This window comes from Crotalus tigris, unplaced genomic scaffold (genome assembly GCF_016545835.1).
Source record: "Crotalus tigris isolate CLP2741 ecotype Arizona unplaced genomic scaffold, ASM1654583v1 scf7180000018436.2726382, whole genome shotgun sequence".
Classification (NCBI taxonomy): domain Eukaryota; kingdom Metazoa; phylum Chordata; class Lepidosauria; order Squamata; family Viperidae; genus Crotalus; species Crotalus tigris.
This window is the reverse complement of record NW_024097002.1, coordinates 1,470,005-1,542,093: the sequence shown is the minus strand read 5'-3', so window position 1 is coordinate 1,542,093 and position 72,089 is coordinate 1,470,005. Positions and strand designations below refer to the sequence as shown.

At 36.5% G+C, this 72,089-nt stretch overlaps 1 long non-coding RNA gene across 1 annotated transcript; it reads right to left on the bottom strand.

Annotated features, from left to right (window-relative positions):
- Positions 1-15,295: 15,295 nt before the first annotated feature.
- On the bottom strand, positions 15,296-25,272 carry LOC120312182. Its single transcript, XR_005557810.1, has 3 exons — positions 25,099-25,272; positions 19,107-19,309; positions 15,296-15,380 (listed from the first exon to the last, which is right to left on the bottom strand). It is a non-coding gene; the product is annotated as an uncharacterized LOC120312182 (long non-coding RNA).
- Positions 25,273-72,089: the final 46,817 nt, after the last annotated feature.

Here is a 72,089-nt window from a genome sequence, read left to right as displayed (position 1 = left end):
TAGCAATAGATAAGATGACCTTTATTGGCATTTTTTACTGTGGGCACACTGGCATACATTAAAAATGAAAGTCTGTTGCCTGTTTTCAAAAATGTACACGTACATAACACACATATGGATATGCTATATACAAACATATGTATATGCCTACATCCTTACATATAAATACATATACATATAATCGCTGTCCATCTTGAATACATAGCGGAAAGAGGAAGCTTTTCAGTCACTTATATGCTATGTCCTGGACTGAAGGGAATGAACTGCCAATAATCTTTTTTGCTATCCTCACCATTGTCTGCACCACCTTCCAGTCTGAAACAGTGATGCTTTCAAACCAGACTGTAATGCAATAGGACAGGATGCTTGCCATTGTCCCTCTATAGAAAGTGGTAAGGACAGGGGAAGGAAGATGTGCTTTTCTCATGTGACACAGAAAATGCAGGCGCTGCTGTGACCACTTCACCAGTGCCTTGCTGTTGAGTGACCAAGCCACCCTACTCGTTAGCTGCACACCCAGAAATTTTATGCTGCTAACCATCTCCACAGGTGAATCATTAATACATAAAGGAGTGTGGCTATGGCTGCCTTTTCTTTAGTTTTTCCAACGTTAAAAAGTAGGCTGTTTTTATTACACCAGTTCACCAAACCCTCTACCTCCTTGCGGTAATAGTTGACAAGTATAGCTTTCAAAGAACAATAGTTTTGTTTGTGTTTTATTTAAAATGCAAAATCAGTTACATTTGTATTCAAATGCAAGGCAAATAATTTTCTTTCCCAGCCATAACATACAAAGAGAAGAAGGAACATGAGAGTTATTTAAATTACATGGATGCCTGTGCCAGATGTTGAGCTTGGTTTGAAGGCCTCTTTGTTTATAATGTCTTGATTTGCCTGATTTATGATGAATTGTAGGAAAAAATAGATTTATCAAAAGTTAAAATGGGGTAAATAATAAAACAAAAAGTGTATGAATACATTATAATATCTGAGGTGCTACAGATAATCATCAGCGACCTATTGGGTCTGGCTATCTATCATTTGTAAATTAAATGACTGGGTCCCCAACAATTAAATCACATTCGCATGGTTCAGACTTTATCACATCATTAAACACTTTGTCTGAGGAATGGGTCTTGCCAGCCACTCATATTTATCTGTGAATTGTCACAGAACTCAACAACCAAACCTAAGCCTTGACAAGCAGTAGCAGAGGCAGAATCCAACTTTGCCATCTGCCTGGCCTGTGAAGGATGTAAGAAACGGTTCCATTTGAAGTCTATAAAAGGGCAGTATAGCCAGACACTAGAGACCTGAAGTGAAGGAGGCAAAAAATTAATAAAGATTGTTGTAGTAGTGCAGTTTCAGAAACTATCATATGTTTTTCAGTCACTTGGAATGGCACATTTGCAAAGGAGAATACTCTGCCTCCAATTCTCTGTAAGATTTCACAGACTGAATTTTGGGGAAAACACTTTGCAAATGCCATAGTTACCTAAAATCTCCTTTTAAGTGCATTACAATCAGAGGCAGAAAAGCCATTTCTATTGATCCCCCATCACCACCCTATTTTTAGCTTGGCACATAGATTTAAAATTCTCAAGAACCCTGAAGGATGACAAAATTATCTACACACATTCAGCAGCTTAATAATAGACTTGAAATTCTCCCAAAAGTGGATCTGATGCAGCTTGTCTTCTTGGATGACTTTGATAGTCCCACTATCCCTTTTCTCCAGCTTTCTCTTTTGTAAGTTTTGCACAACAGATATCTGGCTTCTGGACAGTCTCAAGGGTCAGCACTATTAGAAAACTCCAGGAGACACTAGCAATGTTACTTCCACCTAGGACCATTGGAGAAATTAAAGGCTGATTAAAAATTGATTTGGAGGACTTTGTGGAAAATGTATGGGTATTGATAAAAGATTTTACCTCAAAGCATTGAAATCTCATTCTCACTCTAATATGAGCATTATTACTTGAAAATAGTGTAACCAAACTTGCCCTTTAATGCTAATAATGCAATCTTTGGGGTTTGTAGAGGCTGTTGTGTGCAACCTAAGAATGGGTGGTGGCCTATCCCTGCTTTATAAAGCATTCCATTGCAAATGGAATAGGGTTGAAGTAGAGCCCCCTTGCTTGGAAATGAATATTTTGGCCTGGTTGTTAAGGCGCCAGGCAGGAAACTAGGAGACTGTGAGTTCTACTCCCACTTGAGGCATAAAAGGCAGCTGGCTGATTTCGGACTAGTCACCGCCTCTCAGTCCAACTCACTTTACAGGATTTGTTGTGGAGAAAATAGGGGGAGCAAGGAGTAGTAGGTATGTTCTCTGCCTTGAGTTATTTATAAAAATAATTTAAATTTTTTTTAAAAAAGCATGCATTTTACTATTGTGCAGTAGTCCTTCATTCAGTTTTAGGCTTTGAAATACTGACAACATCACTTAAGAAAATACATTTGTCTAACTTAGCAGTGACTTAGCAAATAATGCACTTCCAGAAAAGCCTCAGATCCAAATGGATTCTATTTATTCAATCTCTGGCTCTATCAATTATTGCTGAGAAAAAGTAATCCCAAATCAAACTACAAACAAAAGGGGCTCGTTACAACTAGATGGGATTGTTTCAGCTAACTCCAAGTGGAATATGTAGCATAAACATGTAATAGGTGTTTATGCTATGGATAAGGGCAAATCACAGATAGAAACAAAGTGTGCATCCCTGGTTTTCAGTGTGATTTGGGGGCCATGTGTGCATTAGAATGCAGAAGAACACATCACTTAGTAAGACATTGTTATTGCACATTCATCCAGAAGAAATAAAGGGGAAAAAAATCTTTTGTGTCCCTTGTCTTCTTAGTATATCAGTTGCTTTAAAGTTATTTAAAACAAATGGTGAAGCATCAGATAATTAACTTCATTGTGAATCAGGCTTGGGGACTCAGGTGACTGATGAATTATAATAATACACTATTATTAACTTCTCTTCACTTAACATTTGTTCTCTTTCAGATTGTTTCTTTTATAATTTTTATTTTTTTCAGCATTACAACTAATTGCTTGGTGTTCATTAACTAATGGTTTTTAGCCTTGTTGTATGCCACCTAGTCACTTGTTTGTGAGATAGCTAGCAATATAAATTTGATAAATAAATAAATAAATGAACAAATGAATAAGGAAAGGTACCTGGACCAGTTGAATTATCAAGTTCTTATTATAAATATTTTGAGGATGAACTTTTACAAAACACAATGAACTCTATCTCCTAGGAAAGATATATGCCAGAATTGGAAATAAGCTAATATAGCATTACTACTTTTCCATTTTGGTGACCCAAATGATACTGTCACTGCCCTTTCATGGTGCCTGGAAGATGTGGGGATCTGGATGGGAGATAATAGACTTCAGCTGAAGCCTGATAAAACTGAGTGGCTTTGGGTGCATGTTGCTTCGACTACAAGACTTTAACATCTTACTCCTACTCCAGACACATAGTGTGCAATCCAGGACTTCTCCTGAACTTGTCACTCCTGCTTGATGAGCATATTGCAGTTGTGGTTAGGAGAATCTTTGTACAACTTCATATTGTGTGCCAATTGCACCATTTCCTGGATTGTGTGTCCCTGCACTCAGTCACTTAAACTTGGTCATCGCCTGCTTGGCCTACTGCAATGGGCTCTACATTGGCTATCCTTAAAGAATATCTGGAAACTTCAGATGGTGCAGAATGCAGCTGTGAGGGCAGTTCTTGGGGACCTTAGGGTGTCCCATGTTACATTGCTGTTTTCTGAATTTATTTCTATTGTGGAATGGAATAAATGAGGGGCACCACTATAGATAGAAGTCTAGAGAGAGAGGAGATAGTGATATCTTTCTATTGTAGAAAGAAAGAAAGAAAGAAAGAAAGAAAGAAAGAAAGAAAGAAAGAAAGAAAGAAAGAGAAAGATAGATAGATAGATAGATAGATAGATAGATAGATAGATAGATAGATAGATAGATATGGTGTAGAAAGAGACAGAGAAAAAGATATAGACACAATGATCATGGGTAAGGATTTTTTTTTAAAAAAGTACTATGGCTTTTTATATCTCACTGTAATAAGACTTGGAACCAAAAGCTGGAATTTCCCAGTCCTACTTCAATCAGCAAAGAAATGATTGTTCTAATGATGAGATGAGTGGTTGGTTGCTAAGACAGAAGAAGGATAAAAGGCTGAGGAATCCTTTGGGAATCCTATTGCCTTCTTGGGAACTGATGGAAATAGAGTCAAACATCAAGTCTTTGTGTGGGATAGATGCCAATTATATGAAAGCCTGACTTTCCTTAGGATCTCTTCTGGGCCTGCTCTAGTCACCTCTTAAAGCCCTGAGGATAATAGAATATGCTCTTTTCTTTTCTGGCTAGCAAAGCACCTCAAAGTAGAATTATTAGTCTAAGTATGCATTGCCTACAAAATGTAAATCTAGCAATTAGGGTTGTCCCCAGTGGAGGTCTTTAATGAGTGTTACCTCATGCCTGATATTGCTGTAGGGAGCCGGCAGTTGGAGCAATAATGTCTGTCTCATTTATGGAAGAAATATTTTGGATGCAAAAATTGATTCTTAATTCTAACTAGAGTGAAATAAAAAGCTTCTCTATCTCTGCAACATTGTAAACTTAGTATTGTGGAAGTTTACTAAAAGCAGAACAAGTTCAATTGTAGAATAAAGTAATGAAATGTTTCTGTTGGATTAAAGTCCTTTTAATGTGAAAAACTGGGATTCATCTTCAAAGCACAATTGCAAAATCCACGAGCCCCACAAGGCCCTGTTACAAACATCTTGTACTTTGTGTGTTTTTACTGTGGGGGAAACCAGAGATAGGGAAGCTTTTTATTTCATTGTATTTGGAGTTAAGAAAAAATGTTTGCATCTAAAACATTTCTTCCATAAATGAGACAGACACTAGGCCTACCAGAAGTTATTCACTAGGAAATATCTCCTTGGATTTTACTCTTTGTATTTTAAAACCACAATAAGTGCATAACAATGAGCTCATATATCAAAATACCTTTTATAAAGTAGTAAGAGAAGTCTATGTAGAATTTTCTGATTCTATTTTGTTTTTACTAGCTTGAAGGGAGGACCTGTGGAGCTGATTCACCATAGCATGATCTGGTAATCATGTCATGATGGGCAGGTAACAATGTAAATAACGAATAAATTTATTACTTATCCTGAAGTCTTGAAAGAATGGATTTGACCTTGCATCTTTCTGACTTCTTTTCCTTCTTTACCCTAACTACCTGTAAATAGAAATGGGTGAAACGTTAATTTGATATTAATGGAAACTAACTTAATTTGCATTTTCTATTCACATCCCCATTTTTCATGTATTAGATATGTGTGTATGTATGTTAGACACAACAATCATTTGAAAATATTAAAAAGGTAATTGGTTTACTTAGTTTATTTTTGCTAAAAGATCCCCCTTATTCTTCAAAGAATCACTGTTATGAGAGACATGGCTATATAAATCATTTAAATAAAAATAAAAATCGTATCTGCAGGGAAAGAATTAAGAATGAATGAGTAGATAAATAGAATTAAATGCAGATGTACCCAAATAAAACATCAATAAAGTGGTTTCAATGAATAGCAATAGTGATTGAGCAAAATTTGGCTGCCTTTCTGGAGATTACAAATGAACTATTAGCTAAAAGGAAGAATAATGTTTACATTTCATATTTCCTGACTGTAACATATCAATTTTCAATGCTGTAGGAGTTAATACATGAAAGAAAGATGCAACTGTACAGTTGTGATACTGAAACCAGTCTGGAAGCAATACATTGGTTGATTTAGGTATTATAGCTATTTATGTCAGAAATGACAAAATCTATATTGATCTTTCCTCATCCTGCCCATTTTCTTTCTCTCCTTAAATATCTGAAAGATGTTATTTTAATCTATTTGGAAAAATATTATTTTGGCTACTAATCTAATTACAGTATCAGTTCTAAAAGAACATGGTCACTCCACTATGGTGGGATATGGGGCAGTTGGTGTAGAAAATGGGCAAGAGCTCAGAGTTCCTCAAATTGTGTGTGTGTGTGTGTGTGTGTGTTTTACTCAATATGTACTTCCAAAATGTCTAGTATGGTAATTTATTGTGTTAGTTAGGTACGTTAGGAAGACTTGGGAAGTCTTTATATGTTCTACAGTTATATGGACACTTACTGAAAAATATATTTCAAATTTATATGTAAAATATTTTCATTTTGCTTTGCTCCTACCAAATGGAAGTTGTTTTATATGAGGATTTATTTCTAAGGGCCAGGCATAAAATTGCATTGATACAGACAGATTTAAAGCATATTTATTTTAAGTATATTATATGACTTCCAACAGAATTTATTACATGGTTTAATTTAAAAAAAAAACATTTACACAGAAAGGTCCTTTGGCTCTAATGTAATAGTATTCTGACAAGGAATTGTCTTTCTAACTTGCTGCTTTGTCTTGAAAGACATTATTTTTGTTGCACTTCACTAATTATCTAATGTTTTTCCAGTTTGAGTATACTATGGAAAGCAGAGAGGGCTTAGAATCCCTGAAAAACTCCCAACTTTCCTTATTTGTCTCCTGTGGGCAAAATCTGGCAGTAGTGACCAGTCCTAACAGACCTCCTGAAAGGAAGCCTAGCAATGAAACAGGGCTAGTAAATATTATCTATGTTGGAAAAGCTGAAATTCAAAAGAAGTCAACAGTTTTCTTTCTGCCTTCAATTCTAAATCACTTGATATGCTTGTATAGAGAGGATAAGGCCGTTGTGATGTGTCCTGTCTCCACCATAAAAAATGTTCAATGAGCTTGATTTTAAAAAGCAACAGCCTGCAACTCATCAAATGTTTTCTTGATACCTGTAGCCCTAAGCTGAGAAGAAAGATGCAGAACAAGCTACAGCTGTGTTTTTGATTGCCTCTTTGGAGAACTGAAATATAAGGTGATCCACCAACTGCCCTTTCCCTGGGTTGAAAGCTTCCCACAATGCCATTCCTCTTTCATGGTAGACATTTTGAAGGTCTCTCATGTTTGCCATTTGCCTCACAGTCTCTTATTGACTGGTCAGGAGAGGCAGGCAAAATTCATTATTTATAGTTACTGGTCCGGTGCTGATCCCTTTTGTCTTGCTTCATAAGGGAATAGAGGCAAAATTTTCGTAATGAAATAATCATGTGGGCTGAGGCTGCAGCAGTAATGGAAACTGCTTGAAAAGAGGAGGACATAAAAGAGAACGGCTGGAGCTCTGTGAGTCTTGGTGGGTTGAAAAAGCTTGCTATTCCTTGTCTGAAGGCCAAGAAGGAGGGGAGTCTTAGGTGACTGCAAGATGGGGATTGAAAAGGCCAAAATGAGGAAAAGCCCTGCAGCTGTCAAGAAGCACTGGGACCTGGATGTGGGTCTGCACAACAAAAGACATTGATCTGTGTTTTTTAGCTTAAGAAAAATGGTTGCTTTCAGTAGCACATTTAAAATAAAATAAAATAAATTATTAAAGCTTTTTCGGGGGGGGGGGAGAAAAAGAAATGAAGAAAAAGCATCATTATAGCTTCATTCTAGGATAGAAAAAGTGATGAGAGGCAGAAAGGTCTTTTATTTAATGTTCTGAATTTGGAAGTTTTGAGCATTGGTTTCTTACTGTCTTTTTTTCCAAAGAAATATCCCACAGAAAGTATCAGGAGACAGAAAGTTGAATAGAAAAGACTTGTTTCTAAAATAGGACCAATCTTTTATGCTGTACAATTTAACTCTCTCTTTGAGAATTTCTGACTAGCTCCATATATAGCAATAAAACTCCCCTTTGTAGTCTCTATTTGGGATAGAGTTGGGGTGACTAGATGGGGTATTTTATTGGCAGGATACCCTTCCTGACGTCTACGCTGAGTTCGCAAATATTTTTTATTTGTGTCCTAGGAGAGAAACATTTGCTGCTACCTAGGATTGAATTCTCAGCCTTCTGACTAGGAGGTGAGCGTCTTCACCACTTGGCCATCATGCTGCTCCAGATTCACATATAGCAACATTAAAAAAAAAACTAAAACTAAAACCTCATACTCTCATCAAAATAATACAATATACTATTATCCTTTTGAAACTTCAAGTGAAATCATCAGATTGCTAAAATCTAACACACTTCGGTGACCATTTCACTTTTTTTAAAATACTATTTTTTGGCACCAGTGATGCTCATTGCTTGAAAATGCAGATTAAACCACAAACAATATTGAATAATAACAAGGTAAAAAGTGACTATATTGTGAGAGAAAAGAAAAAGTCTGAACTCGGTGAAGGAAATTCCATCAAGGCCATTAATATTGGGGCAATTACAGTCATTAGATACATAGCTGGAATAGTGGATTTGACTCAAGCAGAATTAAAAACCTGAGATAAGAAGTTGAGAAAAATAATGACAATAAATCATATTCTTCATCCACACAGTGATGTTGACAGACTTTACTTAGCAAGAAAAATAGGAGGGCATTATACTGGTTTGGTACAAGTAGCAATAGCACTTAGATCTATATACCGCTTCGCAGTGCTTTACAGCCCTCCCTAAGCAGTTTTACAGAATCAGCATATTGCCCACAACAATCTGGGTTCTCTTTTTACCAACTTTGGAAGGATGGAAGGCTGAGTCAACCTTGAGCCGGTGAGACTTGAACTGCCAAATTGTTGGCAGCTGGCAGTCAGTAGAGGTACCCTGCAGTGTTGGATGGTATACCAGAGAAGGAGAAGAAGAAGAAGAAGGAGGAGGAGGAGGAGGGGGAGGAGGAGGAGGAGGAGGAGGAGAAGGAGGAGGAGACCGAATGAATATCTGAAGAACATTGAAGAAGATGCAGTGAAGTTAGCATATTATGAAGGTTTACTGAATATTAGAGAAACCAAACTGGCCTACAATGGATGGAAACTAATCAAGGAGAGAAGCAACCTAGAACTAAGGAGAAACTTCTTGACAGTTAGAACAATTAACCAGTGGAACAACCTGCTTCCAGAAGTGGTGAATGCTCCAACACGGGAAGTTTTTAAGAAGAGACTGGACAGCCATTTGTCTGAAATGGTATAGGGTTTCCTGCCTGAGTAGGGGGTTGGACTAGATCAGGGCTTTTCAACCAGTGGTACGGGTACCACCTGTGGTACATTGGCACCTGGCAGGTGGTACGCGACCATCCCAGAAAAGTGGTAGTGGGGGACAGGAATGAGTTGAACCGGTGGCAGCACTGCACAAGCCTCAGAGAGAGATAGCTGGAGCTGCAGGGCTGTCAGGGCTCAGCAGAAGCGCCGGGATCAGTGCCAGGCTCCAGCTGATCTGCGCTTTTTCGGGGCTGTTAGGGCTTAGTGGAAGTGCCAGGATCAGCGTCAGGCTCCAGCTAGAGCTCAGCGCTGATCCTGGCGCTTCTGCTGAGCCCTGAAGAAGCACCAATCAGCTGGAAAGCAGCACTGGTCCTGGTGCTTCTGCTGAATGCTGAAGAAGCGTTGATCAGCTGGAAAGCAGCACTGATCCTGGCGCTTCTGCTGAACTCTGAAGAAGCGCCGATCAGATGGAATGTTGCAGCATCTCCAGGGTCTTGTGATTTACATTCAGATGCTTGGCAACTGATTCATATTTATGACGGTCACAGTGTCCCAAAACCTGCTGCAACCACCCAGCAGACGGGGGAAATAAAAACCAAACACCCTCCACCCCACCCCCACTATCAATCCTCAACAGAAATGCTCACAACAATGAAAACCTCTGACAGGAGGAAGAGCGCCACCGGGTGGGCAAGCAGGTGTCTTGCTCAGCTGTGGCTTGGGGGGCACTTTTTCAGTGCCATTGTAACTTCAAATAGTCAATAAGTGAACTGTTGTAAGTCGAGGACTACCTGTACTTTATCACTTTTTTCCTTTTTTTTGTCATCAAGTTTTTGACACCTTGCTAGGCGACTGGCGGTACTCAGATGTTGCCATATCCTAAAAGTGGTACAATGGGTGAAAAGGTTGAAAAGCCCTGGACTAGATGACCTCCAAGGTCCCTTCCAAAATCATCATCATCATCAAAAATGTAAATGTTTGTTTGTTCAAAATCTTAAATCTCCGAAAGTTCTTCAACAATTGGTTTGAAATTTTGACATAACGTTGCATTTGAATACGCACGTGTTTTTATGTTTTTATATACCTACTATTATATAGATGTCATGCCTGTGACAGGTAAAAACATGCTTTTTTGAAAACCAGCGCCATCTGTTGGATGTAAAAGCAACACACGCTACGATTTCAGACAATCTCTATATCTGCACAGACAATGGAACAACAAAAAATATTGTATACCCATAAGCATTGTGAAATTAAACATATTACAAACGTGCACTTTCTCTTTTCTTTCTTTTCCATTTAACCAGACTGAGCAACAGCAATGCGTGGCTGGGTACAGCTAGTAATAATAATAAAAACCAACTGAAAAATAGAAAAGAAACATGGCAAGGGAAAGAATTACATGGTCAGTATATAAAAATAGCAGGCAAAGCAGATAACAAAATCTGACAATGGCTCAGAAAAGAAAAAAAAAAAAAGACAGAGGAGCTAATTCTGACTGCACAACACCAAGACTTAACAATAAATGCATACAAAGCCAGAACTGAGAGGATAGCAATAGACAACAAATGCCTCCTGTGCAAAGACGCTGAAGAAACAGAGGACCACCTAGTTAATTGCTGCAAGATGATTGCATAGACTGACTTCAAACAATAGCATGACAGATTAGCAATAATGGTGCACTGGAATATCTGCAAGAAATATCACTTGCCTGCAAGCAAGACTGTGAGATTAGAACATAGACAAGGTAATAGATAATGAAGAAGCTAAAGTGTTCTGGGACTTTAGAATTAATCAGACAAGCACTTGCCACATAACATCCCAGACATAACAAGTGTGTCTGGATAGTTCACACTGTAGTACATAGAGACAGGAGAATAGAAGAGAAAGAACTGGAGAAAATCACAAAATGCAGAGACCAGCAAATAGAATGATTGTGCCAAAAGAAAGCAAAGATAGTACTAATAGTAATGGACACCTTGAGTGCAATCCCAACACAACCGGAGCACTATTTGAATACCATTGGCATTGACAAAAATCACATCATTTAATTGCAAAAGGCAATTTTGGAACAGCATACATTCTACAAGATACCTTTAATACCATCAAACAACATCTACCTATCCCATTTCCTTGGGAAGGATTTCAATAGGTGGATAAAAATGGCAAATCTAGCCTAACATCTGGCTGACTGTGATGATGATGATGATAACAATAATAATAATAAAAATTCTAATTTGGACTTGATAGTTCTTCTCTTGAAAAGATTATTGGAATATATGACTAGTACTGATCTTTACAGTTCTGTAAAAATAAATTCAGGATATGAGATTGGGAAAATATTGTAGAATTTGTAGAGGTTCCCTTCATGTGTTTGAGAAATTAAGATGGCGTATGGTATACAGTTTAGTGGTTGTAAGTCTTCTCAGTTGCTATATTTATGTTATTTTTGTTTTTAAACATTCTAGTTATTTTTATTGTTTTTAATCTGTTTCCATTGTGAGCTGCCTAAAGTCATGTATATGAGATGGACAGCCTATAAATTTACTAAATAAATAATAAGCAGCCTTTGTATTAAAAAGAAGTAATGTGACATCTTAAAATCTAATACACTTATGGCAACTTGACCTCATGAGCACAAGAAACAGGAAATTTTGCATGAAAGTAACATGTAAACATAAATTGCAATGTAAAAAGGGTTTTATTCATATTCCTATATTTATTATTAGATTTACTGTATATACTGCCTTTATTATGTACAACTCAAGGTGAAATACATAATGCTCCTGCCTCCTTTCCCCCCAAAACAATAACCTGTGAATGGGATATGTTGAAAGAAGGTGATGGGCCAAAAGTTATATGGCCAATTTCCAGGTTTGAAAGTGAACTTGCTTTTATGCTGTGCCCTGATTTGCTTGTTTTCTCAGCTCTTTCACATGAAAACCTCATATATATATATTGATCTTTATCATAAATATTTTATTCCCCAAAATATGATAAAAATACTGCTGTTTCAAAACTTTAATCACTATTGGAGGCTATCTTTTGCAATCTCTTGGGATCACCAGTGCCCAGAAGACTTTGGTTTAATGTCTTTGTATTGTCATCACTCCTAGTAGGTAAAGAAAAGCAGCACACACATACCATAATACAGTGGGAAGTTGAGATTTCTTCCTCTGCATTTGCCATGATGATACTGAAGCAAATGGACTAATTTTTTAAATGGAAATTGGTTTGGGAACATTCAAATCTTGGGGGAAAAACCCATGTTTATTGTCTTTATTACATATCTCTTCTAGAATAGTAACTATAATATCACAGTTTCATACAGCTAATTCCACACTCTTTGTTATGCTGTGGTGCAAGGTTCCCAATGAAGATGAAGGGAGAAAGCACAAAGGGAAAAGCATTTTGACCCTTTATAATCCTTTTTTTGCTAGTTAGTAGCCAGCTATTTCAGAAGGACATAGAGAAAAGGAGATAAAAAAATAACAAAATGCTTGGCATCTGAAATAATCCTGTTTTCTGACAAGCATATATCCCAAATGCCTAGCATATAGGTTCATTTTTTTTTTAATTTAATCCTTTGGGGAAATGGAGGGTTTCAGAAAAACAACAGCCTAGACTTTAATGCTAGAAACTTACTCTTTCTTTTCTTGGAGTTTTTCCATACAGCAGCTTTTAGCTACTTGACTTGTGTGTGTGTAAACTAAAGAATAAACTGGAAATGAAGGCAGCTTAAGCAGTTATTAATCTGTCTGCAAGAAACAGATTTCAGTCCCTTTCTTCTCCTCCTCTTTGGCTAATGTGATGTTCTCTTTGAGATGGTACTGTCAGCGCTTGTCTCTAGCCTCTCTCCTAATAAAAGTGTCCTCAAACTTTGAATTATCAGACTGTGATAGACAAAGGCTTTGATCTGGGAAATAAAAAATTTCATTACATATTATTTTGTTTTTAATGAGCTATAGTAATGCAAACTAGACCTAAACTTTCAACAATGATCTTAACTCCAGCTCTGTTTGCTGAGCTGTGAAAGATGGGGAGGAAGATTCTTCCACTAATTTGTTAAAAGAGATCCTAGGTCAAGTACAAGTCTTGAAGCTGATCCAGCAAGATCTGCCAGAGCTTAAGTGTGATTTAAAAAAAACACAAGAAAAGATGGCTTGCTATGGACAAAGTTTTTTATGATATCTCTGCCTGGTAGATTCCCCTGCTTCTTTACCCTTCATGGGCTAGCAAAATAAAGAAGAAAGAAAATAACTTAGATTTACCTTTTCCTTCTCTGTCACTTGGGCTACTTAAGGAATGTGGTTGAAGTCTTCTTAATTTTAACTGGCTAAAAACAAAACCCTGAAGCCAAAGCTAGATCCATCAATGCACTATCAGTTAACTTGCCAAAAAAGAAAGGGAAATGCTCAGCTTTTCACCACCCCATTAAGTGAATTTAATGGCCATGAAATGTATTAGCAAGGGATAGGTTGAGGACAATGTCATGTACTCCTATCCTAAAATATTCATGCTTACACTGGGGTAAGCTGGAAGTACTGATCTCCTCCATAATAACTCAGCATTCATTTCAGTGCAATCAAAAGATAAACACATCAGGAATGTTTTTCCACTAGTCTTTTCCTTCACAAGAATCAGTAATTGTTTTGGCTATTCATTAGGGAAACTGAAAGCCTGCACACTGGTAGCAGAGGAAAGATTACTTGATTTTAAAACTGATAGAGGACAAATTACTGCCAAGAAAATAACTTCAGCAAGCGGACTAGAATTTTTAGAGTGCATAATTTTGAATATGTATGCTTACACAGGTACATGTGCTTGGTCGAGAATCTTAAGAATAAGAACACTTAAAATGCAACTCTCCTTTTGTTACAAGTGGGCTGTCTTGTTTCTTCTAGGCATCATAGAATATCTTATATCAAATCCTATAGATTTAGCAGAGATTGGGACGATTTTGTTATTTTCCAGAATGCATGTGCATTATTTAGCTCCATGGATTTTATCAGTGCACCTATCTTTCCAGATGATGGACTGGATTTTTGGAAAGTCATTAGGAATTATTAAGGGTGAACTTCGTATTCTTTGCACTTTGTATATAGAAAGTCAGTTATGAAAAGGGATTTTGGTCTAATATATATTATTTATAATAAGGATTCCATAATATGAGGTTGGGCAAATTAGTCTGCCTTCCAGCTACGCTTGTTCTGTATAAATGCAGCCATGAATTTAATCTATTCAAATTTGACATCAATTTGCAATTTATTCCTAAAAAGGAAATGCCACAAAAATGTACATTTATTATGGAGACCATTTCCCCACATGCACTTCATAATTTTTCCTAATTAAATACTAATGTACCTTATTGTATGCCATTTTTCCTATTTTGTACTTTGGGGATATAATTTCTGCTCAAAAGAGGTTAAAATTTTTAAAAAGTAAATCATTTGAAGTTGTTTTAAGCCAAATATTGATTCAGAAGTTGCAGATTAAAGTAATTTAAACAAATTAATCTACTATTTCTCCTGTAGGGGAGTGAGAAAGTGAAGGGCAATGAAAACTGCATATGGGATTGTAAAAAAGAAAGGTCCAATTTAAGAATCAAAACAAAGACCCTTTTCATTCCTGCCCTGCATCTTAACATGCTTGGCTCTTAATCAAACTACTAAGAATTTGATTTCTCTCATCCAGTTTCAGAGATGTTTGCCATATGATTAATGCCTTGGGTCTACTTTTGAATGTTTAGGAACACAACCCAAGAGTTCATTTTTTCAGTAGAAATTTGGTGTAACAAAGAGCAAAAGAATATGAAGGAGTAAGGGGGAAAGTAATATTTATTGGAAGGCACTGGACAGTCATACAAAGAGTTTTATAAATAGGCCTCACTCTATATAAATCCCCCAGCTGTAATAGTAACAGATAAGCTGGCGCCATAATATCTCTGGTGACTTTACAGTGATAGATAACAGTGAAGTTGAAATTGACAAAGGGATTCAGACAACATGGCAGAAAAGGTGCAGTTACAAACTCTTTTCTAAAAAGCACATTATAGGGGATACATTTTATTGCAATATGTTGATGAAACAATACAAGTTTCTTTCAATTTCTCAGAATTTGTAATTAAGCAAAATATGAAGTTAGCTAAATTACCTGAGCTGAATAGTTGATGTAATTCCTATGTTATGGTAAAGTTCAACTCACTTTGGTTTGCAGATTTTATTCATACCCAAGGTACATTAATGGATTGTGAATAGGTTTCTTTCATCCCTCTTGGAAGATCGTAACAAGTAGAGTAGAGAGAGAGAAAATAATATTAAACAGATAATATTGTAACAAGGAACTTAGCGGTAACATCTAAAATATACTATGAAAAGAATAAGGCAAATAAATCTAATTAGCCAAGTGGATAATTATTATTATTAAATTGTTTAAATGATTTTTATTATAAAATAAATAATGAAAATAGAATAATATATCAATTTCAAATTAATTTCACGATTGCTCCCCATGTTGATAATAAGCTTATCACACAAAAGACACTGTAACTGCCCTATTTGCCTTGATAGCTGATACAACATACTTTACTTTGCAATAGAACTTATTTAATATATACCATTAAAAACAATGATTTAAAATATTTTGTTTTATTTACTGGAATCTAGAGCAACTTCAAAGCCATTTTTCCACAGAGGCATAGAATCAAGATCACAGGAAGTACTAGTATCGCTTTACAAAGCCCTAGTAAGACAACGCCTGGAATACTGCAGCCAATTCTGGTCACCATATCACAAAAAAGATGTTGAGAGTTTGGAAAAAATTCAGAGAAGAGCAACTAGGATGATCAAAGGCCTGGACGCTAAAACATACAAAGAATGGCTGAAGGACTTGGGTTTGGCTAGTCTAAAGACAAGAAGAAATAGGGGAGACATAATAGCAGTGTGTCAGTATCTGAGGGACTACCACAAGGAAGAAGGGGTCAGGTTGTTCACCAAAGCACTAGAGGAAAAGACAAGAAACAATAGTTGGAAACTGATTAAGGAGAGAAGCAACCTGGATCTAAGGAGAAACTTCCTGACAAGACAATCAACCAATAGAATAGCCTATCCCCAGAAATTGTTGGTCTTCCATCACTGGAGATCTTTAAGAAGAGACTGGACAATCATCTGTCTGAGATGGTGTAGGTTCGCCTGCTTAAGCGGGGGGACTGGACTAGAAGTCCTCCAAGGTCTCTTCCAGCTCTATTCTATTCTAAATGTAGCAAAAAGATTGTAAAAAAGAGAAGAGGTAGAATAGAAAGCAAAAAGCAAGACTCAAAAAATCAAACAACAAACAATAGTCCAATCAAGGGACTACCAAGGAGTATGAAACACCTACCAACTCTTAAAAGCCAAGCTACTGTATATAAACAGAGAGCAAATCCCACTCCCTTCTAGAACTGAAGATGTTACCTGGTCATATAATGAAATAGCTGGGAGCAAACAACCAAGCTCAGAGAGCACCAAGGACTCCAAAGATTCTAGGCTCTCCCTTATAACAAGGCCTACCTGTCAGTCTACTTCTCCCTCTGCTAATGATGATCTGAAGCCAAAGGAAGTACGCTTTCTTGTGTACTCAGTACACTCAGTACATTTTCCAAGAGGAAAATGACCTGTAACAAAATACATAAAATATGAAATATGTGCCACATATTGATTATTATGTACTATTATCAATCTGAACAGTTAAATGACTATCAGCACACAACTTTTTTGTATGTTGTTGATAATTTTTGAAGATCATGCTAAAACTTTGGCATGTATGTATTATGCACTTACAAGGCAAGATAATGTTGCCATTGAGAATGAAGGTGGGAATGACAATTTTTTCATACAATTTTTGAAGAGAAACCAAAACCGAAAGGTATTTTTAATAACCATACAACATAAATTGATGAGGTATCCATATATATACAATGCAAGTCATTGTGAGATGAATCCAAACAAAGTTTTCAGTATTTTAGTAGCCGTTAAACTGAATTTGGCAACTTCTATCTGCAAAAGTTCCAATGTGCACATATAACTCTGAGAAACTTTAGGAATGTTCTTAGATTTCTTCATATGATTTAGGACAGTTTAATATTTAAGATATTGCTTTTTTGAACAAATAAACATTTTAAGACCCCAACTACCTATCAAATCTATTAAGTTATTGGTTAGTTGGTTAAATTTATAGAGTCTCCCATCTCACTCTTGTCACTTGGGTGGGGTCCCTGCCATTTGATTAACATTTTGCAAAAATGATGAACCTCTTGGTTTTATCCTTTCCATGTATTATTGCCACCTTGAGACACAATGTGTGAGAAGGTGGCAATGCAAATTTTCTAAATAAATTTTAAAAAAATAAATTGCATCCCACGCATCGGCTCTCTGCATAGCTTAGAATCCTGCTATTATAAAATTTATATTGTGTGGGACTCTACACAAATAGAAAATATTCCTTGTTTTCAGTATTTCAGCTTCCTGTCTATAGGCAGGAATGTTGAAGTAGAAGGCTTGCTTCTGAGCACAATCATACATGAACAATTGGACTTGCAAGCTGCTCCCAAGCCCTCTTTTTCTTGGCATTGTTTTCTCCAGCTGCATTTTGCAAACTCCTTTCTGAGCTCACTATTTTTATAATTGAATGCTGGGAGGCAGGGAGCAAGACAGGGAGTATGGCTTTCCAATCCAGACACCAAGGGCAAGAGACTTAAGGACGAATGCACACTCCTCCCAGGGCAGAAGTATGGAAAAAGGAAAAAAAAATTATTTCATCAGTTTCAGCTTTCAGAATACTACTGGTTGTGAGAGCATCCGTGGTTATATTATCCTGCAAATGCGTAGAATTCTCTAGCATATGGTAGGATTCAGTATTTTTTTGTTTCACACAATGTATTTATGACCCAAAGGAAAAAAATGGAATAAGGATGTTGATACTTTACAATATAAATGTAGTGAACTGTGTGGAGATTGCCATTGTTTCTTTCTTCTGGAGCATCTTCCTATTTATGCCACTTCTCTGCATTTACAAACAATATCTGAATCTTAAAGCTTAGGTAGAGTTGTGGCTACTGTGGATGACTATTTGCAGCTGAATACCAGAATCCTATGCAAAGAAATTCTTTATGAAAAGAGACCAATGCAGAGACTATTCTTTGCAATAGCTGTTCCTGTAGGAACCATAGAAGATTCCATAAAAAGGGAATAGGTATAATATGAAGACATGGCCTCTTGTAAGCTTCCAAATATACAACAATCATGGAACAAGCTTCATATCACCACTGAATTGTATTTGGAAAAGAAAATCAGCTAAAATATGAACTTCACATTTAAAGTGTGAATGTTCAGAGAATCCTTCTCTTCCCTATATTTGTGGAAGGTGTCCCTTTGCCTTGCTTCTAAAAGTGCATCTTGATCTCCACAGATTGAAAGAAGGAATTGACCCAAGTGCACCTACTCTTCCTTCACTGATGTTTTATCAAATACAAGGAAATTGGGGTGCACAGCCCAGAGGTTCACAGTCTCAAGACATAGCCAAAATATAGATTCCTGTGCCCTCTTCCAAGTCTTTGATGGAACCATACAGACATTTTTTGTTGTTTTGTGTTCAAGAATGTATATCATTGCCTCGAAGCTGTGGAAGGCATCTTATGTTTATATTTTACATGAAAATGCTAAGAAAATTCTTTAAAAAATTGATTGAAGAATATGCCCAACAACATTTCAGATACTCTAAACACCCCAAGTAATCTTGGGAGCTTTTTGAACAGAGAATTAATGGGAGAAGCAAGGCTTCACAAACCATAATGAAGATAGACTTGTGAACCTAACATGACATTCAAACACACATGTTCCATTTTGTTAGCCCAGTTTTTGAATCTAGGAAAGAGAGAAAAGAACACTGTCCTTTTTTTTTTTTAAAGGGAGGGTATATACATGTGGAAAATGGGATCAGGTGCAAATGAGGATAAAGGATACCTTTGCTTAAAATCCAACAACAGGAACACTGTTAAGATGTTGCTCTTCTTATCAGGAGAAATAAGGGTGCTTCACTTTCTTCCCAAAGCCTCACACAGATTAGGTCAAGCCTCTTCAGACAAAGTAATTTTGTTGGTGCTTCAAAATGATGGGAAGTAGTCTGCACTGAAGCTGAGCCTGGCGGTCTAAGCTATTAAAGATATCTATATGCCATAGGCGAATAAAAAGATAAGAGGGCAGTCTTATAATGAGAAACAATAACTCTGCACACTTTGTTTACGGTTTACCCCAAAGACTGCAGATTAACACAAATCTCAGAGCATCTTTATTATAGCACTGTGTTGCAGAGTTGGGGTGGGGACTGACAACAGAGGCTGGAATTGCTAAGTAGGCTGAGACCATCTGTCCTCTTGGGGAGGCAAAAATGTGCATGATTGACTGACACCTGCTTGTCAAGGGCAGCCTGCTGGGAAATTTGCTCTTGGATCACTGAGCTCAGAGTTACATTACCTGCATTAGAATCAGACAAACAATCTTGCTTGGATTCCTATTTATTTACTTGCAGACACTTTCTGGTTTCTGTTGGCTTAGTAACATTGCATGCCTATTTTGTTTATTTTTCTTTTAATTGATTTGTAAATGGATAGCTTACCTTTTACCCCAGACAGCTGTCACAATAGCTCAGAACAACAATATGTTGCATCATGATGTTATCATATTTTTCATGCTGTGTGTGTTGAGTTGTAACTTGAGGTTTTGATTCTTTGTGTTCTAAGCCATGAATATTGTAAGCAAATTTAAAAAATCAGCTAACTAAAACAGGCATAATAAGTCATAAAGACTTATTAGAAATGCCAGCTAAGATAAATCAATTATTGAAATTAACCTAAGCTATTTTCCTGCAGTTGTCTTAAAATGTGGATCAGCATTTGCAGTCATAACGTCTCTAAATATATAAAACTTTATATGCAACTTACTTAACATTTTTCTAAATGCAGCTATTCATAAATAGAATAAATAACTAGATTTGATTTCTCTAACATCTATGTTATTTATGAATTTTGAACAGAAAATAACGCTAATGGACCCATTCACTAATATCCATTCATTCCATAACAAAGGTTTTACTTGTTTCTGTTTATTAATCAATCTTCTTTTTTGCCAAGTACTGTCTTTCTGCTCCTCATGAAAATTAATAGAAATATTTACTTACTAAACTGTGGGCATATCACATTGTTGAAATCCATGTCAGATTTATTTTACACTCCTTATATCCAAAATAGAATTCTGGCCTATCAACATATAGAGCTTCAGGTTTGGATTCAACTCCCAGAATTTTCTAGCCAGTAGGCTGGGGAATTCTGAGAGCTGAAGTCCACACATCTTCAAGTTTCCAAGATTGAGAAACACTGGTCTAGAATGATACTCTGAGTTAAAGTTTGGAAAAATATGAATTGATATCAGAGATGTCAAAAAGTCAAGATGGTACCTATAACTATCAAAGTCATTATGATGTAATTTTTTTTTAAAAAAGGGGGGGGGTTACTTAAATAGTCTCAACCACCATTTTGACTTTTTTTGGTGTCCATGTGCAAATGTCCCAGAAATGCAACTTTATTTCAATGGGACACATGAACCAATCTTCCCATATGGTATTTGATCATTACTAGTGTTAAAATGCTCTTGTCTGTGCATATAAGAGGGAGGTGGTGGATCCCGACCTATATTTTCTTTTATACATGCTTAGTCTGTGAAATTTGAATAAAATCAGCTTTGTTTTTATAGTGCATATAAAATTCTTACATCATATTTTCCCCCAAGTATGAGACCTGATTCTGATGTTTAGGTCCTTCTATTGTCTTATATAAATACAGTGAAAAATCATATGGGATCAATTGCTCATGTCAGGCTAAGGTTCAGTCAAAATAATTCTCCTTTAGAGGAGGGGGGTCTGTTTTCAATTATCTAACTAATGGCAATCAATTGTCAATTTCATCAATGACTGATTGCTCTCCACAGTGGCAGGAGCTTTTTGTCCTCTTTCATAGAATATAGAAATAATTGGCTTTTTCTGCCTTTTTCTATTTTAAAAGAAACCAGCCACATCCCAATATCCAAAGAATCATGTTCTCACATAACATATTTTCTTGATTCAGATTTGTATTTATCTAATTTCATTTTCATGTCTACATTCCCTTGTTTATATGAGTTCTACTGCAGCTGTTCTTATACTTCCTGAGGCAATAAAATCAGTTTTCTGTTGTCTCGTATAAAGCATTTGTTTTAAAATCTAACATGAATTAACATTTTAAGATTGCAGTAATAAAGACTTACAGGGCAAGACAGCCTGATTGAAATAATGACATTATTGCTAGCTAGAATACTATGTGTACATGAACTGCCATTTCACATTTCAGCTGATGAGGATTGTATCCTGAATCGTGTTGCTATATCTATCTATCTATCTATCTATCTATCTATCTATCTATCTATCTATCTATCTATCTATCTATCTATCTATCTATCTATCTATCTATCTATCTATCCAGACATTTTCTTAAGGAACTGGCACCACTTGTCTGTTTTCCCCTTTGTTTTTTATTACAACAACTCTAAAAGATTAGTGAGGCTGGAAGAGCAATAGGTTCAAGCATTTGAATTTTGCTATAGGGTCATGATCCATCTCCTACCCTTCTCCCAGTGGTTTTTAATACTGATAATGTGATTAAATTTATAAATATATTTATGCTTAATTTATTGCCTATCTTCATATGCTTGGCTATATATAAGTCCCATACTGTCCAATTATTGTCACTTTTAATTCTAGTTTTGAAAGACTTGGCTTTACTTAAGTAACTGTAATTTGAATTATAATTACCATCAGAAATGAAGAAGCAGGTTACAAAAATTGGACAATAAGCTGTCCAAATGAGCTGTCCATTTACTAGTAGCCACATTGCTAAATATGAGCATGGCCCATTTTGAGATAATCTCATGCATTTCAAAAAGATGTGATGCATTGAGCAAAAAAAAGAGGGCTACTTCAAGATCTATATCTTACATGATTCCATTGAGGTTTATATTTAATTAAATTAATTAAATAAGTAAAATTCATTAAAATGTGGTATTTAATTATTTTTTCCATCATCTTAACAGTTTGGGAGTAAGGGCTGTCTTTAAGGTTTTGGAGAGCCTCAAGCAAATTTGAGCTTTAGTTTGTGCCCCAGAGATGCCTTCCAAATAAATCAGTTCATGTATGGCAAACAATAACAAAATAACAATAAAAACTCCAATTACCTGTCTTGAACCTATCAGTGTTTCCCCATACTGATTGCTATTTTACAGGCAAATTTGAAAGTGAGTTGACTAGTTTAAAGAATAAGTCTCTTATTATCAACCTAGAATGCTCTAAGGTAGTGTTCCTCAACCTTGGCAAATTTAAGACATGTGGACTTCAGCTCCCAGAATTCCCCAGACAGCTGGCCAAGGTTAAGAAACACTGCTCTAACATGATTTGGGCTTTGTCCTTTGAGGCAGGGGTAGACATTAGGTTTTCCCCTGCAATATTGAACAGCACTGAATGGGCTTCTTGCATCAAACATAACCAGGAATAGACTAGACTAGACTAGACTAGACTAGACGAGAAGAGAAGAGAATCATTTATTGTCACTTTAAATGTACACTAATATGCATACATTAAAATGACATTTCATTGCATTCAGTTCTCAAAAAATACCATTATGCATATACCCACATACACACACATATGTGACATAGAGAAATATCGCAGTCCAGTATGAATATATACATATACATGGCAAAAAAGTGAATCCTGCAAATAAGAATAGGTTCATATTTTCTTAGAATAAATGCCATTCCAAGGCTAAGTGCAGTCAAAACATCATAGGCCCCCAAACACCATAAGAAAATTTAAAAAAAAAAGGGTGGGGAGGAAAGGAATTGCCATTTTTAAAAGAGAGTCCTGATATGAATGTTTGCATAAATGTATAATGAATATCTCTGGAGAAAAAAGAAATAAGTTTTCTTAGTTGATTTCTTTATAGTATCTCAACTCTCATGGTAGTCCAAGAATTGAGATATTGTTAGAGTGGGGACTAGGGATGCAGATATGCCTTCCTTTTATGAGACAACATCATGATAATCATGCTTTTATTTGAAAGCACAGGGTATTATTTTTTCTGAGCACAGCTAAGGGAGCGTGCAATTTGAAAAAAATATGGATGGAGTGAATAATTCAAGTCATGGCTTCAGTGTAGAATCTGCAAGAGGGTGAATGTCTGTTCTGCCTTTCAGCTTTAGTTGACTCGGTTCTAGTTTGGTAGTAGAATATAATTCCAAGGCTCAGGTTTTGATGGGTCTCCAGACAAGATGTTTCCACTCAACTGCCTTCTACTCACTCTACTCTTTGTCATGGTTGTCATGGTTCCTTCATGAATTTCTCTGTCAGTTCTCTTTCCATATTTATTTCCAAAATGTAAGACCCTGTGAAGCTTTGGTTCAAAGATTTGAACTTTTACATCAAGGCAACAACATAAATCATTGCATTGAATTAAATGTCTCCAAATTGACTGATTTGGACTTCTTTCATGCATGTAGGCATGCATTTTTTAATCAAATCAATTCTATTCCAACCATTGTCTTGAACTTATAATCCAAACTGAATGGATGATTTGACTAGAATAGAACTCAGTTCATAGGGATCTGTCAGAGTCAGAGGGCAAGATGTAGACTAGTCACTTCTCCTTCTTCTCACAGTATCTACTTATTCCCAAAAAGAAGCCAGAAACAGCAAGGTGAAAAAGGAAGCTTTATAGGAAAGTCTCTGTTATACAGGGTAGTAGAAGTTTGTCTATACAGCCCAGGCTAATTTAAACAGAAAGAACTATAAGAAGGAACAGTCCAGCCTCGAACATGCTCCACAGTGGTTAACATTTACTATTTCATTAATTAACAATATTTCTAACGTATTCCAAAGAACTCTAGGTAGCATGCAAATACAAAAATTGTAATGTTATAAAACATTACAATTTTAAAAATAAATATCTACATTTGGCACCAGTTTTCAGAGAAGTAGGATCAAAGGCATATGGAAATAAAACAGCTATGAAAGGTTAGCAGTGTCGGGACTACATATATACCTCTGGGGGTGGGAAGAGATTTCCAAAGACAGAGGATATATCAGCTGGTCACATGTTTCTTCACTGTGAGATTTGTATTTAAATGTAGTTCATTTGCATTTATCAATATTTTGTATTTGCATTAATGTTTTGCATCTGTGTTTATCAATATTTCTTTGCTCAGTTCAGTAAGATACTTAGTGTTTCCACAAACCCTTTCCTGCCTCTTGTCTTTGTTACATAGTGGGTCATCATTATCACTCTTGCTCTGTGGACCGAAGAAGATATGGACTGTTGCATCTAAGTGATATTGCTAGCAGTAGCATTATGTTACTTGCTGTCCTGATATATTTATTAGAAACCAGTTACTAGTTTGTCAATTCTAAGAATATACAAATAAATCCTGTTGATTGGCAAAATGGGAGAAAATGAAATTAAAAATTAAAAAGTGTATTCAAAATTCAGAAATAAAAAAACCATTGTATAATTGAAAATAAAATAAAGCATTTGAGCTGAAGATCTATAGAGAAATTCAAAATTATCTTTTTTTTAGCTCCATAGTCTTATGGCTAATGCACAAGAATTATACTTCTCAGTTTTATAGCCTCAAATAATTGTTACAGACCAAACAATGGATTTTCCATTGCTGTCATTCAGAGAATTTGCTTAATCCTCACCACATTAGATTTTTTACTTTTGGATAGGTCAACAGTTTGATTTTGAATTAAAATCTGGTTTCAGCTAAGCTTTAAAGGGATGACATACTATAGAGAAACAAACAAGAACAGAAAATATGTATAGTACCAATATTTATATAATTAATTATAAATAGCAAAGTAAGGTTATATCATTACTTTTTCAGAAGATTCATAGCGTTTGAATTTGTATATACATTCTGTCTTTATCTTCAGGCAAGGGCAGATTTCTCCATTTTAGGACTAAGATGTCATACCATTTTATTAGGTTACTGGCTTTCACTTGCTTGCTCCATATTTTTTCTTTTATTACTCAAGCTGCCTCTACATATTTTATACTCCTCTAGAGCAAAATAACTGTCTTTCCACCCTGCAGAGGTCACAATTACTGGCTTAGTCAGTGCATAATTAACACTCAACAATTGGGTATTTGTGACATATTAACAAGTTCTAAACATGCTTATTTCTGCTACCATGATCAACACCTGACAGCTTTTTGCTGCCTGTCTTGTTTGGTTTTCTTCATCACTTTTAATAAGGTTTTCTTTTTATATTTTTTTCTAGAGCTTTTTGTCTTTCCTTTCTTTTAGATCATTCTTTTCTTTTCTTAAAAAAAAATGTACTAAGAGTACACCTTGTTAACTCTCCCCAGGTTATTGGATCTTTCATTCAGAATATTTTCCAACAAATAAGAGAATTAGAAAAATAATTTGTATTGATATGTCTTTTGACATAAGGAGGGTAAATTAATCTCCAGGCTATGTAGGTGTACACATTGATGACAGATGAAGACCTGGCTTTGGTCCCAAGCCTGGGTTAATGTGTTGTGTGTGTATGTGTGTGTGCTGTCATGCTTTGTTTTAATAGTTGTTTTTAGTCTGAGCACCTTGTTTTGTTTTATCTGTGTTTTTTATTGTTTTAATTTAGTATTTTATTTTGTAAGCCACCCAGGGTCTACTGAAGTGGTCAGTATAATAAATTTGATGGATAAAATAGAAAATAAAGATAGCAATGAGCAGTCCCATGTATTCTTTACTCTTTAAATTTGGTTTAGGAAGCTGCAATATGAGTATTTGTACCACCTTAGCATTTCTTCTATCTTTTGTGTTATATATCCTATCCTATCTATCTATCTATCTATCTATCTATCTATCTATCTATCTATCATCATAGTTTATCTTCTTCACATGCACACATACAAACACAACATTTTATCCCAACAGTGCCAAACTGCTTTGGGGATAGAAGGTATGTATCATTGATGATATCATCATTAGCCAATAAACACCTACCAATATTGGCATTATGAAATTCAAACTGAAAAGCAAATATTTATGGAAAGCAGAAGTATCACCTTTTACAAAGAATTTGAGGTGCAAGAATGCATGTATATTATAGAATTATTATCAAGCCACCTTCACCAGTGCTCAAAATATCCCGGTACACCACAGCATTTTTTTCTAGCATGTTTTAAAGTGGATTGCTTGTTGGGAGCCGTGTACAATAAAGGTGCATTGATCTCCTTTCTCTTCAAACCAGGAGGCAGGTCTGAAACATCAAGTGAACCAAAAGACCTCATTAACTCGATCTATCAACGATGCTTTTTAATGAATAAAAAAAGTGGAGAGTGGGAATGTTTTTTTAAAGTCTCTCCAGTATCTATCCTTAAAGCAGGTCCTCTCTCTCATTATCTCAGCCCTGCCTAGGAGAAAATCAATAAACAATTTGCATTTTTTATCAATATTTAATGTCAGGCTGCAGGATCCTTTGAAAAGCTCAAGTCCTTTCAAGACTCTTCTTATCCTTTTTTATTCTTTAATTTTTATTTTTTAAAAAAACATGACAGAAACTAAATGCCCAGCAAAGGCTCAAGTACTGTGATCAGTTATACTTATTCTAAAAGTATTAACAATTGTCCTGGCAATCATCATCATCATCAACATCATCTACAAATGTCTGTCCAAGAGCAGAAATGGCATTGCTTAGGAAGCATGGTGTTGAATTTTAATGACTGCTGGAGATGAATGAGGCAATGTAGCTATATAATTAGCAAGGAGTCAAAAAGATATGTTGGGTCTTAGATGAGGGACATGATCTCCTGTTGACTCACAGTGAGCAAAGAGCCCTCCTTCTGAAGCCTGTTATGAAGAAGCTAGATGAGATCCCAAGTGGATTGATAGAACCATTACACGGGGGAAATGGTAGGTGATGCCAAATGTTACTCCCCTGCCAGCTATATATTACTTCCAATCTGAGTGTTTAACTTCATCATGCAATGAATTCCATTGACTTTCTTAAATGAACACTGGAAGAGGTAGTTAAACTGGCTTTTGTTTCCTAGCTGCTCTTAGTTCAAGGAAATATCAGGGACAGGACTACAATGTCACATATTGAGTAGACAAAGTACTAACAAGATTTCATATATGTCAGAGATTGCTAGTCCTAAGTTATATCTACGGCTTTGAAGACTTAAAATATCCTGTGACATATTGACATTATAATATATATAGATCTGTAGGAATGTATAGATTGCACAATTTCATGAAAGAAGAGCATTAGCAGGGCCCCGTTAGACCAGACCTAACTTAACAGAATTACCACACAATTATTCTTCAGCATCTGACGATGTACAGTCATACAGATCTTAAAGACTAAAAATAAATATAGTATTCATAGTTCTGCAGTAATGGATGGACATATTTGTCTAAATTTTCTTTTGGAGTGATTAATCTTCTAGCACAGAGGCTTTCACATTCTAGATAACTATCATACAACTATTCTCACAACTATTTGTTGTAAGAAGCTGTGCAGTGTTATCTAGTACTATCCATTTTACTGTGCATTTAATAAGTTAATTGTGAATTATAGTTTTGGGTTAGGAGAAAAGCCTAGCTGAGGAGCCTATTTACACTTATTTGGAGTGACAAATAGGTGCTGCAAAATGTAAAATTAATGCGTCAGGTTAATTTCATGCACCCCTTGCCTCAGGCCGATTAGTGTAAATTAAATTTCATGCTCATCAGCTAGAGTCATCATGAATGTTCTGCGGGAACCTGTAGATTTGTGATGATCACAGGAGCAAAGCGTTGGATGCTGTTTGCTCAGAGCATGAATGGCATTTTTTTTTTTTACCTTAGTAATGAGGAAGCTGTGCAATTGCTGTTCAATAAATAATGAGTATTTTCTGCAAATAGGGAACATTAATCAGCTCCAGTCACCACAGTAACTGAATGGTGGTCGTTACATGGATGAATAATCTGATCTTGTTACAACAACACACATATATGTCATGGTCTTTTTTGGTAATGTGTTGTATAATTTGCCATCAGATCCCTAAGCAGCTTGGTCCAGTTCAAACCATTGTAGATGACAGAGTGTACTAATTCTTTGCTTAGGCTCTCCACTTAAGAAAACATTAAATGATGCAAAATTGTGGCCCAAGAAACATAGAATTCTTCATATTCTCATCCTTGAGATCAGAGGAAGTGTTCCCCCCTTCCTTCTGTCAAACTCCATAGCTGGGTGTTTCCAAAGTCATGGAATCTCAGCTGCAAAAAGCCTCCAAATGTGTGCCATGCATTTCAACCAGAAATTGAGATGGAACAGCTCAGAAAATTGTCAAACATTTTCCAATCCATGCTGTAAATTTAGACCAATCATCTAGACCAGTGTTCTCCAATCTTTGTGGCTCGGTGGCCCAGCTGGAGGGGGGGAAGGGGAGCTGGGCTGCATGAGCAGTGGGTCGGCATACACACTCAGCCTTTGCCTGAGTGGCAGACTGGTGTGCGTATGCACACAGCCTTGTGCGAGCCACAGGCTAGCATGAGCAGTGGGCCAGTGCGCATGCATGCAGTTTGACTTGCATGAGCAGCAGGCTGGCATGCACATATGCGAGTGCCTGACCAGCCACTCCAAATAGGCTATGGCCCGGTATTAGGCCACTTCCCAAAGGTTGGGGACCCCTGATCTAGACTCAATAATAACTTTCTTGGAAATAGTCAAGGGTATTGCAAATTTTTCAAGAAAAATGCAAACATTCCTCTGTGCACTGAGCAAGACATTATGTTGAGATATAGTTTTCTATGTTGAAAATGGCTGTACTTGTTTTGAACTTGCACAAAGATTGGGAAGGAGTCTGTGTAGTGCAAGAGCCAGGAAGAGGTCCAAGTTCCATTATGGCTTTCCCACAAAGGAGGCAAGAAATAGGATTCCCACAAAAAGATTTCCTTTCTAGATTATTCTAAATTATGAATCTCTTTATGGTAATCAGGAGACAGTTTTATCCTCAATGAAATTACTTGAAGTGAGACTAGCCTTCTAGAACAGTGATGGCGAACCTTTTAGAGACCGAGTGCCCAAACTGCAACCCCAAACCCACTTATTTATCACCGAGTGCCAGGTGGGCGTGGCCCAGTGGGTGGGCGTGGGCTGTGGTGGTCATGGCAGACTGGGTGGGTGTGGCCAAGGTGGGTGTGATCACCTTGATATTGCTCATGGGGAGGGATGCCTGTGGGGGCCAGGCAAGGTTTGGGGAGATCCAAGGGATCTCTGGCAGGTGGGGCAGTGGGCAGTGGGCAGGAGTCTCATTCTGTGGGGTAAGGTGAGGCAAGGTGAGGCATGGCTGGGGTGCCATTGTCGCATACCAAGGTGAGGCAGGGGCCGGGGCGGCTGCTGCCTAACACCATCGGCCCCTGCACACAGAGGCCAGCCAGTGCATGGGGGCCAATGGCATCCATCAGCATCCACAGTCTGCCGGGCCCTCAACTGACACACTCTGGGGCTCCGCAGAAGTTCAGAGAAGCCGCCTCTGAGCAAGACAGATGGCTGACAGCTGAGGAGGCGATGCAGTGGGTTGTGCCTGGGAAAAGGAGAGCATGCGAGGCCAGGAGGGATGGGACGGGGGGAGGGAAACCAGCCGTGCTTGGATGCATCCTGCTACGTGGGACCTCGGCGAGTTAGCAGGTGGCTGGTTGAAGAGAGACGGTTGCCATCTCCGGGGCATGGTATACTTGCCCACAGAGAGGACTTTGAGTGCCACTTCTGGCACGTGTGCCATAGGTTCACCACCACTGTTCTACAAAGTCTTTAACATTTTTTTTTCAATTGACCTGTGAAACCCATAATATTGGGTGGAACCTGCCAGATGATTACATGATAGTTAATTGGAATGTATTATATGTTTTTCTCCACAATTAAAAAAAACCTTTTAAATGTATCTTAGTTGTATTTTAATAGGTTTTCATGTATTTGAATTGTTTTATTATGTTTGCTGTCCTGAGTCACTTTCTGGGATGGCAGGTATAGAAATGTGATAAATTAAATAAATATCCTTTTTTAATTGGCTATTTCTTTATAGGCAGTCTGCATTATCAGCCACAATTGGGATAGCCATTCAGTGAAACAATCACTAAGTGAAACTGTAACCATGCTTGTGATCTTACTTCAGCTTTCAGCTTTTTGTTTTATAGATCCACGAAAGTTGTCAGTGAGTGGATTGGTCACAAAATTACTTTACCACCACCATCAGAATTATGCAAAATTGCAAAGCAAGGTGATTGCTAAATGAGGACTTCTTGTATAATGAAAGGCATTAAGGGTTGTACTCAGGAATGCTGGTGTAGAGAGGGGCAAACATGCTGCAAGATCCCAATGCCAGTCTGCTGAAGCTCTTGAACATTAATGTCTTGCAGTCTAACGGGTATGACCCCAAAGGTGCTTTTTCATGAGGCAACTAGACTTTCTTGGGTTTTTTTTTAAAGACATTTCGCTTCTCATCCAAGAAGCTTTTTCAGCTCTGACTGGATGGTGGGGAATGGAAGGATTTATGCTCCTTGCAGACAGCTGATCATTTGCACTCTTTTAGAGAGTCATTGAGGCCACCTGGAAGTTTATCTGTGTTGTCAGGGTCACCTGCGTAGTGCAAATGGGTGTGGAGCCTTCTTGGAACTGCTGATAGGAGTGTGTTGTAGACTGGAGATTGATGATGTCGTATCCCTTCCCCTCCATTGAGAGAAGGCTGCTCAATTTTGACATAGATGGCCTCTGAACACATGGCACAACATAGGAGAACAAGCCCATCAGGACAAGATTCAGTAGTCCATCTGCAATTTAAAAGACAAAGCAAAGTCCACATTTTGGACAGAGAGGACCACTGGCTTCAAAGAGAGGTCAAAGAGGCCATCTATGTCAAAATTTAACAGCCCTCTCTCAACAGAGGAGGAGGGACACGACATCATCTATGTCCAGTCTACAACTCAGTCCTTTCAGCAGTTCCAAGAAGGTTCCACACACATTTGCATTTGATGACACAGATAAGCCTCCAGGTAGCTTCAACAAATCTCTAAAAGAATACAAATGACCAGCTGTCTGCAAGGAGTATTAATCCCTCCATTCCCCACCATCCAGTCAGAGCTGAAGAATCTTCTTGGATGAGAAGAAAAATGTCTTCAGAGAAAAACAAAAAAGTCCAGTTGCCTCATGAAAAAGCACCTCTGGGATAACTATGGCCTGGATGACTGAAAATCTTAGTCATAGACATTTAACAGGCATGATGTAAAGGAGAAGGAAAATGGGGAGGGAAAAGGAACATGAGGACACAAACTTAGCAACTCCTTTGCAGTAATAAATACACTTTGTAAATACCAAGGGGAATACAACTAAAAGAAGACAGGTCTGGGAATGGAGCTCATAAGACAGCAATTGAACTTATCACTACCTGTTTTCTCCTTCTGCTATACCAGGAGAGTATGGGCATATAGAATTAATTCTGAGAGTGAAGAAGCTAAATGATGCATTTTTTTGGTATTAGTGGTGGTTACTTTTCTTTTTCATCTCTGACTCTGATCCCAGCAGATGAAATAGGACATTGGGAAAGTTAGGGGAACTGAGATGGGGATTGGTCCCAATACTTATATATAATTGACTGTGGCCCATTGAAGATACTATAGATTGAGCTTAATGCTTACTTGCATTAAGGTTTCAGTGTTGTAAAAACTGCCTGTTGCTTTAATAGGGTTTCTAGGAGGGAAGATCTAAGCATGCTGGCTGGGAGGATTCTGGGAGCTGAAGTCCACACTTTATAAAGTTTCTAAGATGGAGAAATACTGGTATAGGGAGTTACCAAGTCCTACAATTCCTATTATCAGGCATGGTTTTGCATCTACTTATTTGACTGTTTTCAAGTTTATTCCTCATTTTCATAGAATCATACAGTTGAAAGTTATGTTGGGGGGTCTTCTATTGTTGTCCCCTGACCAAGGCAAGTTTCCTCAGATGATTCCCAGATAAATGGCTGCCCAACCTTTGTTTGAAAACGTCCAGTGATGGAACACCCATGACTTTAGGAAGCAGATGGTTCCTCTGCTTAGTAGCTTTCATGGTATAGAATTCATTCTTATTTTGAATTTGGATGTTTTAAATAAATACATATCATTCATTTCTTTTATATTGGGCAGAGTAATAATGAGGCATCTCCAGATAGGAGGGAGTGTGATGGCAAAAAATTGAGTTCTAACTTTAGTATGCCCACTGTTTTGTTTTAAATTCCTGTAGTCACTCTCCAGTAGACCTGCCCCTTGTTTATCACATACATTACCCAATCACTCAATATCCATCTCCTCCCAAGTTTCTTAGTCTATTTCCTTTATGCAAATTCCAAGAGAAAAGAAAAAAAAATAGCAAGAGTGATACGTAGTTTCAGCAGAAGATGTCCCCCAATGAGTAATCAAAGTTAATCAAATAATCAGTCTTTTCAGAAAACATAAAAAATAAGAAAAAATAATACTCTCCAGATGTATAGCCTCTTAAGTCTTTCTAAAAGGAAAACTTTGGGGGCTCCAAAGTATTCAAAAATAGAATCAGCCATTAAAACAAAATTAGGTTTCATCCTTTTCTTAAGCTTCTCCTCCCCCCATTTAAAACGCCTCTTCAACAAAAAGGGGAATAATTCCAGAAAAAAAACTTTTCACAGCAAAAAAGAAAAGAAAATAGAGGTAAAAAAAATATCTCACTGAATCTTCCACGGTGGGTCTGCTTGCTTAGATGATCTCATGGCTTACGGTTGGCGCAGCTAAATGATCGGCCATTTTACTGGCCGATCTTTACCCTGTCGGCCCAAAGGAGATACTCGATGCACAGAGGATGCCTCCGCTCCTCTGCAACTATCCGAGAAGCCTCCTCAATGGAAGACGCTCCTCCAGAACATCTTTTCGATCCTCTAGAGGGTCTACTGGCAAAGGAAACTCGATCGGCAAAGGGACGATGCCCTTTGTTCGACCATATCACCACAAACTGGAAGCCCCATTGTCTATTTCTTAGGGTTGAAAAAAAGTGATTAGCTGAAGTCAGGATTAGAACCCATGGACTTCTGGTTCGTAGCCTGATGCCTTAACTGCTACACTGAACCTTTTTATTTGGAATATAAGTAATGCAATTAGGGCTGGACCTTGGAGTTGAGATCCAGGCGTGCTCATCCCAAAGGGAGGCAAATTACTTTCTAGAGAGCAGATGATGATGGCTGCAATAACAAACTGGTCCACCTGCACTGGTGCATATCAAAGCTGAATCTATGAAGTGGAACATTCATTCTACAGGTCTGGTATTAATTTCTAGACTAGACACACATGAATCCAGAATCTTCTTTTATTATTTCAGTATTTTTATATTTATTACCCATTTTGTGACCACAAAAATATGTCTCTTCTCAAGCATTAAGAGGAAATTACATTTCATTGCTGTGGCCATGACAGTTCTATTGTCTGAATTTAACATGTAACTCATGCTTTTGGAGTTTCATATTATCTTTTTTTTAAATCACATATTACAAAATGCAATTTAAAAGCATAAAATTGTGACGGAACAGGAGAATGTTTTCATTATAAGGGGAGCTTTTTGCTAAATGGAGTAGAGTGCATTTTAAGACCATTTGGTCCAGTGTCAAAAATAATAGGATTTCATCATTAATCTTAATATCAAAAAGTGACCGAAACATTGATAATTTTCATATATACGAATCCTCTCTGAATTCAATGTTGAACAGTGAGTAGCACAACCACATGATGAATGGTTAAGGGAACTAGATATGTCTAGCCTATTGAAGAGAAGGATTAAAGAAGACATAATAGCTGTTTTTTCAGCATTTTGAGGGGCTGTCACGGAAAAGAGGGGGTTGACTTGAGCGTAGGACAAGAAGCTTGCTAAAGAGAGATCCAGCTGAAAATGAAGGAGAGATTTCCTGACAGTGAGAACAATTAACAATGGAATAGCATAACTTCTGGAGTTGTGGTTGCTCCATCGCTGGAGGCTTTCAAGAAAAGATTGGACAACTGTTTGTCTGGGATGATATAAGGTCTCCTGCAGCAGGAAGTTGGACTAGAAGACCTCCAAAGTCCCTTCCAGCCTATGATTCTATGAGTTCTATGACATCCTTACTTATCTTTTGTTGGAGAAAATAAGTTAACTGAACACATACGTATACACACTTACAAAACTCTCTATTATTCTTTAGAAGTTAGCAGCCTTTAACAGTAATGGCATGCAGTTAACAGATTAAAGACTCAGTATTTCCCTAGTGTATGCGTTGTGGCTATATTCATCCAATCTCTAATGGAAATTGTAATTTCACAGCTATTGTGTTTAACAAAGCTTAGGAGCATCAGTTGTCTTATTAACATTTACAGTTCATTTTTCTAATGGGTAATATTATCTATGAGAAATTAAGTAAAGATTATTAGTTTTTGAAATGAGGAAAAAAACATTTTTCTTTTTCTGGTCCATTTTAATGAACTCTGGTTTTAGCGGCAGAGGAAAATTCATACCCAAATACAGAAACATATTTCATTCTTCATATTTGCCACATGAACAAAACTTTGCTTAATGTATTATATAGATAGTCCTTGTTCAGTGACCATTCATTCACTGATTGTTAAAAGTTACAACAATACTGAATGAAGGGACTTATGCCTGTTCCTCACAGTTGTGGCCATGCAGCGTTCCTGTGGTCACATGATTGGATTTGGGTGCTTTGACAAGTAGTTCACCTTTATAATGGTCCCACCATCCTGCAGTCACATGATCACCATTTTCAACCTTCATTGGCAGTTTTTCACAAGCAAAGTCAATGAGGAAACTGGCAGGAGCTTGCAAATGGCAATCACATGTTGGGGGGTTGATCTGACCATGTGGGATTCACCTAATGACAGCAACTGGATCTACCTCAACTCCTGTTGTAAGTTGGTGTTGTCCCATGACATTGTGTTTTATGCTGGTCTCACTTATGAGGAAGCAAGGACTATTATTTTATTGATTATCCAATTTCTATACTGCTCTCTAAAAAAACTTCATAGTATACAATATAATAAAAATCCTATAACACCCATGATTTACACTAGAGAAAATAACTGCAGAAAATTATAGCAATGCAGTTCAGTAATTAATGAAAATAATTCAAAATCCTTTTTTAGAAACAAATGTGGCAATATACAATAACAATATGTTCACATGTTTACATCATTGCATACAATTATATATATTAGGGAGGTTAAAAATGGATTCAAAGCCTCAAAGAGTATTATTTTAATATAAATTTTAATACAAAAGGGAACAAAGCTTGATTACACATAAATGCATTTGTATCTCCCAAATAATAATACATACACTATCAAATCATGAAGAATATTTGATTTATTTGTAAAATTTATTATGCATCTATCTTATCATACAATAGTTCTGAGTGGCTTAAATATTAAAAGATAAAACTATATAAAACCTAATAATATATACAGTAATAAAATATTTTCTAATGTTTTATCCTAAATTTTACTTTTGCTATAAGGTGAAGTACAACAGGTGGGTATAGGCTGGATGTAAATGGGATCCTCAACAAACAATTTCAACAAGAAACTCTCTTACTTAGAATCCAGCTGGTGAGTCTACCATGCATTTTCATAGGATAATTCTTAAAGGCCAGTCAGATCAAGGCCAACTGTAATTTTTGGGGAAAGGTTTTCATATGGTAAGTGTTGTAGCAGAAAAGCCATGTTTCCAGGTTCCCATCAGATGACTCCGTTTAATTGATGGGACCTGTTAGATAAATTGATTCTTATAAGATGGGGTAAAGATTACTGGAGACAGATAATGCTGTAAATATCCAAACTCTGTGCTATGAAGGTGTTCAGCAGCATTTTGTACTGCACCCAAAAACTCACTGGTAACTAATTACAATAGCAATATTACACAGACATATTGAAATGAACACAGAACTACTTGAGTTGCTGCATTTAGGCCAATCATAGCTTTTAATAGTTTTCTCATATTAGATGATAATATGAAAAGTAGAGTAGATGAGATGTAATTTAGGCATGAGTGATTGTGACTAGAGACCCTTCAATCTAGGAATGGGTAAAATTGATACAAAAGATTGATTTCTTCAAAGGCTACAGCTGCCACATGAGTGTAATACAATCCCCTTCAAAACTGATAAAAGCTCTGTAGCTCTTGGAACAACCCAAATTTACAACAATTCAGTCTTGCTAAGGTTGAACCTAAGTCTGCTTATTTTCATTCAGACTTCCATAAGCTCCATATACTGAAAGAGAATCATGATGGTATCATCTTCATAGCTCACAGTTAAGATATGTGATTAAATATAAGAATCTAGAATCCCATTTCCTAAAGTAATTGACATCTCCATATACATTGCTTAATTTCACAATCTTTTGTTTTAGGAGTTTAAATCAGAGGTACACAGTTTTTCTCTCCTGATTTCTTATCCCAAGAACATTGTGAGATAGATCAAGCTATAGCAACTGATTGCTCAGTGAGCTTGATGAAAATAGACGTGGATTTCCCAGCTCAATACTATGTCACAACTGGAAAGTAGGAGAGTGATACAAAAGTCTGGGAACTAAAATATGTATGTCTATATGCATGCAGACAGTGAAGATTGCTTGGGATTCTGTCAGGCACCATATATTAAGTTGCAGTTCAAAAGGTTTATTGCTCAAGTATATGCATTAGGATCTAATAAACTAAAGTTCAATGCTAAATTGAATTCAATGGAATTCAAGAAGGGTTGGATCTGGAATATTTGTGGGAACTTAAGGGAATGTAATGACTCTAAGGTGCTTAACTCCACCCCTGAACTGTGTCTGCTTTTCTCCTACAGATTTTTCTGCAAGAGGATGTATTTTATGCCAGAAATGGTGCTGTAGGAGAAGTGTGATATATCTGTCAGTTCTGGAGTGGCAACTTCTATTTGCAAATCAATTACAAATGAAAACAGAAAGTGTAAATTATCTCAGCCATCTGGCTCTTAATGCATGCCCATTGTTATGCTCAGACTGTCATGGTAATAAAACAGCATATTAATTGCAAACAAGGTTTAGATAAATTCTAGTGACTCAGTCTGAGTTCTTGTTTCTAGGGTATGTTCTTAGGGTATCAAGGACTTCTAAAATTAGAAGAAGTGTGATGAATACTGTAAATCCATAATTAAAAACAAAATAAAAATAGAAAACAATGAAAAGCAAATCATTAGCTAGCAGATATAAAATTCTGGAATAAGCAGAAATATGCAGATTTCTATAAATCTTTAGCAAGACAGTTTTTGGTATCCAGCATTTTTTCATAAGATATTTTTAATGAAGAAATATTTACCAAGTAAGATACAAGTGGACAATAATTGTATATTCTTTATTTAAAACATACAAAGAAAGTATAGTACAAATTTTACAGGTAGAACTAATCTACAGTATGCTAACCCTTAAAAGGGGACAACATTAGGAAATAGGAATCCCACTGATTCTTGGAATACATTTTAATGAGGTTAGGATATTGTGCTGTAATACTTCAATTCTATTAAAAACAATAAAATCAGATTTGTTTTAGAGTTTATTTTTCATACTTTCCACTTTTACAAGATGCAGTTATCTTTTCTGTTATGGTGTTACATTTTCCTGACATTTTTAACAGATTGTGAAAAAAAAGTACCTTAAATAAGTATCACCTTGGAAATAACTACTGCAGTGAAGAGTTTTCACATAATAAACTGGAGAGAAGCATATGGCCATTTTTACATTTTAAAATAAACCTACTAACTAGTAGCAGAACTATGAACCTTTCTAAAGAGTAATCAAATTTATTCTTGCAGTTACTAAAACAAGGCAACAATTAATACCAAACATAAGTTAAGAATCATTTCACTTTCTTTTCTTTTAATTGTTGGGTTCTATACAGTTGTTTCCATTGGCTTATCTTGAGCCATAAGTAAAGAATTTGATTTGAATTGAATCTTTTCCAGTAAGGCCAAGAAAGTGCAGATAAATTTATTAGCCTTAGCTGTAGCAGATGCAGCATTATGTTACTGTAATAGAAAAAAATGGGCACAATTTGTCCAATATGAACCAAAACCCACTTTTAATCCAAGAATTCTCAAATTCTATGCAAGCTAGATTTTCTAATTTAGAAAAAAAAACCACAAGTCAACATATTGTACTATTTGTATCCCACCAGCTCAAAAGAATATATAATATACTGACACAATCAGAATGTGATTCTGCTACCATCTTACATTTCCAGTTCAAATATAGAACACATATTGTAATTTGCATATCTCTCTCTCTCTCTCTCTCTCTCTCTCTCTCTCTCTCTCTCTCTCTCTCTCTCTCTCTCCCTCCCTCCCTCCCTCCCTCCCTCCCTCCCTCCCTCTCTTTCTGTATGTGTTCTTCACTCACACAGAATTTACTGTATAAGGGAAATTGGTTCATATTTTTTCATTATGGACTTATTTTTGTGCACTATAGTGCAAAATATGTAGAGACTTTTTATTGCTTCAGCAAATGATTAACCTTGCATTTTATACACAATTACCTGGTTTGATTGATTGCCCATAAGGGAATAGATCTGCCAAATGGGGGAAAAAATCCCTAAAAATAAGGGCTAATCTCCTTTCTTCTGAAAGAAGGAGGAAAAGAACATTTCTGAACACAGCTGTTCCCTCCCTCCCACTGTGTCTACATCCAATAGATCTAAGCTACAAAGAGTAGTATTTTTATATTAGTTTAATTGTCATCCACCTTTTTCAGAATGTCTTGAGAATCTTAATTTGGTAAGATGCTGGGAACTTTTTTTTATAAACATAGCTTGCCATAGTCAAAGAATTATAATTCTGAAGGTTCCGTGGGAAAACAGAATAGCCTGTAAATGAAATTATATTTCAGAGTTGAATTGTCATCCACCTTTTTGTAATCCTATTTGTGAGTTGCAAAATGGTGTGTGTATGTGTAGGGAGATATTTCTACATCTTTTGAGTAGAAATATAAACAACATTTTGAACAACATTTTGATAGACAGGGAAAAGTTTAATAAAACTGCCTGAAAGTACCCTTGGTTGTTATTATTAGCTATTCCTTTTTCTTTCCTCAAAGTCTGGAAAATGACTTTCCTTAAAACATATGAAGCCCTTCCAAGTGGGGTTCCAGAATCTCTTTAGAAACTCACCAGAGCAGCATGGCTTGGGATAGGAAAAAGAGAAATAGCAGCTGCTGGAGGAAATTCTGGCTAAGCTCTGAAAAAATTTCCCATCATTTTCCTAGAGGTGTTAATCACTCTATTTTCTCTTTATGTCAGTGCATACATGCCAATATTATAGTTCTGTGAGAAATTCAGTCTAGCAAACTAAGATGGAATGATTACTATGGGAATGGAGTCATTACTATTCTGATGTCAGAAACAATGTCAAAAGCCCCTCCAAAGGGTAGGATGCCAAGGAAAGTACCATATCCCTGCTAAGCCTGAACCAACTCTTAGGAATCTAAAGACTCCTAGTATGATTTTCACCCTCCCAAACACCTTCTGCATTTCTAGATCACTAGAATTATGAGGGACTAAGTTACAGCAAGAAAAGGACACCCAAAAGTGATTTTTCAAAAGGCAACTGGACTTTCTTTGTTTTTGCTTGAAGACTTTTCACTTCTCATCCAAGAAGCTTCTTCAGATTTTTATGACCTGGATGACGGAGTATCTCCCTAGACAAGACAAGGAATCTATGATATTCCACCTGTTGTTTAGTTACAACTCTCAGTCACTGTAGCTAGCATGGTCATTAGTGAAGGATTTCTCCATTTCTCTCTAGGACCAAAATAATAAATATTTAGCTGAAGTTTGCAGGAAAATAACATTTAAGTGAATTGCAAAATTAAACATGAATGGATTATTTCTTGCAGGCTACCATGCATCTTTTTGTCTACTTCTGATCATATTAAGTTTCAATAGAATGACACTGAAATGAATGGATGATAAAATTACACATATACACACACACAGACACACACAGACACACACACAGAGATGACCCTTTCTAGAGGAAGAGAAATTAAACATACCATTTAAGTAAGTCTTTATTCACTTCCTAAGTAGCAAAAGAGACAATAGATCATCTGGTCTGGCTTTTGCATCTTTTCTCTTGATGAATTTGGCTCAAGCCAAAAATTGAAAAGAAATCCTGTTTTTCTTATTGAAGACAAATCTAGCAAGCAGGAAGCATATGTTGCGCTTGGGACCACATGCTGGGGAGTGGGAGCTGGAGGCTCTCACATCAATCAGTTAACTTCAAACAATACCTCCATTCACAGGGGACGGGGAGGTTGGGCCATTAAAGTCAGCCAGAGGAGGTCTCTAATGCCATTTGGCAGCCCCAGAGAGCAGCAGAACATCCATCTGACAAAGTGCCACAAGCAACAAGCATAATAAGACCAACAACAATAATAAGAATAATAAAAATAATAGTAATAAAAGCTGGTGGTGGGATAAGTGGAGAAGCCTGGAGGGGAAGATAGATAATCAATAGGCCAGATATCAATTTGCGTTTCACTCAGGGTAAGAATGTATTGACGAGGCAGAGAAAGGGGAGACAGCCATGGGGAGCCTTAAAGGTTTACCATGAAATCTTTAACACTATTTGGCTAATGTGATCTTGGCAATAATTACACAGCTTGGAAAACTTGGTGTTTATTTATTTCTCTCTCCAAAGGGCAGCATGGGGAGTATTGATTGGTATTAGAAATGATAATGAGGTTATTTTGTGTGTCGGCAGAATGACTTAAACTGTTTGCCTGCTTCTAATAAATCAGAGCTCCAGACAAGGTGCCTTGGCTTTTGAACAGCCTGCTTTCTCTTTCTCTCCTCATTTTAGTCTTAAAATCATTTCGGTCCATAATATGGTAATTTTATGCAGGCTCAGATTCTCTTTACCAAAACAATATTAATTACTATGTTGCTTACAGATATAGCAAGATTCCAAAAATAAAAACATTGTTGGATCCATCCAAAGTTCTTCTGAGTTTATATACCAAGAAGCATTTTGGTTTTGAATCCATGGAAATATTAAATAATGGCATTCAGTTCATTAAGTAAAGTTGATGAGTAAGTTCTGAATTTCTAACAATGGAAGGTAATTCCTCCTTGCTAATCATATATATCAAACTGGATATTATTAAATATGCAAATATGGAAATGGTAAAATCCAACATCTAATTTCTACCGTTTTTTTCCCCTTTCTTTCCTTGAGATGGAAGAACCCAATAATACATTTTGAGGATGCACAAGAAGTAGACAGAACTTTCCCCCCCCTGTCCCATCAAAGGATATATTTTCTACTAAAAAGGGTATACAGTTGGATTCTACCAATGATAGCAGGTCTAATAATCTCTCATTCAAATGAAATCAAATGATTAGCAGCCAATCCTGACCCTTAATATAAATATAAAGGTTTTACTGTTCATGGGTCTCTAAATTACCTCTCATAAAGCGAACAACAGAAAAAAGAAAAAGAAAAAGAAATTGAAGAATCTACTCAGCAAATTGCTTCAGTGCCGGTGGGAGGAGCAAGACCCAAAAGCTCTGCTACATATTCATCAGCAGCAGAATTTGAGCGGATCTTCTCCAGGCTGAAGGCCAAGGGAGATGGCAAAGCTCCTGTCCTGGAATGTTAATGGATTAAACATTCCTCAAAAGAGAAAAAAAATTTACCACTATTTGAAACAACATAACAATGATATTATTTGCTTGCAAGAAACTCATATTACAGCTAAAGATCAAAAATATTTAAATAATCCTCGCTTGGGATCTCATTTTGTATCTCCCGCCCCTGGGAAGAAAGGGGGTGTGGTAATCTATGTTAAACAGAATTTATCTGCTACCTTGTTAGAATCAGATCCTTACGGAAGATATGTTATGCTTGAACTTGGTTTATATGGCAAGAAAATTCTTATTGTGGGGTTGTATGCACCAAACCAGCAACAGGAGCAATTTTATAGGTTACTACATCAGAAAATAACTTTGTTGGACTATAGATCTGTGATTTTAATGGGAGACTGGAATGGTGTCTTAGATATACAAATGGACAAAAAAGGCTCTTCTACCTTTTTTAAACAGGCTAAATTACCTAAAGCCTTTTTTGATATGAAAGAAGATTGGGAATTGAGAGACTATTGGCGTGAACGTAATCAAGAAGAAAAGGATTTTACGTTTTTCTCAGATAGACACCAATCTTTCTCAAGAATTGATTTCTTTTTGATCACAACAGATTTATACAACAGGGTGAAGAATGTAAAAATTTTTCCTAGGACATTGTCCGATCATAGTCCAGTTTGGATGGAACTGTTTGTAGAGAAGGAAGATAGGAGATCCTGGAGGGTGAATGAGAATTTATTTAAACAAGAAAAAAATGTTCATAAATTAAAGGAATGTTTAAAGGAATATTTTACTTTAAATATGAACAAGGGAACATCAATGTCAATGGTCTGGGATGCAAGTAAAGCTTTCATGCGTGGTATTTTGATAAAAATGAATAATTTGCATAGACAGAAACAGACTCAGAAACGGAAAGACTTGGAAGAGGAGATTAAATTAAAAGAGAAACTTTTAATTTTAAATCCCTTAGATGAAAAGGTTAAAGGAGCTTTAAAATTGTTAAAAACACAATTTAACATGCTGATGGCTGATCAAGCTGCAACTAATTTGCTATTTATGAAACAAAATACATTTTGTAATGCTAATAAACCAGGGAGATGGTTGGCTTATCAGTTAAGAAAAAAACAGAAACAGAGGAATATAGATAAAATAAATTATAATGGTAAATTGGTTTATCAGAAAGAATTGATTAAGAAATCTTTTTTAGAATACTATCAAAAATTATATAAGGGTACTAATATTCAAATTACAGATATAAATAATTATTTAGGCAAAGTTAACTTTCCTAAATTAACAGAAGATCAGGAAAAAAAGATTAACGGTTTAATTACTAAGGAAGAAATTGTTACAGCTATTAAACAATTGAAATTGGGCAAAGCGCCGGGTACGGATGGGTTGACATCTATTTATTATAAAGCTTTAGTAGAAGAGATGATTCAACCGTTGTGTGAACTGTTTAATAATTTATTACAGGGGTTAGAGATCCCTCCATCCTGGCGTAATGCATTTATATCATTGATTCCAAAAGATAGTCAAGATCTTACTTTGCCTAAAAATTATAGGCCTATATCTCTTTTAAATGTGGATTATAAAATTTTTGCAAAAATTTTAGCTAACAGGCTTATGGGGATCTTGCAGCAGTTTATACATAGGGATCAATCGGGTTTTATAACTGGAAGGTATATGAAGAATAACGTTAGACAAATTATTAATTTATTAGAGTATTTAGAAAAGAATAACCAAGTCTCTGCAGGCCTGATATTTTTGGATGCTGAAAAAGCCTTTGACCAAGTGAATTGGCAGTTTATGCTGTGTTTAATCAAGGAGATGAATTTTGGACAAAATATATTACAAGTATTATCCAATATATATCAAAAACAGACTGCTCAAATTATTGTAAATGGGGGTTTGTCAGAGGCTTTTGTAATAGAAAAAGGAACAAGACAGGGATGCCCGTTGTCTCCGTTATTGTTTGTTTTAACACTGGAAATTTTGTTGATTAAAATTCGGGAGTCTCAAGAAATAAAAGGAATAGAAATTAATAAAAAAGAATATAAATTAAGAGCCTTTGCAGATGACTTGGTTGTTACTTTGTCTCAACCTGTTTCTTCGGTGGTGAAATTATTACAATTGATTCAACAATATGGACGTGTTTCTGGCTTTAAAATTAATAATAATAAGACCAAAATATTAGCCAAAAACATGACTAATGGTGATAAACAGGCTCTAGTTAACTTAACAGACTTTGAAATTGTTGATAAGGTAAAATATTTGGGGGTTACATTATCTGCTTCTAATGTAAAATTGTATAAAAATAATTATGAAAAGCTGTGGATGGAGGTACAGAAGGATTTAAAAAACTGGAATAATTTACAGTTATCCCTTATGGGCAGAATTGCAGTTATTAAAATGAATGTCCTGCCAAAGTTTATTTTTTTGTTTCAAATGTTACCTATCTTAAAGAACGAACGTAATTTAGATGAATGGCAAAAAGGTATTAATAAATTTGTTTGGGCAGGGAAAAAACCAAGGGTGAAACTTAAAATAATGCAAGATTTTCGTGAGAGAGGTGGACTCAAGGTACCAAATATGAAATTGTATTATGATGCTGTAGTATTGACATTGATTAGCGACTGGGTGAATTTAACAAATACAGAAATACTTCATTTGGAAGGCTGGGACCTATTTTTTGGATGGCATGCCTATTTAATATTTAATAAAAAAGTGGATTGGGTTTTTAAGTCTCATATTATAAGAAACTCTTTGCTAAGAGTGTGGAGAAAGTATTATAAAAGTGACTTCAAAATACCATTATGGGCTATACCTCGGCATGCCATAGAAGGTATAAGGAAAGGGGTAAATATGGACAAGGTCTCTTACGTACAGTTATTAAGATGGGATGGCCAAGACTGGCAGTTAAAATCTTTGGAAGAATTAACACATGAAAACTTAACTTATTCATGGTTCCAATATAGACAAATAGTGGATAGATGGAAGATGGATTGTAAAATGGGCTGGCTTAGAGAAGATGAAATTTTTTTAAAACAAGTAAGAGATCAAAGGCCAACCCATATTAAGAGAGTTTATGGGGTTTTAGTGGAATTAGATTCAGAACTTGAACTAGTTAAAGATTGTATGATTAAATGGGCACAGAATATTGGTGAAACGATTTCAATGGATACTTGGGAACTTATTTGGATAAGAAATGTTAAATTCACACAAGCGCAAAATTTAAGAGAGAATTTTTATAAGATGTTTTATAGATGGCACCTTGACCCAAAGAAAATGTCCATTATGTACCCTAATCTACAGCCGAAATGCTGGAGATGTGGATATTTGGATGCTACCTATTACCATATTTGGTGGACGTGTAAGCATATAAAAGCTTTTTGGATTAAGATATGGTGGAATATTCAAAGAATTTTTAAAAGGAGGGTAAAATTTACTCCGCAATTATTTTTACTAGGTATTGTTATTGACTGTGATGCTAAGGAGGTTATATTGATGTTAAATTTGATTACAGCCGCTAGGTTGTTAATAGGACAATATTGGAAGAAGGAATCTTTGCCTACTTTACAAGAATGGTTTCATAAAGTTTCGTATTTGGCAGAAATGGCAAAGATTTCGGCTTTCTTAAAGGAGCAATCTCAAGAAAATTTTTTTGCGGTATGGGAAAAATGGATAAATTTTATACAACAAAATCTGGATATGGAAAAATATTATTTAGCCTTTTTATAATTTGTAATGATTGTTTTTTCTTTCTTTCTTTCTTCTTTTTCTTTTTTATATATATACATTTTTTACGTATTATTATTCATATATTTTTTTTTTTTTATATATATATGCTTTATTCTTCGTCTACTTTCTTCTTTCTTCTTTCTCTCTCTCTCTTCTTTTTTTATTTTTTTTTTCTTTTTTAGTGTATATTATTCATTTTAAAGTTTATGTTATGTATATTATTATTATATATATTATTACTGTGATTTTTATTATTATTATTAATTATTTTATAAATTGCAAATGTTATTTTTAAAATATTTGTTAAATAATCCTATATTCAGTTCTGGGAAGTCGGGGGGGGGTGGGGTGGTTGGGGAGGGGGGGGTGGATTCTTATTTGTAAAACTTTTGAAAAATTTCAATAAAAAAAAAAAAATTACCTCTCATAAAGCAACATACAGTATCATGGACACAGTGACCTATCACCAGTTTCTAGACCAGAGGTCGGCAACCTTAAACACTCGAAGAGCCACTTGAACCCATTTCCCAGAGAAAATAAAACACTGGGAGCCGCAAAACTTGTGCGCGCACATGCAAAGGAAGGGATCTTGATTGAAGAATTTAATTAAAGAGAGTAGGAGGGGAGGAGAGAAAGAGAAGGGAAGTAGGGAAGGTACCAGAGAGGGTGGACGCAGCCTGGGGGGAATGGGCAGGTGGTACCAATGGTTATGAATTTATTTTATCTTGTGAATTGTATTTTGTATGAGTAAATGGAAAATAATTTTTTTTTATTAAAAAAAAGAATTTAATTAAAAAGAAATAGAGGCTGCTGTGCATGAGTTCTCTCTCTCTCTCCTCTCCTCTCCTCTCCCTCTTTTTGTCTCCCTCCCTCCCTCCCTCTCTCTCTCTCCCCTCTCTCTCCCCCCCTCTCTCCCTCTCTCTGATCTGCTCACCTGACAAGCTGGCTTCACGCTGTTCTCTGGCAAGCTGACACACATTCTTATTGGGCTGATTCTCTCCTGCCCTTGGTCTGCCAGTCCTCTTCCCCACTCAGTGTGTGTGTATGTGTGTGTGTGTAAGAGAGAGAGAGGGGGGGGGAATGGAAGAGCAAGTCTCTCTCTCTCTCTCTCTCTCTCTCTCTCTCTCTCTCTCTCTCTCCAAATGGCAGAGGAGGCTGGGAGTCACAGGAGAAGACTCAAAGAGCCACATGCAGCTCCACATTGCCGACCCATGTTCTAGACTGTGATAAGGAAGCTGAGGTTCACCAGCATCTTCAAGCCTCAGTATCTTGGCCATGGATATGATTCATTACGATTTAAAATTATCTAGCTGAACCCTGTTATGAATCTACTGAGGACATTCCAGTGCTGATTAAAACAGGAAATGCAATTAATTACAGTCAGTGGTGGACTTGGAGCTTTTAGAGCCTTGGGAGAGAATTTTATTGCCTCTCTACTTGGAAGTTAGATTTTTATAATTGTAATCGATTTATTAGTTCTGATACATTGGTTTTTATTCAAAAGTTTCTCATCATGTAACTTCATGATAAAGCTCTCTCCTATTTTTATATATTTTCACCTGAACTTCATAAAGGAGCACAGGTTGATTGCCTAATGACATGATTATCATTTTTCGTTATCGTTGACTGAAAAGAGACTATTTGAACCTTTTGAGATGAAAGAGGGCAGATAACTAAATGATCTCTCACTAATGCAATTGCTACTAATACAGTGAAAAGAATGTGAAGTATTGCCCGTACATTTGCATACATACATCTTTAAAACTATAGTTGAAGATAAGGCAGTATCAAGACTTGAGGGTGAGTATATAAACAAACTGTTCATTTCAACCATCAGCTTATCAGAATCAACATCTTCCTCAATAGGCAATTTGTGAGACATATGACTTGAGCAGTGGTGGGATTCAAATATGTGAACAACCGGTTCTCTGTGTGGATGCTGCTTCTGGAAGTCTGACCTGCATCTGGGCAACAAAAAATTAGCTACCGGTTCTGCCAAACTGATGTGAACTAGCTGAATCCCACCACTGGACTTGGGGCTTGCTGTGGTTGCTGAGGAAGCCTTTGCTACCTGCCTAGCCCAGTGGTACTGAGCACTGCAACTCCACCCCTCCTCCTTTTACCCTCTCCCCCAATCTATGCCATTTGGCCACTCTGCACAGTGGCACTCATCAGTGGCAGTACCGGGGAAGGGGCTGAAGTACAGTACAGGTCAGGGGCTTTCAGCAACGTTAGCCAACTGCCACTGGCTCCAGGCATTGGCTTCAGCTTCTGTGCCACACTGCCATTGAGAAATGCTGCCTCAAGTCCCACATCCCTGGCCTCACATCATTCTGCAGCTGGTATCCTTTTCCATCCCCAAGTCCCGCATCCCACATCTTTCCTAAGCCACATATCACATTCCTTCTCCAAGCTGGCATTCAAATCATGTGATTTGGAGAAGAAATGATGTGCACAATTTGGGTAGTAAGGTTTCTGAAGAATCACATGTCTGGAACTCTTCTTGTTCTCCAACCAGCATCCTGTTCTCATGATCTTTCACTATCCTCCCCAGATCATGCAACAATGGGACACTGGCTTGGAGAACTGAGGCATGCACACACTGTGCCCTCCTTCCCTTCTTTGGCCACATAGACTATGGCTTCCTTCTCTCTTTTGCTCCCTTGCATGTGCCATGGCTTTCCTTCTTCTTTGCTTGAACATATGGTCATAAGTTGAGGACTACCTGCATTTGGCAGATTTAAACAAGAAGGAACAAGATTTTCTCAACACTGCAAATATGTCTGCAGCTGAGCAATTTTTATAATCTCATAGACTGATTCCTACTTATAATCATTAACAGTCTATGTGATATTGCAATTCCAAATGCAGAAGACAGGGGTGCACTCTTTCTTTCCCCCACATTATTATCTCCTTTGCACTTTTCAACAGACCATTAATTATAAGTCTTCATAACCTATTTTTCTTCCACCAGATATTCAGGGCATTCTGATCCTCTGCTTATTTATTAATGGGAAGCTTGTCAAAAGTCTTTTGAAAATTCAAGTAGGTGGCCCACCCACCACTCCTTTTAAGTGGTTATTTAATGAACTCCTTTAATGAATCTTTGTAAAGGATGTGGACAGGTTAGAAAGGCAGTGATTTCTCCCATGTGCTGGTCCTAGCTGTTTTTCCAATTATTCTATTCCAATACAGTTTTTTTTTCTAAATTGTCATTTTGATTGGAAAAATCCCTTTTTTTATTCCAAAACATCAAATGGAGCCTTGGGGGTTCATGCCAAACTGTCCTCTCTGGGCAGGGCTATTTTTTTAGCACCTTTTAACATAGCATGTATCCGTTAACAATTGATATTTAAAGAAACATAGCCACTGATGGAGAACCTGTTTTAGCAAGCAATTGGTAAGACCCATTACTGCCCTAATCCTTTTTACAAATCTCATCTTCGTGTGCAGACTTTGCTACAAGGGGTGGCAGTGAATTCTCTAAGTTGATATGCAATGTGTAAAGAGGCAGTTTCATTGCTGCTGACTGATTTTTCTTTGAAAGCCATCTCATTTCGGACCTTAAACCCAGAAATAAGCTGCAGACCCATATTAATTCAACAGAAACCTCAGGAAGAAAGCAATTTTCACTGGGGGTTACTCAGGAGTGTGAGCATAGAACTGCACCATACATTCTTAAAATGAGTCTGCATTAAGGACATGAACATCAACTAACATAATTTCTTTTTAATATTCTTTTCATTTGTACATTATTTGTATATTCGTATATTATTTCTCCACTTCCTCCACTTAGCTATTAGAGTACTTTACATGAAATAACAGGTATCAAAATCCCATTAAAATCTATTTTATGTAAAGGAAAATTGTAGAGAAAGATGCTTTCAAGAAATCAAATACTTGGCTTTGTGCAATTCCTGAAATTAAAAAAAAAATATTTAACTTACAAACACAGCCATATTCCAGTTTGGGCTAAGCAACATTATGCAGAGTGCAGAAAAAAAAATAAGAAATAGAATGCTAATAGCACTAAAGGCAGGAGGTAAGGGGAAAAAAAGCAAAATCTCATTTTCATCAAAAATTTACTGTCATTTCCATACTTTTCTATTCTTGAAAACAATCTATGCTTCCACCATGTGGATGCACTGCTGCATATATTGTCTTATGTTTCCTAAATGTCTTCCTTCCCTCTTTCTGAAGATCTCATCTCTCCATTCAACCCTCACTATCTGAGTCATCCTGCTGGCTGAGCTGAGCTGCGGAGCCAAGCCGGTCTCCACGCCTCCTCCGGAGCTTCCCCTGTGCCGCCCGGCCTGCCTCCCTCACCGTCGGAGGCCACCTTGGCCCTCTGGCGCCCGGTGCGGTCCTGGAGCTGGTGGGCAGGAGTGACTCCTTCCCGGATCACCGGGATCTGGGCCTCAGAAGCAGCCAGGCAGTGGGGAAGAGGGCGATGCCCGCATGTGCATCAGAGGCGAGCCGGACGGGCCGGGATGGGAGAAGCGGTGCCTTCTGAATGGGAGCTGGCCACGCCCCTCTCGCGTGTGATGAGTTGGGGAAGGGTCATAGCGGTGAAAGGCTGCACAGCGTGGAAAGGGGCTCCCACAGTCCCGCTGTTGCGATGGTGCTCAGGAGGCTGGAGGGGCGGGCAGGTCCCAGGGGGGCGGCTGGGGGAGGGCAAGAGGTGCCAGGATGAGGATGGGGGGCTCCAAACTACCATCCCCAGCAGCCCTAAAAAGCACTGTGGAAGAGTGGGGAATGCTGGGAGTTGCAGTTCATCACCATCTGGGAAAACATGACTTCCAAAGATCAATCCTTCCTTCCTTCCTTCCTTCCATCCATCTCCTTCCCTTCCCTTCAATCTCTCCTTGCTTCCTTCCATCTCCATCTCCATCTCCATCCCTTCCCCTTCAATCTCTCTCTCCTTCCTTTCCCCTTCAATCTCCTTCCTTCTCCATCTCCTTCCTTTCCCCTTCAATCTTCCTTTCTTCTTTCCTTCCTTCCTTCCTTCCTTCCTTCCTTCCTTCCTTCCTTCCTTCCTTCTCCATCTCCATCTCCATCTCCATCCCTTCCCTTCAATCTCTCTCTCCTTCCTTCCTTCCTTCCTTCCTTCCTTCCTTCCTTCCTTCCTTCCTTCCTTCCTTCCCCCTTCAATCTCCTTCCTTCTCCATCTCCTTCCTTTCCCTTCAACCTTCCTTCCTTCCCCTTCCCTCCCTCCCAACATTTTTGAGCAAGGAAGAGTAAGCTTCTCCAGCGAGCATTGCTATATTATTTTTGTGATTAATCACTATACTTTAATTATGTTCAATTCGTAACAATGAAAATACACCCTGCATATCAGATATTTACATTACGATTCAAAACAGTAGCAAAATTACAGTTATGAAGTAGCAATGAAAATAATTTTATGGTTGGGGGTCACCACAACATGAGGAACTATATTAAAGGGTCGTGGCATTAGGAAGGTTGAGAACCACTGCTTTATGTGGTTGTTTTCCAGTTTAATCCCTGTTCTTTTTCTCTGTATGATCACACTGACTCATGATATACCAACCTCTCACTTCTGTATAACAAAATGGATAGAAACAGTCTTATACTCGGCAATATTTACTTCTTTCAACCAAGGTTCATTCTTCATAAAGATCATATTCTATGTACTATGTATGAACCGTAAAAAAACTTGATTCATTTTTATATCTTTAGCAAACATTATACCAAATTATGCAAATCCAAATATTTGCTCTAGTTTTTAATCTTTTATATATAACTTAATTATTAACTCCATTTTCTTCATCTAAGTTTTGGTCCCTGATAGATTAGTTTTCATATCTGTAGTCCTTGTTGCATTAGCCCTATCCCCTCTCTCATTGGCTGTAATTTATTTGAGTTTTGAGCCGATGGCATAGTATCATCTGCATACAGAAATATATGTGCATTCACCAACCAACACCAACCAGCTTTAACATCCCTTCAAACATTACATATACATTTATCCTCAAATGTATTTTGGAGGACATCAAATATCCTTGTCTTACTCTCTGCTAGGTGTTGATCCAGCTCTTAAACACTCTATTTATTCTCATGCATCCTTTACTTTTATCATATATTGGTTTTACCATATTCAGCAACCAGTTTACAACTCTATATTCATGCAAAACATTCCATAATTTAAATTTATTAAGTTTTGTTCACTGATACATTTCTTTGTAACCTGCTAAAGAGTAAATATCTGGTCTTCATGTAACCTGTTCAACTTAAAGGCACACTACATTTCCCAAATGTTGCTCATTGTCAATTTTTGTAACCAGAATTCTGTCAAAAACTTTCCCAGGCTAATTTGAAAACCTAATTTCTTTGTAGTGTTTTATATATTTTACTGTAATTGGGAAAAAAATACAGAGAAGTAATATACAAAAATAAATTAAAAATGGAAATATACAGTTATCCAATTAGCCATTAAATGAAAAGACAAAAACAACCAAAAATAAAAAACAATTCAAGAATTAACTTGTTAAATTGATGCAAATGACTTAACATGTACATCTAATAACAATATAACAAATTGTACATTAAAAATGTCAATTCATATAAAACCTATGCTGAAAGAAAATATATTAGTTTTTTTTAATTTGGAATAAAAATAACATTTTCTAAACTTGGTAAGTTATATATTTCTTGAATCCTGAAGTAGTTATAATTTCTAGTCTTTCAGTATAATTAGTCTGGTTATTTCTCATTGCTATTTCTTAGTGAGATCCCTCCATTCCAAACATCCAATAAAAAAGATCTCATTCATTGCAGGGTACTATTATCCTAACTTTTGTCCATAGTGTTCCCATAGTCTGCTGAATCTTTAGCCAATGAAACAATTAAATAGTCTTTCAAGATTCCTTCCTGAAATCCATGTTCTATTCTAATCATCATTGTACTGTTTCAGGCTGTTTAGACCTTAGTTGCTTTATGATCTTTATACGTGTCAATATCAGTGTGATTAGTACTTCCATAAGCGCCTTCTTTTGCAAACAATGTTTGTCCTTTTCCAGTCATATGGCTGTTCATCCATTCTTCAAGGCTTGCCAAAGATAATGGACAGAAGCTTTGCTCAGCAAATTCCTTTAATAGTCTACAAGACATTTCACCTGGTCCTGCAAATCAGAGCTTGTTCAAAGTAAATTAGTAACTTCAACCATGTCTTTCTCAGTTTCAAGCCACAGTCCTTGCTCCTCCACCTGTTCTTCCCAACTGCTGAGAGGAAGAGGATTGAACCAAAGTGGAAACTGAGTTGTCCTACTGTTGTTGTCCCTATAATTATCTTCACAACATCACTAGGCAGCTGATTGCTATTTCTTTGCTCTTTCTTTTTGAAGAAATTTGACTGTGAGAAGTCTTGAATTTTTTTAATTTTTTTTTTTGAAAGAATCTTTAAAAGGGCTAAAGATGTGCTACCGTTAGGAAACAAAGAGCTTAATTCACAGCTTTACATTTGGATTTCAGAATACAAACATGATAGTTTTCATGCTGGATCAAGTGTAGTGAATTATTTTTACATCTAAGAAGGAAAATGGCTTCTGCTGCTCTAATGGTTATTCATCTGTACATAGCCCTACATATCTTGTCTCATTTCCTATTATATGTGACAAGACATCATAGGACATGACCGTGTGAGCTTGTCAGTAATTTTGGGGGTGGTGGTTATGGGGTGGAAATAAAAATCAACATTGAAGTTTTCCTTTTTTAGTTTTGGTTGCTGCCTGGTCATTGTATATGTTCATGGGGAGCATCTATTTGATTTGAAAAAAACTCATGAGGCCTTTGGTTATGATACTTACAAAGTCACAGAGGACCAAACTGAAAGCATCCAACCCCCTTGATAGTAATAGATATAAACTTTGTGATGAAAATTCCGTTCAAATGTAATTAGTAGTAGATGCATTAAGCACATCAGAGAATGAGTGTTTGTCATACATGGTTAAACAGATCAGTTGTAGATGCTATAACTAATTTTAAACCATGGAAACAGACAGGCTGTTGACAATCTATAGTAATTGATTCATCATTTATTAAAATGTCCATTAATCACAGCAAAGCTTCTCGCATCATGTGGCTGACTGGAACCCTTACAATACTTTCATTGAAATACTCTGATAAACATGAGTAAGGGTAAAGACTGGAACATATAATCTTGGTAAAAAGAAGGATTACTTTGTGGAAAATAGGGTTCTTGATCTTAAAGCAAACAAAAAAGTAACTGTTCCATGTTTCTAAAAATTTCCTGTGATGTTTTATGTCAACTTTCTTTTTTCACATCAAGTTGTTTTTCATAAAATCACAGGACTGCCAGCTTGAACATTTCCCCAATCAAACCTTTTCAATGTAAAGCTATACAATCTTCAGTAAATGAACTCCAATAATATAGGTACCTATTGACTACATTCACCCAACCTATGGTATTTTCATATAAGTGATCCATAAAAATAATTTAAAGGAGGGGGATTAGATCTTAAAATTTACAGTAGAAAAATTTCCAATTTTCTCAGAGTTTCAGTGTCTTCTGTGCCCATTCCCAGATGCCATTGTTTGTAAAGTATTCGAAGACAGTGCTGGCAACATGTTTAAGTAGGCATTCCCCTTTCTAGTAGGGTTGTAGGAATATTTGTTTTTGACAAGCTTCTAAGACAAGAATTTTGTATGAAGCCTTGAAGTGTGTTTCTTCCAAGCTGATTATTCAAAAGTCACTAAGTTTAGATATGGATATAAAGATTATAGCATTTATTGAGCAAAAAGTAACAGGCTCAAAAATAATCTCTTAGTACTCTCAGTTGAATCTTTCAGTATTTGTATAATTATTAAGTACAGTACATCTTTATGAAGCACAATTTACTCAGAATTTGTCTCTGTTCAATATGGATTGTATATATGTTTGAGCCTTTCTAAGAGACTAAGGGGTAGAATATTCATTTGAACCCCCAATCTTTTAGCAAGATGATCAATATATTATTATTGTTCTTGTTGTTCCATAGAAATTAATGGCCAGTAAATGGACAATCCCAAAGGCTAAAATAATTCTTTAATTCTTTTAATTGAATAATTTTACTGCCCGTTATGAAAAATACTGGTCTTTGTAATGCATCCTCTGAATCTTTAGTGTAATTATGAAAGTAGAGAAAATATTTGAACTGGCAACAGCTGTTTCCTAGAAGTACTCAAGAGCTGATTTGCCAAATTTTCTCAAGCCTGAGGAGAATGAGCCATCATCTGAAACTGCAAGAACAGAAGTCTGTGCAAAACCCTGGCTTCTAGTTTCTACTTGCTTTGTGATCTCGGCATAAAGCATTTTTGGAATTATAGCCCCAACTAGCAATTTATATATCAGTTGGGGTCTTCAGATAAAATATGTGAGCTACATCAATTCTAGATTAGTAGAACTGAAGAAATGGAGCCAAGGGGGGGGGGGATGACACAGATTCAAGTGCTCCCTCAGGCTTGGAGATTCACTGATCAATTGCTTTTCTTACCTCAGTAATATGGCCATGAAAGAGTCCACATGTAAGATGTCTTGGAGAAAAGATAGGATACAACTCATAATCTAACAAACTTCTGTTATTTCACACAGAGAACAATAGTTTCAATTGTATCATGGAAGGTTTTTGTATAGACCTATGAAATAACAGGTTTTCCCTGTTGCAATGTATGGCTGTGAAGGTTGGACTATAAGAAAGCTGAGCACAAACGAATTGAAGCCTTTGAACTATGGTGCTGGAGAAGATTCCTGCGAGTCCCTTGGACTGCAAGGCAATCAAACTGGTCAGTCCTAGAGAAGATCAACCCTGGCTGCTCTTTAAAAGGCCAGATCCTGAAATTGAAACTCAAGTACTTTGGCCACCTAATGAGAAGGAAGGACTCACTGGAGAAGAGCCCAATGCTGGGAAAGATTGAGGGAAATAGAAGAAGGGGATGACAGAGAATAAGGTGGCTGGATGGAGTCACTGAAGCAGTAGGCATGAGCTTAAATGGACTCCAGAAGATGGCAGAGGACAGGAAGACCTGGAGGAATGTTGTCCATGGGGTCGCGATGGGTCAGACACGACTTCACAACTAACAAAATGAAATAACTGGAGGAAAAAAATGCTCTTAGGAATAGTGCTTTTAAACATTAGCTCCTTTTGTTTCTAGCAAAAATATAGCTACTAAGTAAACATTTACTTTTCTCCTTGGGAACTGACCTTTAGTATTAAGTAGAGGTCACCTGAATAGCATCATGCATATCTGAATGGTTATACAGGACTTATTTTACATTGAGCTTCCCCAGGGTAATTATTTCAAATCAGAGCCAGGGAACTTTAATATCTGTATGCAATATGTATTTACACTTCATGGCAATGCATTAAACAAAATTCTATCACATTCCATCTTTGTCTTTGTATTTTTTTTTCCGTTTCAAAGGCATGTGGTACATGATCAGCTTGCAAATTCCTAGAAGTGTTGGGAGGACTTCTGGTGTTGTTACAGCAGACCTGGGAGGTGGGGAATAACAGCTAAGAAGTGAGGAAATAGCAAAATTTAAAAATGGAAAGGTGTTCACAAAGACAGCCAGGAGTGGGGAGATATGGCTTCTATCTAACTCTAATATTTTCATCATAGTTTTTGGGGTGGAAGAATTGTGTGTATGTGTGGTGCAGTAACAGTAGTTGAGGTCAGCAGTCCTCATTCCCCCCCCCCCATGTATTGTAAACTTTAAGGGGTTGTGTGTGTGTGTGTGTGTGTGTGTGTGAGCCTTCATGTCAGTCTTGACTCCTGGCAATTGCTTGGGCAAATCGCTGCAGTTTCTTGGCATGATTTTAAAAGTGGTTTTGCTTTGCCTTCTTCTTCCTAGGACTGACATAGAATGAATGGTCCAAGGTTATCCAGTTGGCTTTGCGCTTAAGGCAGGAATAGAACATATGTTCTCCCCATTTCTAGTATGGCTGTGATATTATAGCAATATCCAAAGCCTTAGTATACTTCTGTAGAGTCCTTAGAGGGAATAGGGCAGGAGGGGGTTTTATCCAAAGTTTGAGTGAATGTTTTGAAATATTAGATGAATCAATATTATTCATTCAAAGTGCTAAAAACCAATCCCTTAAATATGACTCTTAGAATTATTTTAACATTGTAGGTAAACACATAATCCCATTGAATGGACCGTTGACTTCAACATAGGAAAAAAATGAAGATAAAAACCTAAATAAATATAGTGAGAAGATATGTAACTGTGGAACCACTAAGTGACTTCAGTTCAATCAGTGTTGTTCTTCAGAAGACCTGAAGTAGAAACCTCAGTGGAAACTGTTGCTGAGACTCAGAGGACAAATTAAGACAGACATCCTATTGTTAAATACAATGAGTGTGTATGGAAGTAGCTACTCTTTGGTTTACTGATTATATGAGCTTAAATGTCCCTGCAATGAATCTATTAGAAAGGTTTGAAGATAATAGGTCTTCCAATTGGCTTTTCCTTGGACAATATGGAAATAATAATATTAGATATTATTTGAGTGAAAGACTTCATGGACATATCCATTTATGGGTTGTCCTTGATTTATCACCATCCATTTTGATACTTGTTTGAAGTTAGATGGCACTGAAAAAGTGTCTTATGGACCAATCATTGCACTTACAACCATGACAGCATCCCTTGGTCACCTGCTTGTGATCTGGGAGTTTGGCAACCAGCTTGCACTTATGAAAGTTGATAATTTCAATAATGCAATCTTCGATTTCCGGGAAGAGTACAACCTAGTTGTTTATTGTTAAAATAATATTTAAAACAATAAAAACAGTTATATACAAAGTTAAAAACAACTTAGCTTTCGCTGGTCCTCTGCCAGTGTCCTCAGAGTGAGGCTCAGGGGGTGGGGAAGTTCTTTTTATCCCTTGCCGATCTAACTGCTTGCTCATTGCTCGTGTGACAAGGCCACTCTTCCTGATTGCTTGTAACTGCCTTAGTTGCCCCGCCCTCTCTTTATTGCACTCCAATTTTGCAATAAAGAGAGGGCAGGGCAACTAAGGCAGTTATAGGCAATCAGGAAGAGTGGCCTTGTCACACGAGCAATGAGCAAGCAATTAGATCGGCAAGGGGATAAAAAGAACTTCCCCACCCCCTGAGCCTCACTCTGAGGACGCTGGCAGAGGACCAGCGAAAGCTAAGTTGTTTTTAACTTTGTATATAACTGTTTTTATTGTTTTAAATATTGTTTTAACAATAAACAACTAGGTTATACTCTTCCCGGAGATCAAAGATTGCATTATTGAACAAATATGCCCAGGATTCGCATTTTTACAACCATTAAGGATATATATATATATATATATATATATATATATATATATATATATATATATATATATATATATATATGAAGTACCATCAACATCAACTGTCAATTTTCATGGAAATAAAATTCATATACCAGTTTACAAAGATTAAGATGGGAATCATTCCCAAAGGGCAATAGTTTAAAACATCAGTAATATCCAAAACTGAAACTCAACATTAAGAAAACCAAAATCATGGCATCCAGCCCTCTCAATTCCTGGCAAATAGATGGGGAAGAAATGGAGGTAGTGACAGATTTTATTTTTCTGGGCTCCAAGATCACCTCAGATGGGGACTGCAGCCAAGAAATTAAAAGACACTTGCTCCTGGGGAGGAAAGCTATGGCAAATCTAGACAGAATACTAAAAAGCAGAGACATCACCCTGCCAACAAAAGTGCGTATAGTCCAGGCCATGGCTTTCCCAGTTGCAATGTATGGCTGTGAAAGTTGGACCATAAGAAAGGCTGAGCGTAAAAGAATTGAGGCCTTTGAACTATGGTGCTGGAGAAGACTCCTGCGAGTCCCTTGGACTGCAAGGCGTTCAAACCGGTCAGTCCTAGAAGAGATCAACCCTGACTGCTCTTTAGAAGGCCAGATCCTGAAGTTGAAACTCAAATACTTTGGCCACGTAATGAGAAGGAAGGACTCACTGGAGAAGGGCCTAATGCTGGGAAAGATTGAGGGCAATAGAAGAATGGGACGACAGAGAATGAGATGGCTGGATGGAGTCACTGAAGCAGTAGGTGTGAACTTAAATGACTCCAGAAGATGGTAGAGGACAGGAAGACCTGGAGGAACGTTGTCCATGGGGTCGCGATGGGTCGGACACGACTTCGCAATTAACAACAACAACAACAACAATATCCAAAACAATGCTTTTTATAAGTATATTTTAAGACAGCAATGTTCTGTTAACTAAATGCTCTATAACAGATGCAACATCTGCCAGGCCTATTACAGATTCTTGTATAAAATGGAATTAGTCACTAGGTCTGCACAAATGAGAAAGAAAACAAACTAAAGAAATGGGAAGAAAAATATTAAACCATGAATTCCCCTTTTATTTCAGTTTTTCACAATCAGTGATCTCTGACCAATGCTTAGAATAATTTGTTCAAGTCTGAGCAATGAGTTAGTAAGAATCTTTGTGAGATTACATTTTTGCAATGAAAATTGCACATTTATCAGTGTATCTTTCTGTCAAACTGGTAATTGTGCAGAGAGCTTAAGTTTGTATTACTGATGAAGAATTGATTCTTTAAGTAAGAATATGCATTTAAGATGGAATAAAGAAAGTATTGAACTGAATGGGGCTATTTTGGTTCAGTTGGCATTTGTTCCAAAATTAATGCTGAGCAGAACAATCGTGATGTTCATTCAGACTAGTACATTCATCATAAAGACCATTCAGGAGTGGAAAAGATTATTCAAGTCTGTGTTGGCCTCAGATATCGCCTTTATTTATATACTTTTTATTTTTCATAAAAAATAGACCATATGTTTGTACAAAAATAGGCTTTTGTAAAAAATTCCTAAAAGAAAATCCAACAGTTATCACAGTGTAATTGTGTAGTTTTCACAGCCTAGAGAAGCTAGAAAGACCTAACTTTGAGGACTAATTTCACTAAGTTTCACATTTTCCAGCTTTAAGTTTGTTCTATTTCATTTCCACATGTTTCCCTTTTGAATGTTTTTTCCCTAAAAGCAAAGACAAAAGCCCTCAATTCCTATTTTGTTTCAGCCCTTGATTTTGATTTTAATGATATTGATTTTGACTTTGGCCTTGATTTTAATAATATTTTTATTCTTAGGTTTATGATATGCATTTTTCATAGCCTCATTGAATATATAAACAGAAAGGCAGTACACAGTATAAATGAAAATTGTGATCATCAACATTATCATCATTACTTTTGGAAGTGACTCTCCTGTTTTCTTGATATCATGAATCAACCAGAAAACTTAGAACAGGGATGTCAAACTTGCAACGTCACATGATGTGTCGCAATGTATCATGACTTTTTTGCCATTGCTGGCAATGGGTTGGGCACAGTTTCACCATGATGCATCCAGCCTGTGGGGCAGCAGTTTGACACCCCTGGCTTAGAAGTTTCAGGACAGGCCATATGAGATCTATGCTCAAACAGCAATTTGTCTGATTAAGCAGAAAAGTACATACACAGACATTGATGCTGCTGGAGTTCATGGTCTGGACTGCATTGTCTGACTACCTCAAGACCTTTTCCTGTAATTTTGAGGGAAGATGAGTAATCAAAATAGCTAGTTAACTTAGCCCAGCAACACATATACAGTATTTTTCTGCCAGGAGTTCAATCCTGACTGGCTCAAGGTTGACTCAGCCTTCTATCCTTCCGAGGTCAGTAAAATAAGGACCCAGATTGTTGGGAGCAATATGCTGACTCTGTAAACTTTTTAGAGAGGGCTTTAAAGCACTATGAAGTTCATATAAGTCTAAGTGGTATTGCTATTTCAGTATAGGATTTGTGATTCCTCAAACAATTAAGCAAGGTCAATAAATTAATATAAAGATCAATAGCCAAATAAAACAATACATTTTACTCCATTTGAACAAGAAAAAGAGGGGGGAAATGATAAAATGGTTACAGCTGAACTTCAGTGCTGTTCCAATTGGTCATTCAAATATGTGCCTCAAATATAACAATATAATAATAAAATAATAGGCTTAAAAAAAGAAAGGTGATTTGAAGAGATTCTGTCAGAAAATAACATATCTCTGTTATCCAAGAGAGAGAACAAAAGTGTCTATAAATGATTATTATAATGACTGTAGCATCCTTTTTAAGCTGCATTCATTATTTCACTTCTAAACAGAAGATAGTCCAGGAATAAATCTTGTTGAAGCTTTGGACAATTCCAGTGTATATGGAAAATATTTTTATCCTTTATCTGCCTGAATATAAATGTGCTCAATGCTTTCTCACTTCAATCCCAAGGGAAGATATTTCAAAGAATTCCTGCCATTGATGTTAATATCACTCCTAAGGAAAGTCTCAACGCTGAGAAATTATTGATGAAATTTGGATAAGTCTTCATTAAACTTCTCTGCCCATAAATTTTATGAGGAATTTGAAAAAAAATCATTTGAATGAGATCAAACTGATACCTTCCTCTTAGGTGTGATTGATTTTGGCCACATAAAGATCCAGTGAATTAACTTTGCTTTAGGTATGTTCCATGAGCCCTGTTTTTTTAATTTTATTTTCATTCTTGTATTAAGTATTTTGTACTTTACAAATTCCCTGATATACTTTCTTGTTTAAATAAAGTTTCTGTCATGATAGAAGTAGAAAACTTTCAATCAGAAGATGATGCAGACTGGTTAAAACAGGGGCATGAGAAAACCAAGCAGCATGTAATGTGTCTAGGTTGTAGAGAATTAAACTGTGGGATTTAAAAAAAAATACTTTAGGACAATTGCAAAATATATGTTTCTACACAGTTATTGTTTTATATATTGTTTGATCATGTAGTGTTTTTAAGTGGATTGAGCAGCAGCAACATCAGTAACAAAAATGTTACATAAACTCAGCTGATGGGCTACATCATATTGTAAAAAACCTGAGTTATGTATATTGGAAAGGGAAATGAAGGAAGGAGTTTTGAGTAATATAAGTTTAATTATGGAAAATTTAGTTGCAATATACAAAATACTACTATGGGAAAAGCATTGCTCCTGCTTTTATTCCCTGTTCTCAATTTGGAATGATGTAATCTGATGATTGAATTCTTCAGAGGAATGTTTAAAATATTGTTAGAAATGAAACAGCTTATAGAAGATTTCCTAAAAGAAAACTAGGCTGCTACCATCAATCTGTCCATGTGATGCACAGTGCAAAAGCATTGGGAATGCACTGGGGTGCATTCTTAATTCAAGACATGTGTCATGCATAAACTGATTAGGAACCCTGGAATATATTGAGAATTCTCTACATCATGAACCTGATACAAGCAATGTATTATCTGAAGCATTCCCCTCATAAAGTCTCTGGATAAGCTATGACATTGTCTTTCAAACTTGGCAAATTTAAGGTATGTGGACTTCTTTTCCCAGAGTTAAAGTCCACACCTCTTAAAGTTGCCAAGTTTGCAAAACACTGAGCTATACTGTTTCCTCTGCCAATCAATTGATGTTATCCTTCTGGACACCTCATGTTGTTCAACAAAGAAAAATGTCTGCATGTACTATTTACAGTTGTACATATATTGGTTCATACTTGAACAAGGTTCATAATGAAATAGGCTCTTGACCCCGATGGAAGTCACTGCAGAATATAGTTGTTGTAAAAATGAACTAACGGCAAAAAGGGATGGTTCTAAGAATATTCCTTTGTTGAACAGTCTGAATCAGGCTATGGTATTTTCAGTATACACTTTCAGAAGATTTAAAAGCAACTAATGTAGCCCATCCATTGAGTTAATGTAACAGAGGTAGTCCTTGAGTTTGCAAATGCCTTAGATGTGGATTCCTAAGAGGACCCTTACTATGAATAATGTAAATAGTTTTGAGACACACTTCTTTGGATCAAGTGTAAATGCAGGTACAGCCCATCCATGTATTTCACATTTCATCTAAATGTGATGGCCATGCAACCAAGAAGAGATTGCACTAATTCTTTAAAAAAGATATAATTGGATATCATCAACATGCTGATGATAACAGACCACAAACTAGCAGATGACCTCACCACCTTGCAGTTTCATGTAGAAAAGGAGGGGAGAGAGAAGATCATTGCAGCATTCTAGAAAGGAGGGTCCTAGGAGACAATCTCTTCCCACCAACCAACACTGACTGAAACTAGTCATGGAGAAAGGAAAAGAACCACAGTAACATGAGGCCCCTGATCTCCAATCCAGAAGGATTGGAGAAGGATGCCATGGTCAATGGTATCAAAGGTTATTGAGGGACATCAAGAAGCACATGGATGAATCACCATTGCCATCCTAGCTCAACCACAGGTTATCAACAAGCATGACCAAAACTATCTCAGTACTGAATCCTAGTCTGAAATGGATCTAGATAATTTGATTCCTCCAGGGTTGTCATCAATTGCAAACCAACTGTAGCTCCTCTTTGTATGCCATATCTACATCAGCATGCATGTTTCAAGCAACTACATTTGACAGACCCCAAAGTGCATTTAAGTAGTTAAGATTTCTATTTTATGTAATCCTGGAATGCATGTTTTGTAAATATTTAATTCTGAAAAGCACGTTTTGCAGATATTTTGTCCTAAAAGAAACATTTATATGAATGTTATTCCATTTGTGGTTTGCTCATTTTGGGGAGGAAACAAAGGTCAAGAATTTTATTCTAATATTAGAAAAATGTGTTCATTGAAAAAAGTTGTTATACTCTGATCTTCATCTTAGTTCCAGGAAATGTGAATCAAGTCAATTTGCATAAGAACAAAACATATGGATTGAATGAAATCTCCCAGCATCCAGAGCAGTTCAGACTAGCTGTTCAATGTCTCTGAACAAGACAAAGTTTTGTCAGTTTCTGAGTAATGTTGAAAAAAATGAGCTGTCATCCGATAGCAGTTTTGAAAATGTCATTTGTCATTCCTTCCATAGGTAGAAATTATAGATAGAAACAAAGTGCTATGGATGTTCTGTCTGTTCCCCAATTTTTACCCTCCTCTTACACACAGGAAACTGGAAGAAGATTTCAATTGCTTATTATTGAACATTCTTTGATATTGCAATCCATTAATACATTAGTAAATTTGAAAGAAACAGATGATAAAAAAGATTTGGGAGTGAATGTGCTTTCATAAATCCAAATAAATTCATTTTCCTGCAAGGAATATTTTAGGCAAAGCATTTAGTAAAGCTTCACAAAATCTAATTAATGCCCAAATGTTGTTAAAGGAAAACCTGGAACTTTTCAGCTCACAAGAGGATTAATTCTAGTTCCATTTTGAGTCAAAAATCTCTTCCTTTTTGTGGAAAGAAAGTCAGTGTTAGAGTGAGGTAGTGAGGGTTGTTTTTAAAAGAAGCATTGAAGAAATGTGTTGACACAATGACAGTGAGACGTAAGATCCTTTTAATTGCTCGTTTTTTACTGCCAAAGACAACAACAGGAGAAACAAAAAGATAGTGACAGATATTGTCAGAATGATCACCAGGTCTTATTTCTCCGCTCAGCTTGTCCAGCAGGACTTTGTGCTCTGTTGACATGTTATACCACAGCTCCATCTTCTCAGGAGAATTATCAGCAAAGGATGGGGGGATGCTAAAGACGCATAATTACCTGCTCAGCACAAAGAAAGATCTTTGATCTCACATGCATCTCAGTACCAATTTACTTACTGTTGAAAATAAGCTCAAGTCAACTTGGCTTGTCCACAGGAGGCTGTTAAGTAAATCGAATTGGGTACTTATCAAACTGGGAACTTTTCAATTGCTTCAAATTATTATGCAGGGACATATAATTTATTCTCAGTCATACCTAAAATGAACTGTAAGCTGGGATGTCACCATTGCTATGAAATCATTTGCCAGATTTAGAAGTGTGTCTCAATCTCAAACCTCACCTCAGCATGTTTTACAGGGGATAGATTTAATAGAGTTTAAAGGGTTATGGGCACACAGAGTGGAGATTTGTGTCTGAAAGCTTTATCTGTTTGCTAAATTGAGCTGAGACTATATTACATATCACCATGTGATGGAAACTAATATTAATACAATAATCTCAACTTCTATTCTGATTGAATCAGTCATATTTAAAAGCATATAGCTTTGCTTTTCAGAGTTTTTTTCCCCACTTTAGAGTGTACCATCTGTGAGGCTTTGGAAAGCTACTAGTAGCTGGAGCCATACTATACCCCACTGAAACCTTATATTAAATCTTGGTGTGTTAGATGAGTTTCTATTGAATTTATAAAATCCCAAGCAGTCATCTGGTTATGGGGTCTTGTTCTTAGTCATGGAGATGGCACCCCTTTCAATGGAAGATCACATCTTTTTAGAAGTTCTATGTTATAAGTAAAGCATCCCTATACTTAAGCCTTTATTTACTTTGGGTATATTGAAGCTGTGTAGTTTTCAGGATTTTATAGTATCTTTTTCCTTTTTTTATCTGGGTTTTGTTTTTACTTCTGTAAAAGGTTCTGTAGTTCTTTATGAAGAACACTATACAAACACAAGCAACAGCTAATGTGGCAGGTCATATGGTTCAATGTTGAGAATGGAGTTGCAACCTTTGTCTACCATACTTCGCATCTGAATTGAGTCTTCAACTATTTGGAGTGAAAAGCATTAATAAGCATTTCTGCTGTTGTAAATGGTAGGCCTAAAGTGGTCTGATTCCATTTGGGATAAAAGTTGGGGCAAAGGCTTTATGGACTCTATCTTACACAGCAACTTGGTAATTGTAAGATGTCTGGACTTCAACTCCCAGAATTGGGAGCGCCAGTTCCAATCTAGCTCATGGTGTCTTTCCCAGAGTCAAACTTTTTTATTCATGTTTTAAATATCAGGAATGGAAAGGCTAAAATGTGAATAATTTTACATCTAGCTTGGGCCCTAGGATAAAATTTCAGATTAGATAGTCAAATAGTCAGAACTGGTATAAGACATTTTTTACCACTTATATTCTTGGATCTTCTCACCAGAAACAATCTCTGCTGGTGTCATTTGTGGATATACTGTAGCTGGATATACTGCAATCAAAATTTGTGATGGAAAAAAAAAATATTTTACTCTAAGAGAAACTGCGATCAATCTCAAAATAACTTGGTGGAAAAACTAATAGTGATATCCTCTCTAGAAGTTCCTCATGCCATAAATCTATTGTCCTTTAATATGACTAATGAGTTTCTTTCTTTAAGGGCAGACCCCAAACTCTAGCACACAAATGGAAAGATTTGAGACATCCTACTACGGAAATATGGTTTGTAAAATTGACAGATTTTGCTGAAATTGCTAAATTGACTTTTTTGAACAGAGAAAAGACATTATCAACATTTATTGATGATAGAAGCCTCTTATGCACTTTTTGTTTAAAAATGAAAAAAAATGAACTTGTGATTTATGGTATTATTGATTAGAAGGATACATTATAGAAAGAAAAGTAACATGTAACTTTAGAGAGAGAAGTTAAAATATATTTGTATTGAAAACTGCTATGAATAATATTGGAAGCTACTTTATATATTTATAATATTTTTGTTTCTTTTTTGTTTTTTAACCTTTTTCTTTTCTTGCATATTTTGCTGTTTCTTTGCTGTTTTTGTTTTTCATTTTTCTTCCTTACTTTGTATTAGTTTGTATTATTTTTTATATCCCTGCTTAAATGTGTCAATAAAAAACATACAAAAACAAACAGAAAAGGAATTTTGATTTTACTGGTAAGAGAATCCAATTTTTGCAAGACTACCAATGTCTACTAAGCCTCTCTTCGCTGTACATCTGTAAGAACTGGAAAAATCTTTTATCTCCTTTTATCTGATTTCATTGAATTTGAAGGGTCTTTAATCATTGCTCTATGCATAGATTAGTCTATGTTATTATTCCTTTATGTCTTGTGGATTTTCTTTAATCCTTTGTAAAACATCTGAGCTACATTTCTGAGACAAAGGCAAGGCAAAACAAGGATGGCTTTAATTTAGGGAAATAAATTTGGAAATGGACCTTTCTTTTCCAAATGTTTATTTTTTGGGGAATAGTTTGTCTTTTTGTTTCAAGTTCTCTTCTTCATGATCTGATACATAAATGATCTTCATTGTAGGAAAGAAAGGTTTCTTACAAATACTTAATATGAAATGGCTCTTTTCCCCCCCTTAGGTATTACTCTTATGAAAGGATTCTTGTCATAAAAAAAGATATTGCAAAAGAAGAGTGAGAATTTTAGGTTAGAAATGACCCCATCATTTTATTCTAACTGTAGCTAGAAAAGAAAAAAAAAAGTACAAGAATAAATGATTACTGGGAGATTCAAAAGAGTATTCCCAGTGATGTTACTGGAAGAGGCATATCTGAAGTTCTTTGGTCCAGTTTTCAGCTTTGGAGACAATTGATTGTAGAAAGGGGAGGTAGAATGCTATCATTTTCACCTTTAAATTATCCTAATTCCCTGCCCCCAGAGACTGAAATCACATTGCAGAATTTAGCTATCTTGGGAAGCTAAATAGGGACAAAACTGTTTAGCAGTTCTTCTCTTCTATTAGTTGTGTTTCATCCTTTTTTGACTTGATTTGATGGGGAGGTGTGAAATGTGGTTGAAAGGGGAACATTACAAAGTGAATCATTCTATTCTTGAAACAGAGGAAAAAGTGCCTTCCTCACTTAAAAGAAAAACCCACAATACAATCAATTGATGATTTTCCAGCAGCATGTGACCAAGTCTGCTAAGTTAAAGAATGTCATAGGAAAAATTCTTCAATTCCTTGATCCTACTTAGGGGACAGAAACATGTAGAAATAGTCTTCCATTATTTAAGAGAATTTGCAGGTCTTCAATACATAAGGCCTGTTTGCATGACATGAATGATCTAGCCATTGCATCTTATCTTTAGGTATTAATACTTCATGACATACATGGCTGGTCTTTCATGTACCAGCCATTACTGTATTAGTTTTCTTTTTACTGGCAGAATCTTGTGACCAGACGTGGCACGTGTCAGAATTCTTTCAACTACAAGAAAAAATTTCCAAAGCATATGAAAAGTTAGATAAATTTGTTTAAAGCATAAAAGCTAAAAAAAAAAACCCTATTATTGAAATATTTCCATATAGCTGAAAGTCAAATGCATGACCTACAGTATTTGAAATGAAATCAAGACTTACATTTCCTTTCTCCCACCTACATGATATAGTGGGTCAGAAATTGATCTCTTTCAGGCAGTTTCCATCTGATTTTTGTTTTGGTAATAGATGAATCTGATATCAGGCTGTTTGCTTTTATCTATTTGACAGACTCATGCATCACAACTATGGAAAAGTTTAGCGATCCTACTTATATCTGCCTCTTCCTTCCATTTTCCATTCATCTTGTACTTACATGGTGGTAAAAAAATCAAAATTATTGCTATTGGATTTCTACTATTATTATTACCTCTCTGACACTGATGACTAGGAGGAATTATTTAATTTATAAATAAGCTCAGCCACTTTGGGACTAGATTAATAAACCTCCTGATTCATTCATGTATGCCAGAAAGTGTCAGACTTCTGAACTTCAATCATACTAGTCTAATTGTCTTGGCTTCCTTTCAAGTTTTTGCAGTATTTATATTTTCTACATTGCCCATGTTTCAGAATGGAGGCAGATGTTTGCTTTCAAGAAAACATTTATTTATTTATTAAAAAGAAAGTTTTGACCAAATAGTAGTCCTCTCCAGAGCCAGATTGCCTAATTATTTTTCATGTAATTTTTTTATTTTTGGAAATAGAAGTAGCTAGGCTTTGATAATAATTCACTCTTAGATAATGAAAAAAGGCAAAATCTTGTATATTTATCTAAAGTGTTTGTATCTACATTCCTTCTAGTACACAGACTAGTTGGGAATTTGAGTTGTGTTAGCGATGAAAGATATGGCCTTAGTCAGCACTTAACTCTTCTCCCCCTTGCGGACTCATTTTGTGTTTGGGTATAACAGGCATTGGAGCATCCAGAGAACATTAGAGCTATGCCAGAGTTTGCTAAAGCTAAATCACTAGGAAAAGAGACCTCAATCAAAGGGTAACATTATTTATTTTTTTCTTTCTATTGAAAAAGGCTGCTTTTTGGGGAAAGTATGTGCAAATATGTGCATAAAGCTAATTATACATGCAGTGTTGAATTTTGCAGGAGAATTGCGAAGGAATCATTTGGGGCAGATTCACCATATTCCACATGCCATCAAGGAAGGTTCATGTCCCAGAACTAATAATACACAAACAGCATTTACCCTGGAAGTTAAAGCAGGGGAAATAGGTTCCTGTTATTTACGCTTGGCTGTTTCACCTTTTGGAAGCTCAGTTTTTACTGATAAAACCAAATGCTACACTGGAGGCCTCTTAAACATGTAGCTGTATATTTATCTGACTGATAAAAGAAGTTATCCATCTTTAACATGTGCTGCTTTGGGGGGTACTTGATAAGGGCATAAACAGGGTGCACAGATGCGCCAACAGTCTTGGTAATCATCATACTGTGCCATTAAGGACACAAGGGTTTCATTCTTTCAAGACATATTTTTTCCTTGTAATTGGAAACCTGTCACAGTGCCTTGCTAGCGGACAGAATATTTATGTACGAAATTCATTAACACAAGGTTGGGGTGTAAGACGAAGTGCTACCTCCCCAAGTAATGAAATCAGATGTAGTCCAGAGTCCCGTAGAAACAATGATGTTTTCTTTTATATGTATCCATTTCCTTTTATTATAATTGCTCTGAAATTATAAGGAGGAAGAATTAGCCATATTTGTAAACTGTCCCTTTTGGAGCATGGTGTCACATTCCTTCTTGCCACGAGCAATAAACAATGAACATTACAGCCCACAAATGGAGATTGAGCCAATATATCTTTCTCATTTGGCTCAGTTAAACCTATCCATTTTTGTCAATTTCTGGGATTTTAATTAAAAGACGGGGGTTGGTTTTAAACCAAACCAAGCCCAAGCCTAATTACCACAAGTGTTAATTGCAAATCTTGCTGTTTAACCAAATGACTAATAGAATAGGATGGCAAAATGCCTTTCTGACAGCAAACAGATTTCCTGATAAATGAAACAGGGTGCAAATTGAGGGCATCTCCTAGCCTTTGAAATCCTGCTGTACAAGTGCTGTGCAAAATAATTGTAGATGTTTAGTAGTAGTTTGGGAAAAAGTTGGATATGCAACTCAGCCTCACTTAGAAGAGTGTGAATGGGAGGAGGATGGGAACAAATCAGATCTTTCTAGTGTTCCTTTCAAAAGAGAATGAAATGTGTTCTCTTAGACAAAGAAGATTTCAGCGAACAGCATTAAGGCACAAAGAATAGTTACTGATTTGTAGCTAAATCATTAGAAGGATTGTTTCCATCTAAATGAATCTACCCAGGTTTTATGATTATTGTTTAATGTTTCATTTTTAAGATAGTAATTTTTTGGGACACAAACACAAAAAATGAAGCTTCTACCAGTGCAAATGAGCAGATTCTCCAAATCCATTTCATTTTATGGTCTACTTCAATGCAACAATTTTTAGCCTGGGTCTTTATTTTTAAATGCTTTTATCAATTATAGTTGGTTTTTCTCTTTTTTTAAACATAGAATTGTGGGGGTTTTTTGAATAAAATGGTCATCACATCTTTTAAAAAAAATATACAGTGCAATGAATTTTAAACTTATTCTTAACTTTTAAAGTGACTTGCTGGCTTAGCTTTCTTTGCAAGGAACCACCTCCCTTTCAGAGATTATGTTAGAATGCCCATATTCATTCAATCTCCAATTTCCTGGACACCATGTAAGCATATGATGTCACATCGCCAAATGAGCAATTGAAGAATTTGATGAAGAGGGAAAAACCTTTAAATAAGCATGACAGTTTATAGTTTAAGAAAGAAAAATGGGGGATGGAGGTGGGAAAGCCTCACTGCCTACCTTTGTCAGAGTTCAACCAGAAGAAAAGTTAGGAAGCCACAATGAATGAATAAGTGTTTACCACAAGCAAGCTATTTAATTATTTATAGAATGAATATTCAAATCTTTTAGTTCATTTTTCTCTTGCCCACCCTATGCCAGCGGCTGTGCACTCTTTTGGATAGGAGTCCTAGGTTCAATCTCTCCTTTGTTTGGAAGTTGGTTAAAGTTTCTATCACATTATTTTTCTCTGATTGTATGAGAATTGTCACCTCTTGTACATTTTTGAAAGAAAATTCCATTTCCCAGTCTCTCATAGATCTATGAGTCCTAATTGGATTTCATTTGTGCTACCTCATAGCAGATAATGCTGGAGCAAAGGGCCAACTGTGCTCCCATATGGTGATATGATATTTAACTCAATTAGTGACCAGATATATCAAATGTATAGAAACGACATACAGCAAAGGCCAGCTGTATGTCTAATAGTTAATATTTAAAAAAGCAAAAGAAAAAGTGAGATTTTTTTTCATAATCCTATTAAACGGTAATGCATTTATTTTTTCAGTTCCTTTCTGGTGATGTCTAGCAGTAGTGTTTTAAAAGGCTGTCAAAGCTCATGTATTCCCACTGTATTAATTAATGAGTTGTACTGAATGTGTTCTTATCAATATTCTGTTGCTATGGCTCTGATTCTGAACTGATAGAAGTATACTCTAATACATAGGGCACAGTTCGTAAGAGCTCTTTAATGTATTACAGTGAGCACTTCAAAACACAAAATATTACTACAGTGTTATCATGTTTTTATACTAGGTTATTGCTAAGTATGGACTTTGTTCAGAAAAACAATTTATAAATATCTTTTATGAATACATACAGTTAAGTTAATTATCTAAAACTGAAATACAATGTAAAAACTAAAGGCAAATGTTTATAAGAAATGTTAAAAAGCCATGGTGAAGAGAGGAAGAGGAGGAGGAGGAGGAGGAGGAGGAGGAAGCTTTGTGCAATCCGAAGAAGAACAAATAGATTCTGTAATATCTTTGTACCATATAGTATAAACCTTGTTAACAGATGTGTGTGTGTGTTTGTGTGTGTGTTCTGAGGTTTTCACGGGTGTTTGTACGTAGGTCTTTGGTTATTCGGGTTTTCTCCCGCGTAAAATTGGAAGTGTCTTGGCGACGTTTCGACGAAGTCCCATTTGTCATCTTCAGGCTGGTGTTTTCAGTTTCGTGCTTCAAGGAGCAATGTGTGGTCTTAGCTGTTTCTTCCTTTTAACTGCCAGTGGAGGTATGAACTGATTGGGTGGGAGCTTGGCTGTGTTCTGATTGGGTGGAGGTGTGTTCTGATTGGTTAGGGGCTTGGCTGTGCTCTGATTGGCTGGGGGTTGGCTGTGCTCTGATTGGCTGGGGGGTTGGCTGTGCTCTGATTGGCTGGGGGAGTGTTCTGTTTGGGTGGGGGCTTTGTTGTGCTCAGGTTAGTCTGAGTTGTAGGGGGGT